Source organism: Ipomoea triloba, chromosome 3 (assembly GCF_003576645.1).
Source record: "Ipomoea triloba cultivar NCNSP0323 chromosome 3, ASM357664v1".
NCBI classification, from domain to species: domain Eukaryota; kingdom Viridiplantae; phylum Streptophyta; class Magnoliopsida; order Solanales; family Convolvulaceae; genus Ipomoea; species Ipomoea triloba.
The window spans coordinates 19067378-19139466 of NC_044918.1; the positions used below are offsets into that span (position 1 = coordinate 19067378).

At 32.1% G+C, this 72089-nt stretch overlaps 4 protein-coding genes and 1 pseudogene across 5 annotated transcripts; 1 reads left to right on the top strand and 4 right to left on the bottom strand.

Annotated features, from left to right (window-relative positions):
• Window positions 1-2572: 2572 nt before the first annotated feature.
• On the bottom strand, window positions 2573-6296 carry LOC116012162 (axial regulator YABBY 5-like). The gene is made up of 7 exons (XM_031251640.1): window positions 6030-6296; window positions 5058-5210; window positions 3813-3939; window positions 3648-3696; window positions 3466-3541; window positions 3269-3343; window positions 2573-2874 (listed from the first exon to the last, which is right to left on the bottom strand). The coding sequence occupies exons 1-7, from the start codon at window positions 6096-6098 to the stop codon at window positions 2827-2829; spliced, it is 597 nt and encodes a 198-aa protein (XP_031107500.1). The 5' UTR covers window positions 6099-6296; the 3' UTR covers window positions 2573-2826.
• A 560-nt stretch (window positions 6297-6856) lies between these two features.
• Window positions 6857-6952, bottom strand: LOC116014546 (annotated as a pseudogene).
• A 30490-nt stretch (window positions 6953-37442) lies between these two features.
• LOC116014319 (putative pentatricopeptide repeat-containing protein At5g08310, mitochondrial) lies at window positions 37443-43414 on the top strand. Of its 2 annotated transcripts, none has more exons than XM_031254349.1 (5): window positions 37443-37709; window positions 39501-42291; window positions 42439-42582; window positions 42770-42844; window positions 42950-43414. In XM_031254349.1, exon 2 carries the CDS (start codon window positions 39562-39564, stop codon window positions 42145-42147), a length of 2586 nt encoding a protein of 861 aa, XP_031110209.1. In that variant the 5' UTR covers window positions 37443-37709; window positions 39501-39561; the 3' UTR covers window positions 42148-42291; window positions 42439-42582; window positions 42770-42844; window positions 42950-43414. The 2 variants fall into 2 exon arrangements, with proteins under 2 accessions (XP_031110209.1, XP_031110211.1); XM_031254351.1 differs by lacking the exon at window positions 37443-37709 and adding an exon at window positions 38725-38885.
• Window positions 43415-49478: 6064 nt separating this feature from the next.
• Window positions 49479-51160, bottom strand: LOC116013864. Its single transcript, XM_031253821.1, has 2 exons — window positions 50642-51160; window positions 49479-50250 (listed from the first exon to the last, which is right to left on the bottom strand). Exons 1-2 carry the CDS (start codon window positions 51056-51058, stop codon window positions 49741-49743), a joined length of 927 nt encoding a protein of 308 aa, XP_031109681.1. The 5' UTR covers window positions 51059-51160; the 3' UTR covers window positions 49479-49740.
• A 13171-nt stretch (window positions 51161-64331) lies between these two features.
• Window positions 64332-71688, bottom strand: LOC116013552 (protein CHROMATIN REMODELING 19). The gene is made up of 12 exons (XM_031253368.1): window positions 71012-71688; window positions 70805-70922; window positions 69834-69874; window positions 69495-69745; window positions 68340-68520; window positions 67415-67600; window positions 67086-67259; window positions 66825-66983; window positions 65568-65645; window positions 65341-65477; window positions 65037-65255; window positions 64332-64956 (listed from the first exon to the last, which is right to left on the bottom strand). Exons 1-12 carry the CDS (start codon window positions 71597-71599, stop codon window positions 64794-64796), a joined length of 2295 nt encoding a protein of 764 aa, XP_031109228.1. The 5' UTR covers window positions 71600-71688; the 3' UTR covers window positions 64332-64793.
• Window positions 71689-72089: the final 401 nt, after the last annotated feature.

A 72089-nucleotide genomic window follows, 5' to 3' on the forward strand; every position in this document is an offset into this window, starting at 1 on the left:
GTCTTTTATTGGATATGTTTACCTTTGAGCTAGTAAAAAGAAGCAAACAACTTTTGCCATCAATATCAACTCGCAAGACCAAAGCATATATATAAAATACATACTATACCACGGTTACAAGATGTGATGGTCAATACATATGATGTTTCAAAATTTTACTACAACTTTGTTTCATGCCGGGTTGGAGCCTATTTTACCCCTTTTCCGTTAAAAAGCATGTGACAAGTTTAAACTTTATATGACACAATTAGTTAAAAGATAATTGTTAATTATATGAAAAGTTTAAACTTTATATAAAATTCAATTCATAGATAACCACTCCTAAGTCCTAAGTGAGAACCTGTGGACAAATGCAAACCAACGATTTGTAGATTTGATGGATAGAAAATCAAGTAAAAATAAAGTGGAGTTATTTTCATAAATATTACAAACTTTTAAAGTTTTCAACATTTATGAAAACGACTTCATCCTTTTTTTTTCCTTTATTTTCAACCATTAGATCTACTAAATCCACGATTTCTTTTTTACTTTTCCTATTCATCAGATCTTATAGATCGATGGTTTGGATTTGTCCACATGTTCTCACCTGGGAGTAGTTATAATATTTATGAAAATGACCCTGTTCATTTAAAAATTTTGTAATATTTATGAAAATGACCCCGCTCATTTTTTATTTGATTTCTCATTCATCAGATCTTTTAGATCAATGGTTTAGATTTGTCCACAAGTTCTTACCTGGAGAGTGTGTTTTCATATGATTAAGATTTTATCTATATATATTTTTCATTAAAAGTATTAAATTCCTTTATAAGTAACAAACACTTGCCAAAATTACTTATAAAGGAAAATATAGTAATTTTGATGAAAAAAGTAATATTTTTACATCAAAATATAAAAGTATTACATTTTACTTAGCTTATAAATAACAAACACTTTATTCATAATTAGTATCATATTTTTTTAGTATAAGTATTACATTAGCATATTGACCTGACCCGTCTCACAGAGGTTTCACACAAGTGTTACCCATGATGGCTGGACAACTATCAATTTGTATGCAACTATATATATATATATATATATATGAAAAAATATCTTGGAGATATATGTATGCAACTAAATTATTTGTGAAAGGTTTCCTTCACCTAATAATTAAAAAGATGGCTGGACAGATTTTAATTTTTCAAGTAGTCCGATCCCTCCCTCGTATGAAAGCAACCACACTGCTATTATGTGGGAAAATGATAACCTTTTTTAGGTTTTAGGTTTCTTCTATGTCCTGCTGAAATCAATGTTTTCGCTGTATCTGATGTTAAAATGACATGGTATATGTACATCCAAGGAATACATGTTCAAAAAGTTAATGAAAGGCTGGGCGGGCATATGGAGATACTTCCAAGTCTGGTATGTATGTATAAGTATCCAACAATCAAAATGAGCATACAACAATGAAGTAGATGGATTGACAGTACTTCTGATTTAAGATTGAAAACATCATATAAACCCAAGTGATGATAATAAATTGATAAGACGTACCCTTCCAAGCTAGAAGGACATTGATGACTTCTATGTTGTAATAGAAAAAAGTTTCATTTTTCTCTAGAGGGTGTGCATTGTGTTAATCCCGCTCCTGTGTAATAGCAAGCCAGATTAGGAAGACTCTATGTGATGGGATCAACTAATATAAAGAGGTGTTGAAAAAATTAAACTCGCGACCTTCTGTCAAGATCAAACACTTACCACTACACTAAACGTTATAGCTACTAAGGATGTTGGGCTTGTCCTCCAACCTCCTCCCTAAAACTCCCTACCACCTTGATTTGCTCTGGTGTCAATTGCGAAATTAAACGCTTATCACTATGCCAAAATTATAGCTAATAGAGAATGCACAACTTTATTTCATTATACTTGAATAGCAATCAGCGTGAAGTTTCGATGGTAAGATAATAGACTTGACCCTTCGAGCCTCTGTCCAACACCTTCAACTATGAGAATCATGCTCCAGCGGCCATAACATGACAGTTGTCGAAGCTTAGTCATATATGACAATGGTTTGAGTTTGGTATGACTTTGCCCCAAACTTTCTATTCGTGTTAAATTATTTGGTGAAAAGGATTCAACTATTTCGAGATAAAAGCATTTTTTAGATGTTGAGTGAATCTGTAGTCACTATTTGTAGTTATGCACTATGTAAATTTTACTCACAAATCATAAAAAAGAGATAATAGTAACATATTATTTTTTTATAATCAATAAAAAAAACATTCTCGATCATTAAATAGTCACGCGTGGGGTAACAACTGCTAAAACGTCATTGGGATAGTTAAAAGGGCAAGTGTAAAGTTCTTCAATCCACATGCATATCAACAAATTATTCTCTCATACACAAATTATTAAATCTTGACTTATTAGAAGAATTTCAAGAACCAAAACCGTACTTTACTTTAATGCCATCTCCTACTAGTCAGTAGCCACTCATGAATGGCAAAGTACCCTAAAATTAAAGAAAAAATTATCAATATAATATAATAAATATGTATATACTATGAAATAATGAAAAGGGAGCTGCACAGCCTGAAACAAGCAATTAATTCAACTGATAATCATATATAGTTTACTGATAGATTGCACAATATAACATGATGATGATGAGTAGCAACTCTTAAACAGGTTTGCATTATATTGCAGCCAATAATGAAATATAGTAAAACATAAGATATTTAATTAGGTCCTTAATTAAAGCATATATATATTAAGGGTCATAGTTTTCTTCAATCCACCAACAGAACTCACAAAGGCCCTTTCCTAGCCTCTTCAACATCTTCATCACTTGTTTAGCAGTGCAGCCCTGTGAGTCATATGCTTTCCAGTGCCCTGCAAATTAATTATGAATTAATTAAAATTCTATACAAAATATACACCTTTTCTTTTTCCATTTTGTGGTGGGAATGCAATAGGGCAAAGCAATAATTATAATTTAAAAATTTAGGCATTCTTTTTTTGTTGTACCCAGGGTTTCCACAGTTGAACACAACTGGCCTGCATATTTAAGGTTGTTCCATACTCAATGCCAATGATCGAACTCTTAATCTTTGATTAAGGATGGATGAGTCTCAGGTTAAATTTTAGGCATTTTGATTGCATTTAATGCATCCAAAAGTAAATGAGGAATTTAATAGGAGAGAGAATTCAAATCTAAATACTAGTAATAGTATTTAACAATATTACTATTTTATTTATTAATTTGGTTGCAATGTAACATTTATACCTCAGCAGCCCCAATCTTGGGTTGATTGTTGGACTCCAGCATGAGACCAAAGTGAATGTGAGGAAAGTGTGCCCACTGTACAATATAAAGGTCACATTTCAATACCCAAAAGTTTCATTCAAAAAATTAAATATGATTTTTTTTTGAAAAAATAAAATAAAATAATCTAAGGTTTGTCGTCATTCATTTTCACTCACATTTTTGGCAGCTGTACTAAATGCTTCCCGGTGGCTGATATCTGGGTTATTGGCCTTGATCCTTTGAATCTCCTCCCTGAACATTTTTTTAAAAAATTAAAATATTAATTCATATATCAATAATATATCATAAAGAGAAGAAAAACACATTTATCAAGTTATCAGTGATGCAGTTCCATTACTTTATGAATTGGTTGTATGCAGAAGGCACTCGCTGCCTCTTCTCGGGAGCTGAACAGTTAAGCATAAGAAATAATTTAAAATTAATTAATACATAGCAAAAAGTAAATATATTAAAAATATTGGAACAAAAAGAAAAATTTAAGGAACAAAAACAAACAACTTACGACGATTCACAATCCTTTCCTCAGTACGATTAGTGATAGGTGGTCGCATTGTCATTCCCATCCTGTTACTGTATTTGGAAGAGGAGCCATAGTCCATCCTATACTCAGGAGAAGTGTAGCTTGGTACCTAAAAATTTAATAAATTTTATAACGTTAAAATAAAAGAAAAAAATTTAAGGAATCAGCAATTATATTAGAGTCTTGATCTTGGCTATTGCACTTGCAAATAATTCACATTCACTCCTTGAGTGTATAATAATAAAAAAAAAATTCAAAATTGATAACGAAGATATGAATGAGCAAAACCCAAAACTAAAACATTAAAACATCATGTTTTCTTTAAACAACAAGTATCTTGTTGGACAGAGGCCGGTGAAAGCTGGGTCAAGTCCAACATTATCAGGTAATTAGGGCTGGAGATTGTTGGGCGGAGGCCTCTAAAGAGATAAGTTCAGCACTTGCCTATAAAAAATGTGACTTGTATAAATTAAAGAAATAAAATTGTGATTTCAGTACTAGTTATCACTGATATGACTGAGTTGGGTTGAAGTTAGCTATAATGTAATGTAACTAAAGAAATTGAGGGAGAATTGACAAAAAGACGTGAAGTGATGCTTTGTGGGAGAACATTGAAGTGACTGGAATTAGTTACAAGGGAGGACTAATAAAAAACAGAAAACAAAAAGAAAGGAATGAACCCCAAAAAATATGCAAGTTTTTTGGGTATGTTGCCCAGGCAATGTTTGCACAGTAGAGGACAAACACTGATGAAAAGAAATCATGAAATCCTCAAAAACAAACATTTTTCTTTCTTATCAATCAAATCAGATCCAAAGATTCACAATCCAAAAAGCGGCTCATCTGAAGAACTCTGAGCACAACCCAATTATAATAACAATATTATTATTACTCTTTGAAAATACCCACTGGAAATTGCTTTAATGGGTCATGACAGTCCCTGGAGAAGATAAAACCCACACACTTTCCGTTACAAAATATATAAACAAACCAATCCTCTGTACTAGAAAAAACACAACTAGGTACCATAGGTTTCGGTTATGGCGGCTGTTAGGCTAGGGTTCTGGGATACTGAGTTTTTGTGTATTTATTCCCTAAAAAGAAGCAAAAATACCTGAAAACCCTAGAAACCCAGATGCCTATAATTGAGCTAGCTATGAATTTTTTATCTTTTTTTTTTTTGAAACCCAAAAATAAATAAATAAATAAATAATTGATGGGGTTGACCTGATGAAGATGATGATCTTGCCAGTGTGAAGGAGAAGATGAAGAGGATGAGAGAGACTGAAATGCAGCTGCCATGTTGACCGACCACAGATTTGAACAGTGCCCGCATCGGACGGTCACGATGTCGAACAAGCTGCTGCATGGGACACTCACCTGGTAATTCCAATCATCAAAAACTCCAAATCAAGATTCTCTCAATTTTCACAAAACCTTAATTAACTCAAAACAAACAATAATCAAATTTCACTACCCAAATCCGGATTCAACCAGAATCTTAAGATCTCTTAATTTATGCCCATCAAAATTTCAAGAAATAGGGTTATGATGATGATATTGGAATGATAAAATCTACAAAAGAAAAACAAAAATGAAGAAAACCCTAAAATCTTGAGAGCTAGAAAAACACAGATGAGGAAGGGACCAGCTCAGTTTTTTAAGCAAAGGAAAGGTATAGCACAGTGAGAGGAAATCAAGGGGTTAAAACCTGCAGGAGTTGTCTTCATCACTATTAATTATTTTATTTGAAAAAAATTAATTAAAATTGTTTTGACTATACAAATAAAAATAATAAAAATAAAACTCTAATAATCTCTCTCTCTCTGGACTGGAAATTTCAGGGTTTCAGGATATGACTTTTTTTTGACTGCAAAAGAAGGGAAGAAAAAGAAAGGTCTATGCTAGATGGAGACATGACTACCCAAAGTGAAAATTCAAAGAGAAAAAAAACTCATCACAATTCAAGAAATTACAACTAATAAACCCCAATAAACACAATTGGATTTGATTTCATCACTTCTCTCATTTCTTTTTTTCTGCACATAATAATAACTCCAAATAACCTGATCTCTTCACCCCCCAAAACCAGCTTTTTTCAGCCCATTAATGTCTCTCTCTCTCTCTCTCTCTCTCTCTTCCCACTCACACATGATAAAGATATCACACACAGAAAGATATAGAGAGATCAGATTATACCGCAAGAACAATATTGCAGAAATTGCAAGGGATGTAGCAGAGTTGCTCAGAGGCAACATCGGTTGACATTTTTGATTGATAATTGAAAAAAAAAACAAGAAATGAAAGGAGAGGGAGATGATTGAATTGAAGTGGAACAAGGAAGAAGCAATTAGAGGTTCTTATATAGAGAGAGGCTCTCACTAAAGGGGGAAAAAAATTAAAGGCTTTTATTCTCTCTCTATCTTGCTCCAGGTGAGCTTATGTATCACAACAGGTAATCTTGTGTATATGTAAAGAAAGACATACTCATATGCATATATAGAGAGAGGGGTAGAGAAGGAGGGTGGGGGTGGGGGTGGGGGTGGGGTGGGGGAAGTAATGTTAGGAATTGAACCAAAATCAAAGTGGTGTTTTTAGTTATCAGAGAGTTGGGAGAAAGAGATGGGCTTAGCTCATCATTCACCCCAGCTCAACCGGAATGAAAGATGAATATAATAGTGCTATGTAATAATAGTAGAAATTAAATGACCAAAAAAAGAAAGTAAAATTCACTGTAAAATTCTCTCTCTCTCTCTTGATTTTTATAAAATAAAATAATAATAACTGAAGTTATTATTTACCTCTCACTTTAAACTGTTGATTTGGTAATTACAGTGTTACAAGTTTGACTATCAAAGGGAGCGACCTATTTTTACCTCCTTGTGGTCTTTCTCTGATTAGGGTTACAAGATTAGTTTACCTCCAAATAGAAAAAAGAGAATGTATCTTCACAATGTACAATATAGTTTCCACACCTTTTATAATGTTGATTAAAAGTTTTTGTTTTGTTACCACTACCGGTCGACTTAATCATAGACTTTTTAATGCGTCATTTTTACATAGAGATCATGTTAATCTTCTCTATGTTGTTCCAATTTTATCGAATGTACCTCATGGGATGCTAACAAAGAGATGATTTAGTCAAATTAATTAAACAAAGTTTTGAAGGTTATTATATTAACTACAAGTATAATAATCAAATTTATCAATAAAAACTCCGATGGTAAATACTGAAATTTGTAGACATTTAATTTTCTAACGGATGTCCATTGAAAAAACATTGAAATTTGTACGCATTTAAGTTGCAGCTATTTAATCCGTTGCTAAATTTTCTGATATTTTAAGTGATTATGGAGGTTAATTGGTTTACTATTATATTTGGGGTGAAATCAGAAATGTAAGTGAGATAAAAAGAAGAGGTAGAAATAGGCATTTAAAGAAGGTTTTAGGGTTTAGAAAGAAGAAAAGAAGGGAGTGAAGGATTTGGCATAGAGCTAGGTGAGGTGAGGCATATATAGTTACAGCTGAAAGAGAAAAAATAACAGTGATTGGTTTGTTTTTGTTTGTTTGTTGCCATTATGTGAATATTATATGATATGATAGAAATTTTTTTAAAGTGTGGTGTAGCATCCCCTTTCCCTATCCATCTCTGCGACACCACAGCGGACGAGGGGGGCGAATTTTGCTTCATTTAGTTTTTACCGAAAAAGAAATATTATTTTTCCCCCCACTAAAATAGCTTCCTCATCTTTTACTTTCAAACATGGCATTATTTGTAAGATTTTGAATTTTACTTTATTTTTGCATTTATTATTCGTGTATTGGATCGTTCCAACTAACAGCAATCATGCACAAATAAAAAATATATATATTTAATATGAAGAATACCAAAAAAAAATTTGTCCATGAGGTATACCCCTATTGCAGACTTAGGATTCATTTGAAAACCTAAAAAATGATTTTTGGTACTTTTTTTTTTTCGTTTTTGTTTATAGTGCTTAGCTATTTAAAAAAAATAATGAAGTAATATATTTCTGGTTAAAGGAAAAAAGATCAATTTTGGTGAAAAGTGTCTTGTTAATTCTAGATCCCACTCTCACACTCTACTCTCTCACCCCCTCTCCCCTCTCCCCTTCTAAACTTTAACTTGCCTGGGACCAACAAGTGGTATCAGAGTGGTTGTTCAAATAGATCAACTATCTTAGTCACACTAAGTAGATCTTGTTAAAAAAATTTCAAAATATTTTGTTTTTGTAGCTTCGAATTTACAAATGTATAAGGGTATGGATCTTATTCCAAATTCATAGGAAGATTTTGAGGAATAGAGGACAAGACTTCAAATACATCTTTGATCAATACATTCTAGGATGTGGATGTAGTGGAAAATAGGTAGATAAGAATTGAGAAGATCAACACGACGCCATTAGCACCACGTGCAAGACCATCCATCCAGAAGTCGAACGATGAAAAAGAGGAGGAAGAAGATGAAGAAGAAGAAGACCACATACATCTTAGCCAAATTTGAAAATGATGCTAAGAATAAGATCATGAAGACACTTGACAAAGTGATTATTGGCAAGGTCAAAGGACATATGGCAATGATAAACATCTTTGGGACAAACTTATTGAACTCTCAAAAGGAAATAAGGAAAATCAGGGAAAACAAACTTCATATTGTTGTCTGAAAATTTGATTCTTTGGAGATGTTTTCGGGTGAATCCATTGATCAAATGGAAACCCGCTTTACGAATATCTTGGGCGAGTTGTATATTTTTTTTAGAAGCATTATACTAAATGGGAGATCAACTCCAAGATATTAAGAGCTTCGCTCAAGGAGTGGTGGTCCAAGGTCATTGTCATAAAGAGTAGTAAGGAGTTCTTCACCATAAAAAACGAGTCCTTATTTCGGAGTCTCAAAATACCATGAATATGATGACACGATGATACTCAATTTGCAACTACATAAATACATCTAGACAACTGCGCCCATCCTTCAGCATATAGAGGGTGGATCAGAGTAACAAGTCTTGTATCCACAGGAACTTCGAATATCATCCCAACTTACCCTTCCTTTTCCTTTTTTTTTTTTTTTCAATAGCATCTTAAAATAGGATACAATTTTCTTATTCTAAGTAAGATTCCTTGTCTATGTAGGTTAGCAACTTGACATAGCTGTTAAGGAAGAAAGAAGGTATGGCATGATTAGGGCTCTTCCATATTAGATTGAATGCAAGTAAAATACTCTAAGTATTCACGTTCATCAATTGAACTTCTTATTGAACTTTCATGACTCTTCCATGCACTAATGTTGCATAAACTCAATGTATTGTTGCCTTAAATTAAAGTTTATTCTTGGACCTTGTATTGCATTGAGCCCAATATGGACTTTTAATGGATCATGTGTGAACTGATCTGCATACGTTTCTCAACTGCACCAATCGTAAAGAAAAATGATTTTAAGGTAGTGACATAATTCCATGAACTAGAAAATTTTCTATTATGGATTATATTTTTCAAATTTTTATACCAAGTAATACTTTCTACATTATCCTATTTCCTGAAGTGCTTATCTTAGTATTTTGCAACAGTAATCTTCTTAAAGGTAAATCCTAAAGAGCTATATTTAACTTCAACCTAATAATTACATAAATATTAAATACATTAACAATCTAAAGAAAACAACTAGGGAAAAATATGATTTTTTTTTCTACTAAAGTCACTCCCTAGCATGACATATATGTGATACCCTAGTTAAATGAGTTAAATCTACATCAACAACATCTGATGATAAATGCTAAGTTATAAGTCTGAACTCTCTTTCAAATCTTTTAAAAGTGTGAGATTAGAACAATAGTTTTGGGAATGATCTTATTATTGATCAATCTATGATGATGTAAAGTACATAATGAAGAGATGTATTTATAAGAATACAAAGAATCATAGTCAAGATAGAAATAGTAAATTAAATGATAATATTTCCAATAATATAAGGAGAAGGAGAATGAATTCTAGTGTGCATGCCTAGAATATAGATTACTAATACGTCTCTCAAGTTTAAGGTTCTCTAGATAGAACATTGACCTTGTCCGTTAGATCATTTAGCCTTGCTGTGACTAGTGACTTAGTGAAGATGCCCGCTAGTTGGTCTTTTTGTAGAGATGTAGTTTCTTTGTAGTTCGTTTGATGCTACTTTGTCACGAATAAAATAGAAGAATCCCGATAGACCAAATTTTCGACCGTAGGATCACCTACAACGAAACGCTCATCCGGAGCGCAACTACAATGGAACACTCATCCGGAGCTTTCATAAATGAAGCTGGACACAAAACGTGCCTTCAATGTTAGAACTGAGATTTTGGCCATGGAGAAAGGGAACAAGTTTAGTCCTCCATAACAGATAGTTTGAGGAAGTATGTCTAATGGAGATAAAGTGATGGATTGTTTATAGGGTATGTAGGGTATTTATCAGGGTTGTGGTTAGATATATAATATCGAAGATGATGTGAGAAGAGAAAGTGGTGTCATCGGCCGGGGGCGACGGGATTCTTATTTCTTTTGGTAGGGTTTGTAGTCATAGATCGTTTGGTCTACTGATACCAGATGAGAATAATAGTTCTAGGAATGATCTTATTATTGATCAATCCATGCATGATAATGTAAAGTACATTATGAAAAGATGTATTTATAAAGATACAAAAGAGTCCTAGTCCGGATATGAATAGTAAATGATAATATTCCTAATAATATAGGGAGAGGGAGAATTAATTCTAGTGGACCTAGAATACAGAGTCCTAATATATACGTGAAACTCTCCCATGAATCATGATAGGGAATATTGTTCGGGTTTGACCTCCCTATACATTCAATGCTCCTGTTCGATAGTCAGGTTAGGGTCATGTGTCCGGATCAAAGTCAAAGAGTCAATGGTTGGGCCTATATAAAGGCCCAAATCCTTCAAACAAGGGGGATTCCATTTCCTCTTCTCTCTAGAACACTCAGTAGAGATCCCTTTTCTCTACTCTCTCTAGATTCAAGAATAACCATAAACAATACAGCTTCTTTGAGCTAAACTCTCTAAAAAAATTTATACTCTCTTGTACATTTCTATACACTCCAAATACATTGAAGCTATTTATACTATCAAATCAAGACTCGGCAACTTTTATTTTAAAGAGTCTCATTGTTAATCACAGATAAATGGAATTAATACACTCTCTTCTAGTCCTATATATAGCCTAGCAATTCAGTCGATAGTATTCTATTTAAGATGATAATTATTGAGAAGGCACTCAACTTTCTGGCCTAATCAAAAGATGGAATAATATTTAAATTAAAAAAAAAATGAAATACAAATATAGTTCATACGATATGCTCGCTTTGTTCGTTGATTGATCATATTCGCTTACGAAGTCGTAAAATATGCTTTGCTTTAATTACACTTTTGTGGTTATAAAAACAAATTTAAAAGAAAAAGAAGAAACTCACATAGTCACATTCCATAGGACCATTGTAAAATAACCTATGCATCATAGTAAGAAATTTTTTAATTATTGAAACAATGAAATAAGTACTTTTATAGTAAGAAACAATTACACGCTTAATTAAATGAAACTTCCATTACATAATACTCCGTAATAAAATTAATTAATCATAGGACAACTCTAATCGAGTTAGTCTGGCAGTTAGCTCTTCATGGGAGCTGTCTATTGATCTTCTTAGATTGAGTCGGTCAAATATATGGACAACCTAAATTGATTTATTTTTTTATGATCATTCGCCGACTAAGGTCACAAGGCGGACTTCTCTCAGGCCAGATCTACCCTTCGAGTAGCTAGTGCGGTCTTTCCCGTATCAACATCAAGTAAGATATGAGTGACGCGCCAAATTTGAACCCAATAATAATATTGAGAAAAAAGTGTAGATATCAATATCCAACTCGAACTCTTAATTGGAATCTAATCTATACATGGTTCCTTCTTTTATTGTCAAAGGACAAAAATTGAATGAAGGTGGAAAGAAGATGTCATTGTTGGTGCTTGATTCTTGAGTTGAAGCATCTTTTGTTTGTCCAGCCATTTTTCTCCCCCGATTTTTAGCTCTTAATTGATACTCCATTATGAGTCATGAATTCAACTTCAATTCAGTCTTCCATTCTATTATGCTTACTTTGAAATGCCAGCTGCTAAAGTCTATGTAATAACGCGCATTTAGCTTTATGGCATAATCTTCGACCAAAGGATAACGTTAAGTGTATAACGCTTTTTACACTAAATCTTATGCTTCTCACAAATACTGCCTACTGATGAATTAACGATTTTTACACTAAATCTTATATGATTTAACATTACTTTTTTATTCATTTGTGATAGAATTAACCAATTTATAAGTAATCTATCAATATATAAAATTAACCAATTTATAAGTAATCTATCAAATATATAAAGGGCTTTAATTTGGTACTTGGTTTAGTGTGTCAAATGGTACAAATTTTAATACAAGTTAAAACGTTGTGACTATTTTGAGATATTATTTTGAGTTGGTACACTAACTAATGATTTATGATGGATCAAAGTATATTTGAATTCATTTAAGTAAATAGATGGTTTTCAAAAAAGTAAATAGATGAAGTTTGTATACTCAAAATGATTAATGCGTTAATGATAAACTTGCTGTCAAAGTGTAGTTAGGAAAAGAGGCTTGGGAGGGCTCTCGAAAGTGTTGTCTAACAAATATATTCCCAACATTTATATGGTACGAAATATGTTGTTGGACGACTTTTTGCTGGTCTCCCATTTGGTGCTATTTAGAAATTAATTTTCCCAACACGTCTTCCTTATTTATTAAAATTAATTCACGAAATAAATACTAGGCTTAGGATTCAACAACTATAGCCATTACATATACGGCAAATTATACTATGGATCAGGGTCTATTATGTATTGTGGGCTCTGGTTCAAAATAACCTTCAAATTATGTTATGTGTCTGTAGACTGTAGTTGACATATTATATACCTGTAAATAACCGTTTGTGTACATGTCAACAAATTGAAGACACATAATATGATAATTACAGACACATAACATGATAACTACAAACACATAAATTGTAACTATAAGTACAGAATATTTTAACTGCAGACACAAAACATATTAACCAACATCTTATGTGTCTACAATTAACATATTTTGTATCTGCGGTTTTATGTGTATGTAATTACTATATGTGCCTTCAATTTGTTTAAAGGTACAAAAACGTTTAAAGCTGCACGTACAGAATGTGTCAACTGCAGACATGCAATTTTTAAACTAGGGTTCACAATACAGTATAAATTATGGTCCTTGGTATAACAATTGTTACAAATACATGATGGGTCGGTTTAGCATTTAAGTTTTTTATTCTAACAAGTACAAAGCTTGAGAATATTATGTGTAAACTTTTTTTAATATATAAAATTCTTGATGGTGTTGTTTGATCTGACTTGCCGCTTGCGGATAATAAACTAGAACAAACTTTTTCGTTTCATTTTTAAGGCTAATTTGTTGCATGTCAAGGTTACATTTTTCACATTGAACGACTTTATAACAGTTCCATTTGGTTCAAGCAATTTCAAGATGTTGGTTCCGAACAAATTAACTAAAAAAGTCAAGAGGGCAAGGTAGCTAGGGGTGAATAGAATTTTATATATATATATATATATATATATATGTGTGTGTGTGTGTGTGTATATGTATGTATGTATATGTATATATAAAGTTTGCATAAAGTATGTATAATAGAAATCTTTTTGCTTTCCTTGTTTAAATAAAGAACACATCTAGGTTTTAAGTGTTTTAGCAAATTAATAATTTATTTGTAGGTATTTTAAGACACTACAACATACTCCATTGAAGAAATAGACAAAATATGTAAAATAGCGGTTAAGTATTTTAATAAAGAGTGCATGTAATGTCATAAATTTGTGTGCATATCATGTTGGATTGGAGTACTTAGATATTGATGGTTGGATTATTTTGTGGATTGTATTGTAATTTAGATAATATTGTGGATTGTGTGTTAGTTTGGATAACCTTGTGGATTGTATGTGCTGTAGTTTGGATAATATTCTGGATTGTATGTGTTGTAGTTTGGATTGTATTGTGAATTGTGTTGTAGTTTGGATTATATTGTGGATTGTGTTTGTTGCAGTTTGAACTATATTGTAGATTGTGTTGTAGTTTGGATTATATTATGAATTGTCTTGATGGATTATATTGTGAATATTATTATAAAATTGAATGATTATTGTGGATGATTGAACTTGATTATGTTGAATATGGGTGAAATTTATTGTAGCACAAAGAACAAAATTTTAAAAAAAAAAAAATTGGCCTATATTCTTCGCCAAGAAAAGATGTCTATTGTGTACAAAAAAAAAAATTTAAAAAAAATCACAATAGGCGTTTGTTTTCAATAAGGAACAAATGCTTATAACTCATATTAGGTGTCTCTAAACAACAGGCCCCTAAAGTCAGGACTATTAGTGTTTGTTGTAAAGCAAACGCCTATGACATGTTCTGTAGTAGTGCAAGTTTCTTTACTCATCACTACATAGCTTTTCTTCACAATGATCAACCACTAAATCGTCTTACAATACTCAGCTCTAAATTGTTGTTATTCCCTAAGGCCAATCTCCACAAGCCTTAGAGTTGATGTATTCTTTCTTCAAGAAATGTTGAAGTTAACTAGGTTGGACCCTAGCTTGTTGAATCTAGATATATGACTCAATTTTGCTTAAAGGTTTTAGATGAATACTTTAAAAGCTTAAAGCTAGATTGGACTTAGTAAATTTAACTTTTGTAACTTACATATATAAGTTATAGCGATTAAGATGAACTCATGGTTTCCTTAGAATTCAAATTTATTTGAATTTGCCGATTGGCATTCCCTCTAAATTTTATATAGGATAATAGCTATGCATAAGAACTATTTTTCAAGACTTTGCATTATAATATTCATAAAATAAGTTTTCTTCCAATTTTTCAGCACATTATGAGGCTTTATCTGAAAAGTGCAACTGCTCATATTAACTTTCAATTCTTACCCTTTGTTAGAATATGTCTTATCTTCTTTGTGAATTAGGTGATTAGGTCTACAATTATTTTGCAGAAGATAAGATGTACAATTTCAACTCCTCCGTCAATATAAGTTTTTTTTTTTCTTTGCCAAATCTTCTGCATATATTGCATCTACCATTTCATCAAGACCTCTTTTATTCGATCAATTCTTTGATCAAATAGGTCTTCTCATTTTAGAATTCTTCTTATTCACAAGTTTTTGCCAAGATACATTTTCTATTTGTTCAACTTTTTGAATCGAGTCTTTTTCTATTAGTATGACCTTTCTAATTAGCTAGCAAAGTTTGCTAAAATTTTGATAGTCTTCTCTTAGGAGTTCAACATGAATGTACTCTTTTGTTTGTAGACTTAGCGAATTGTGACTTGAATTAAATTGATCAACTTCAATATAAGTAATTTTTAATAATAAATGTACAGTTTAACTATTACATTTAAATTTTTAGTTGAGTTAAATTGATATAAGTAATGCGATAAAACTGCATCATTATTTAAGATACTAATTGAAGTGGTGTAAAAAATTGGAAACAACCTTTGGCATGAGAAAGTGAAAACATAATAGGAAAGATTCTAATGTATAGTAAAACTCCAAACCATATAGTCCTGCAGTAGTCCTCTCAACTGAACTGAGCTTAGTGCAGAAAAGAGGGCAGGCATGAGAAAAACCAGAACATTATCAAGTAGTGATGTTTGTCGGGTCAGCCAAACTGGTTATTGGGCTGGGTATAGGTGTTTGGCTCAGGTCGTTTTCCATGTCTCAGAGTAATTAATACCCCCTCTAGTACTACACATACATACATTCATTCCACATCTTTCAATCACCACCATTTATATATAATATATACTAGTTTTTCTTATTGGCGATACGCAAAAAGTAGGTGTCCAATATTAATATTTTGTATTAAAATTTTAAATTTATTTAAATTTTAATATAGTAAATAATAATAATAATAATAATAATAATGAAAAATATTTTAATAAATTAGATATTTATATTTTGAAAAATAACTAACATATAACTCTAATATTTAATGTGTATATATTATTATTATTATTATTATTGAAGAAGACAAGAAAATATATGGTGGATGCATGTGCATAGTAACAATAGTGGAAAAGATAAGGAAGTTATAACGGTAGGGGTATATTTGTCCAAAATATTATGTAGTACAACTTTTATAGCATAATGTACAAAAAACTTAACGGAAAAAATAGACATACATGAGGGGTATAACCTTCATTCACATTTATTATGTTTTTGGATAAATAATAACGAGGTAGCCTGTATGGACAGCTCACTTAGTTACAAGGGTAAAGTTTGCGAACAATGACTCAAGATCTGGTCTCACCACCAGCCGTGTGAGAGTAACCTCTCAAAGTGATGGGGTTCCTAATGCGCAGTAAGCAAATGTCTAGCCTCTGTGTTCGTTACCATGATTTACATCCTCCTAGATGCTCTGTCGGTTCGGAGCGTGAGGGGGGCCTACACCCTGACCGGACAGTTTGTAGAGGGATAAATAATGATAACTCATCAGCTAATCAACAGAAACTAGACTTTTGTTCACGGCACACAAAGACACATCCTTCGATTCTCCTTGCTACTTGGATCAATTGACACCTCCTATCTTGCTTGCAAGTCTTTTTTCTTTTCTTTTCTTTTTGAGAATTTTTCTTTGTACTGAATTTCTTTTTTGATATTCCTTTTTCAAATAAAGTCTGCACAACAATGTCTTTTTCATTGATATTAACACTGCAAGTGTATATAATAGCAGTTGAGAGAGAAGAGCCAAATTACATGTGTAGTACATATTAGAGTATTCCTCAGTGACCTTTGCAATTGTTTTCATAGGGCAAGCTAGTTTGTAGAATGTTGGGAAAGCATACATCAATTTCAATTCATTCTACAAATTTCATGATTCTAGTTTTTAAATTAAGATCAATTTAGTAACTAATGTGGTCTTGATAACTTCTAAATTTCTTTTGAGTTATATGGAGTGAGAGTAGATTTTTTAAGGGTTTTTTGTTTTTTTTTTAACTAAAGAAATTCGCAATCATGATTCGACGTTGTGTACTGGGTAATTAAGTCTCGCACGCTCCTGCGGAGAGTAATTGAAATGTGTTATCTTTAATTTGTAGAATTATGAGTCGGATTGTAAACCAATCTTGAACCATTGTGGGCATAACTAGTATTGTTTAGTTACATTGTTTTGGGTGGCAGAACAAAATATGGAAAATTATACAATGGACCAGGGTCTACTTTGCATTGTAGACTCTTGGTCCAAAAATAATTTTCAGATTTTATATCTGTAGTTGACACATTCTGTACTTATAGTTGACCATTTCTGTTCTTGTAGTTATCATATTATGTGTCAGCAATTATGATCAAGTTATTTGTTTACATGTACAGAAATTGTTAACTATAAGTACAAAATGTGTTAATTGAAAGTACAAAATTTTTGTATCAGGGTTCACAATGTAATATGAGCAATTGTATCCAGGTTCACAATGTAATATGAAGAATTGAAGACCGGTTCATGATATAATTAACAATTGGCAAAAGAGAGAGTCGAGGAGAGAGCATCAAGAAAACAAAAGTTAGTATAGGGTCCTCGGAATTATTGCAAAACAATAATAACAGCCCAAAAGAAAAGGCATATATACATACGGAATGGCAAATGGCCTTAGATCATCACTGCACCACATAACTGATATATGATGGATCTCATGATCTTGAAAGCTGTGTTCATTTTATATATTCTTCTTTTCTACTTCCTTTAATTTCCACTTTCAATATTAAATCATTTTTCCAATTATTATTGTAATTCGTTCTTATCAATTTCTTTTTGAAAACAAAGGTGTTGGTACGTGCACATTAGCATCTATGCATGCGCATCTTCATTTTGTTAACCAAGTTATATTAGCAGAGTGGCATGCATGGTATGAATTGAAGTTGATGCTAAATGAAAATGCTTGCATTTAAGGAGAATTCAACCACACATCAATTGAATAATAAATAATTAAAAGTATAACGAAATTAAAAATAGAGAATAATTAAATAAAAGGCACTAAAATGGTTCAATAATTGTCTAATATATAAGTTATTTAAGTAAGTACTCCTTTAAAACTTAGAATTCTACTTAATCATTTGTCTCCCATTAGTCATTAGTATGTCAAAGCGGACTAGCGGGTCAGGTTAGACCAGTCTGTCATTTGGACAAGATTATTGACAACTAGCCCAACACCCACCATGGCCTGTGGGCCGACCCGCCAAAATTTTAAAATATTAAATTTAATAAAATATTAATTCAAAAAATTAATAGTCAAATAATACAATAGTACTATAAATAGCTTAAACAAATAATAATATCAAAAAAAATTGTTTGGGTCTCAAGAAAATATTAAAATGTGTGTGCATATTTTAAGCTTTCAAATTCAAAATTTTCGTATACCATCTCACGCTTCATTTACTCCTTAGAATTGAAGCCAAATACTTAAGTCTTTCAAACCTTTAGAAAGTCTAACTCGAGACTTGAGATTACAAACTTATCAATTTTGCACTCAATCCATAAAACAATGTTATACACTCAAGTCTTAGTCTTTTAGGAGTATAGTTGTCAAAATGGACAAAACGTGATTGAACCCGTTTAACCTGTATTTTAAATAGGCTGTGTTGGATTGAGTATGAGATTTTTACTATATTTTAAAACATTTTTCAATATAGGAATTGAACCTTTAACTTTTCAATTACTCAAGTTTTATTAAAACTAACTATCCTAAAGACACTAGTTGAACACTTTTGTATAATTATATGTTTAGGTAGGTCATTCACAAGCATTGTATATATAACTTATTTATACTAAATTTATTACAAGCATTAATTAATACAATTAATTTCATCTATATATAAACATTAATACAAAGTTTATTTATTATATAAATTTTATAAAGTTATAAACTATATATTTATAAAGTTTATAACCTAATAATATTATAATTACAAAATAAAAATATTGCATGTAAACCATATTAGTATTAAATATAAATTAAATAAATTATAATTATATATTAAAATTAAAAGTTAATTATATATATATATATATATATATGATGTTTGTTCATAAGCTTTCTAACTTGAGCAATTTATACAACCTCCTTCACTACTTTTGCACATTCTCCTACCCTCCATTCAAAACACATTTGTAGTACTAAGTTCGTATGTGTGTTGACCAATCGCACCATTGGGTGACCTAAATCCGTTAGTATTCATTTGAGAATCTCATAGTTACTCTCCCTATTCATTAAACATTGTTTCCTTACTAATTAATATTAAGAATTTAAGATATTCAATAAAAACACTCACATTATTCAATAATAAATTTAACAATTGATTACTTCATTTTCAAAATTATTTATTGAATAGAAATTCAAAAATACATTATTTGGGAGAAGAAAAAAAATTTTCAAAATACATTATTTATTCATTCAATACTCTCACTTTTAACGGGCAAAATTTAAAAATTAGAAAGTTAATCAATTTTCAAAATCATCCCATGTATTAATCAAGAAAGCACATAGAGTAGAGTTCAATTAAAAAGAGTAGTCTAATATGAAAGAATCTTTCAAATTTAACTCTAATTTTTTGAAGAGTTGATATCCAATTGTTTCAGTATGGATGGTAATGCTATTCCGAAAAGTAATTAGGAGTAAGTAAAGAAAGGAGTAAGTAAAGAAACAAGTAGTAGTATTGATGATAGTTCTGAGTATAAGTTTTGGCATGTGCCCCTGCTCTGTCACATGAACTTAGTATTTATACTGACAAATAACCAATTAATCTACTCTAATAAGTGTAGCGGCTCTATACAAGTACAACGACTCTATAATAATTGCAACGCTCTCCTCAATAAATGCAATGACTCCTTAATAATTGTTTTGCATGGCTCCTTCATTAAGTGCATCGGTGACCGTATCATTGCATTTGATTACCTTTATTGCTCTAACAGGGTGCTCTCATACTTCCGAGTCCGAGTCGGATCAGGTAAACATAGTCAACTATCTCGTCACCAACCCTCCACTCCCGAGCCGCAAGTATAGTGGAGTAGGCAAATGGAGATAGTAATGAACGATGGTAATGCAAACTTGAGAGAATCAATACAACGAGTTGTACAAAATATATAATAATTTGATGAGGTATCTAACTAGATATATAGATAGATAGGTCTCAAAAGTTGGATGAAGGTGGTAGTACTTGTGCATATAATAAGGCTGGCATGAGTGTACGTAAAACATACTCAGATGTTAGTACTTAGTACTAGGGGTACCCCATATATATGCATATATATATCCACCAAATATTAGTTGGTATTCGATCTACACCGCTTTTTCCCCCTCTATCCCTCCCCCTGTTGCGCGGGCGGCATGCAGGTGGGAGGGGGGCGGGGGTGCAGTGGTGAGTGCGGTGCTCAGGCCTCAGTACTGTACGTCATCCATAGAGTTGGCCGTGGGTGGGACTTACCGCAGCTCACATGCTCCTCAGTTCAGCCTTTTCCCTCTCAAAAGCATCCAACTTTCTGACACTTTGACATTTATACATGCAAGTAGCTATATATGTGTATATAATATTATATTATAGCATCCCATTGATGGTTTTTGGGTGGTTTTGTGGGTAGAGAGAAGAAGTGGAGAGAATGTTTGAGATTTTAGTAAGAGGAGCTGAGTTTTTTGACAAATTATTCTGTGGAATCCAGTTTATATTAGAAACAGATCAATGTTTACCATTTTTATATACTGAATGTTTACAATTTAAGTATTGAATAATGTTTATAATTTACCCACTGAGTGTTCACAATTTACCTACGGAATATTTACAATTTTATATATTAAATGTTCATAATTTATAAATTAAATGTTCACAATTTGAATTGTGAATATTCAGTATGTAAATTGTGAATATTCAGTATATAAATTGTATATTTTGACTCAGATCTATCTTATAAAGTGAACTCGGGTCCATGGCATAAATGTTGGAGTTTTGTGCTTCCACGTCTCACCAAACATTTTTTTGAAAAAAAAAAAAAAAGAAAAAAAAAAACCTTCAACCCCACGTAGCTGTTGGAAGCATTAACCAGCATTTTTTTTTCTTTTTTTCTGACAATTCTTTTTTTTTTCTTTCCTCTTTCTCTCCTACTTGAAGCTTAAAAATTTATCAAAAAAGTATATTAATGATGAAGATCTAATTAGATTTGGAATTTTCTACAATGATTTTGTATTATTACGGAATAGTTTTTTTTTTTTTTAATCTAAAAAAATGGACCAGATTGAAATACTTTGGTCATTTCAAATGCTTTTTCCTTATTGATATTATCAAAATGTTTTGTTCATTTAACATAACCATTTCGAACAATTGATAAACAAGTTGTCAATAAAATTGTAAAGTTAAAAGAAGTGAATTTTTGAACATTTATGGGGTGTTTAATTACTTTTTTATTTATTTGCGTGGTCATGTGCTGATAAATAAGTGAGACCCTATCAAAACATAAATAAACTGCGACCCTATCAAAACATAAATAAACTGCGACCCTATCAAAATATAAATAAACTGCGAATTAAAAAAAAATACAAAGAGAAAAATTAAAAAAAAAAACTTAATTTTAGGTCAATATAATCACAAATACATATACTAACTATTAGGTCAGAGCTGGACTAGGGGCCCCTAAAATTTTGGAGCCCTGTGCGGTTGCACATCTTGCACGCTCTAAAATCCGGCCTTGTTTATTAGTTGGGTGTAATTTGGCTGTAATGGAATTGCAATTAAATGAATTGTCCAATTACGCCGTTTGATTGGAGGAATTGCAATTCATGGGTTAGTCATTCTGTGGAGGAGACGGGCAAAATTGTTAGTGTAAAAATAATTTTGTCCCTCCCCTAATACCATTTGTTTTATTATTATTACTACTGCTGCTGCTGCTGCTACTACTACTACTATTTTAGTCATTCTGTCACTTCTTACCTTTCAATTCTCTATACTCCTATTTCTGCGTATCAAACATTGTAATTTCAATTCTTACTTTATTCCAATCTTATTCTTTTCCCAACAAATTACAATTATTTTTCCCTTTAATTCTTTCATCCAACAAAAGTTCATTAATTTAACATTGGGTCAATTAAAGGGCGAAAAGTTCATTAATTTGTTGGGCTTCAGTAGATTGAAAAAGTATATCGACAGATACTACATGTAACAGGGTTAATAGTATTCAAAAAAAAAAAAGGCGAAAAGTTGATGAGCTTATTAATTGTGTCATTTAAATGACTCAATGCAAATATTAAATACCTGGCTCACAATTATGTTATTTAATAATTTAATTTAGCCAATTATATCTAAATATTGTGCATAATTTGAATAGTGTTGTAATTTGGCTTATCAATTAGCTCAATTTCCGCGTGGTAGTTGTATGGTAACGTGTTGCTTGTACATATGAACATGATTGCAAAAGGAATGAGAGAAGTAGAGAGAAAAGGTAGAAGACAAGATATATTAATCTCAAAAGCCCCATCTTATTAATCTATCAAGATGTATATATATACAATAATACAACCCTTCATTTTCTCAACATAATGAAGGAGTTAGATAAAGGGCAAATGTAAAGTCTAAATATAATGGCCATCAATATATATATTTATAACACTCCCCCTTTGGCCATTATTTTACCATACTCATGCCTCGTTAAAAATCTCGCTAGAAAAACCCTTTGGGAAAAACATAGACGAGGAAAAGAGTACACGAAATATGTTAAACCATTGTGTTGCACCGGTTGCCTCATTAAAAACCTTAGCCTAAGAAAACCCAATGGGAGAAAAACTTAGCTAAGGGAAAAAGAGTACAAACATAAGCCTTCCGGGCATAATCTTCAAGATTTCTAAGGTTTTCAGGACTATCCATTCAAGTGCACCTATATCAGTTGCCTCATTAAAAACCTTATTATAAGAAAACCCAATGGGAAAACTTATCTAAGGAAAAAAAGAGTACAACCATATGCTTTCGAAACATAATCTTAAGGATTTCAAAAGTCTTCTTAGATTGTCCATTCTAGTGTAGCTAGAGGTTGTCGCTCCCCCTGAAGATAACAATCTTCTAAGCCTACGCATTCCAATTTTATAAACATATTACTCAAAATTGAATGCAGGCAAAACTTGGTGAACATATCTGCCAGATTGTTCACGAGGGCGAACTTTCTCAACAAGAATTTTACTAATCTTCTGGAGTTCATGTGGGTAGTAAAACTTAGGTGCAATATCTTTTGTAAGGTTCTCATTAACAAACCTATTACTTGCATGGGCAACACAATCTTTATTTGTCCACCTGGGACATTGGGGGTAAAAATATAGCATAACCAGTTTGGGACTTGGCATAATGGGGATCAAAATAAAAGAGCCAGTACCCAAGTAGCCCGCCAAAACCACGTATTGGTTTCTCACATAAATATCATAATCTTTATACCTCGAAGATGCTAGAGGATATGTTAAACATCATTTCAATATTTCATTGTAGAGGGAGCACTAAACGTTGCTAGCAATTTCATCGCAAATTCAATATCAGGCCTGATGCGACTATGGAACTTCTAGTTCCATAATAGTGCTCCAATAACAACGATAATGGACTTCCAGTCCGAAAATATCCTTATTATCATCTTCGAGTCTAAATAGTCCCTTATCTACTTCAAGAGATTATTGGACTACCGTTAGTGTTATAAGTAAATGATACTTATCCATATAAAACATCTTCAAGACATTTTTTCAAGTAGGCTAACTGGTATATAAAACTCTTTCAAAGAGAATCTCAATCTTCAGGTCGAGGCAATACTTGGGTTTCCGATCCCAAGTCTTTCATTTCAAAACTCCGTCTTTCGGCATGAGCTAATATCACCAAGCTCTTTATGTGCTTCAATAACATATAAACCATCAATATCGACTGAGAAGATAAAATAAATAAATCCATTAGCAATTCTTTAACGAACACATAATGGTACATATTATTTGCATATTCCTTCTTCGGGAGGAAAACACTCAGTCAATAATATTCAAGTCATAAAAAGACTTTAGTAATTTAATGATACATGTTGCGATATTTTCACTTTCCTCATTTCAAAAGTGTTAAATCCATTAGGGATTTACAGATAAATATTAGCATCTGATGACCCATAAGTTTGCGGTCATGACATTCATCAACTGCATATCTAAATTTACAATTCACTGCCAATGATGTTAATTAGCGGAATGTAATGCCATATGTTGTGGGAGAGTAAATTTGATTAAAATCAATTCAGGGTCTCTGCGTAAACCCTTAAGCTACCAGTCTCGCTTTATATCATACCACCAAATTGTTTGTATTTTTCTTTTGTACAAACACCCATTTGTAACCTGCTGGGTTAACATTAAATGGTGTACATATTATAAAGAGAATACAGTTTTAGCGAGCTGAGCTGTACATGCCTTAATTGCTCCTTTATACATTAAAAAATCAGGGCACTACTGGTGCCTAGCTCTGGATCCAGATTATTATATATTGAGAGCAATTTATAAGGCAATTGTGTTATCGACAACTATAATATTTTTCATAAAATCTCCCATATATATAAAATTCATGGCAATTTCTAAATCAACCAGACTCTAGCCATTTCCCAGAGATATTTTTATCTGGTTGTTCCGCATCCCCAATATTATGATTTTGGGTGCACCTGTAAATTTATTGGGGGTTTTCGCCTTCTGGACGAATGTCTTCAAGACATACTTCTTTAAGAGATTTCAAGAGTGACGAAATTTTCTACTAGCTAGATTTAGCTTTCCGCGGATTCTTGTCTGTTATACCAATATGTCTCCACGCTTCTAGCGTCAAGGAGCATTGGTAAATACATATATGGTCCAAGTTGGGGAAGATATATGAGACCTAGTCACTCTTCTTATCAGTATATATATTGGCATATTAGATATCTTCTGAACTTCTAGTTCAGTTTACCTCTTCTGAACTTCTAGTTCAGTCTACCTAATACGTGGGTTTAAATACTGAAGATATTTTTCATCAATCATTCCATGAAATTTCTCGGCATTCTATAAAATTTGGGCTTTTATTTCCCCCTAATGCCGTGAAACGATCTTCATCAAGTGTGCAGTTAGCGTACCTAATTATATATTGATCCCATATCATGGGCTTAAGTATTTAAACAACAGACGGAGGCTTTGATAGCCCTTGGAGGTACGCAATGGCGGTGATATAGTAAAATAGACTGCACACTATGAACAAAACGCAGACAGGGAAATGTTTGATCTTATACCACGTATTAGGAGCTAGGGGTAATAATTATGATATGCAGTGGGTCAGATTCTGATAGCATATAAAACTGATGTCCCCAACAAGAAAAATACATAGTTTAAGAATTTTCTTCCACAATATGCTTTATATAATATGCACTTGAAGGAATCTGACTCACAAAAAAAAAAATATTTGCCCAAGGCAACTCACTAGCTCATCCCATATTATAATATTATTTGGGTCTTTAAAACCTTTAAAAAAATGTACCGCAACATATGAAGTACCCAAAACATATACGCAATCATCTATGATCAAATATGAAATCATACATATCAAATGATATTATAAGGGTACACAATAATCATAGGAAATTGGGAAGCTTGTCAAATAATATAGATCTTCATGATCTCCCAAACATCTCTATCCTCAACTTTCCATTAGTCTCACTCATTGGTTAATTTGCTTCGTGCAAATTCACATGATATAATTCACTCCCTCATTTGCTTCGAGCAAACTGATATAATATAATTCATTTCTTCGTTTGCTTCCGGCAAACTGATATGATATCATTTGCTTCTATCTTTCAAACAAATAACATCTAAATTAATCATATCATGTATGTCATAAGTCAATGATCATTCTTATAAAGGGGTATACCACTCCTTAAATAACACAGAATTGCATAAGACATATTCATAGGGAGATTCGATATCTTGGCATATTAAATTTAGTCAAAGGAGGATTATCATAATTTGTTGATAGTAGCAATCCTTCAAGGATTGATATAGGATTTTTGGAACAAATTCAACTTTGGATAAGCACCCAACCTATTGCATACGAGAGTCATGATTGCGTGCATGAGAAAAAACCTCCGTAAATAAGCATGCAAACTAAGGGAAGTAACTCCGAGAAGTAAGATTAGAAAGGTAAGCTTAGAGAGGTAAGCTTAGAGAAGTACACTACTGAATAGTAAATTTCAAATAATTAATTCAAGTAGTAAAAATCAGCAAAGTAAAAAATCACTTTGCACTCGTAATAATTTGCATCCAAAAATAACTTTGCGCTCAAAAACACCTTTGGAGTATATGTGTACTTCTAGGCCATGCAATAACTTTTCGAATATCGTGACCATAAACTAACTTTTCGGGTGCTTCAGGCATAAACTAATTTCTCGGATGCTTCAAGCATGAGCTAACTTTTAGATGCTTCAGGCACAAGCTAACTCCTCAGACGTGAATATATTTTCATGCAATACTCAAACATCTTCATCAATACCTCATCATTTCATTATTATCATTTATTACAGTATTTGCTTCAGGCAAACTAGAATCAACAAGATGAGCTGAGACTCATTCTTCGATGACAAAATGCTTTGGTGTGCGGCACGTAGGGACCAAAGCCCTTCACACCCACATTGATAGCAAACTTCTAGCTAGAATTTTGCCTCAATAAGTATGGTCGTCATTGATTATCTTGATCACTTTGCTTCTTATTTTTGAGCTCGAAACTCATACCACACCAGTTATAACCTCGACCTCAACCCCTTATAAAGTTGCTCGATTGCGCAACATTATGTGCTTCAGGCACTAGTGAAAAACCAATCAGACATGCATTTTGATTCTTCATCAACAACTAGTTATGTTTCTTAGCCACAATGAGTGCTAAAATTAGCTTAGAATGCTTCATAATTTGTTGTCTTGTACTGCTGCTAGAGTACAAGGTTACTCGCATGAAAAGTATACATAGTATTTTCAAATAAGTATTTATCTGAAACTTCCTGTTTGCAGAGTTTTAATTGCGAGACTATTTTATGCAGAGCTAAATTATAGTCAGTTACTGACTTATAATCTTAAAACTCGAGATTAAAAGCTAGTCAAATTGTGCCTAAGGAAGGACAATTGATGGCTATTGGTCGAAATGGTCCTTCAGGGACTTCCAATCAAATACTCATTTTTAAGGTCGCGGTTCAAGTGGTGACGTATGAAAATGAGAGCTTTTACCTTCTGGGTATCAGTGCTCTGTGACTTAGCAACAAAAGCTTGTCTCAATTCTTTAGATGCCAAATGTATTCAATATCTAGAGCCCAAGTTTAATAATTGCTTCTACCAAAAGAGAGTTTAATAAAACCACATTTGGCAATGGAGGACATGATCTACAAGATCATCATTTTCATGTAACTCTACGAAGCAATGTGTGACAACAAAGGGAAAAACCACTATTTTGAATACATGTTCAAACAATGGATGAAGAAACACCATTTTACAAAAATATGCGTATATGTATGTATCTTAGTATTCTGATGCAAACATAGCAATCCGATACAAATATAATAAGAATTGATTATGCATTTGATATCCAAAGTCATAGAACATACATGGATACATATACATACAATTTGGTATATAACCACATGTATTTACCAATTTCAAGCATCATGGTTCATGTAGAGCTTAATTCATATCCATGATTCAGGAGGATAAATCAAGAGAATTTATATTTACAAACCCATGTATTTACCCCAAATCAAGAGAATTTATATTTACAAACCCATGTATTTACCCCAAAACTTTAAAATTTATATTTACAAACCCATGTATTTACCCCAAAACTTTAACCATAGCTTGATGAAACCCATGTATTTACCCCAAAACTTTAACCATAGCTTGATGAGACCCATGTATTTACCCCAAAACTTTAACCATAGCTTGATGAGAGGTTCATATACTCACAAGTAGTTAACAAACATGGAGTATTATCACACTAATTATCAGAAGCACACATATACAGATAATAAAATCAAAAGGGAGAATACTCATTTCGCAGAAACAAGGATTGGAGGTTCCAATTCATATTGGAAGGCAATATGCACAAACAAAGCCATAGATTTCATAATAAAATGCACAAGACAAGATAGCAAGCATACCGTTCACCGAAAATCACAATAGAGACTCGTGCTGATAACGTGTTGTAATTTGGCTTATCAATTAGCTCAGTTTCCGCGTGGTAGTTGTATGGTAACGTGTTGCTTGTACATATGAACATGATTGCAAAAGGAATGAGAGAAGTAGAGAGAAAAGGTAGAAGACAAGATATATTAATCTCAAAAGCCCCATCTTATTAATCTATCAAGATGTATATATATACAATAATACAACCCTTCATTTTCTCAACATAATGAAGGAGTTAGATAAAGGGCAAATGTAAAGTCTAAATATAATGGCCATCAATATATATATTTATAACAAATAGGATAAATAGTCCAAATATTTTTTAAATTCAATAGTTTAAATGTCATTTAATAGAAAATTAAAAGGTAGGGTGTGAATAATTCTTCCTTCTAGGAAGGTGTAAATCATGGTAACTCAACCATGAACATGTGAGACTTGATTCTTGGTCTCTTTTTTCAAATTTCACTCCTGTGACCAGTTGAGCTACCAATGCGAGCGTGAATAATGCTTTCGAAACTATAAATAGAGGTACTCTTATTTCAAGTGAAGTGAAGTGACAACATACAAGAAGGTAAAGTTTTTTTTTTTTTAAATCCTTATGATTCTTTACACAATAGAGGTTCGAATCTCTGATCATCCATTTGAAATGATAACCAGGATGTCATCACATTACATGGAAGTTTGCAAGGTATTTAAGTATCTAAACATTATTTCTAGGAGTTCAAATTAAAAGGCAATACTTTTAAACTTAGTTGACCTTAAGCACAATTTTTGTTTAAATTTTTTGGCCATAACAATTTTTCTAAGAAAGAAATATCTATACTAAGTAGGGGATCTAATTTTCTAATTATGAATGTTTCTAAAGTATATGAAATTATGAATATAAGAATCTGCTAGTCGTTATATCGTGGACCATGGTCAAAAAACGGCATTGTTTCTTTAAGTAAAAAAATAGTTGTTGTCACATCTTAACAGAGCTCTGTAAATGAAAATACAGTTTATCTGAAATGATACTGTCTCACATTTGTTTTTATATTACCAAATGAAACTGTAGTTGAATTGAGATGAAATTGTAGTTGTGTTGAAATGAAACTGCGTAACAATTTCACATATTTGAGTATCCATTGTCCAATGAAACTGTAGTTATATCAAAATAATGTTGTAGTTGTGTTGTAATGAAACTATAGTGTATATAAAATGAAACTGAATAACAGTTTCACATATTTGAGTGTATGATGTTGAATGAAACTGTAGTTATATCGAAATGAAATTATTGTAGTTGTATTGAAAGAAACTGCAGTGTATATAAAATGAAACTGAATAACAGTTTCACATATTTAATTTGAGTGTATATTGTCCAATAAAATTTTAGTAATACCAAAATGATACTATAGTTGTGTTGTAATGAAACTATAGTGTATATAAAATGAAACTGAATAACAGTTTCACATATTTGAGTGTATAATGCCGAATAAAATTATTGTAGTTATGTCGAAATAAAACTGTAGTTGTGTTGAAAGACCTTTTGGTTTAGTGGCACCCGGTGTCCAAGCCTCAGTGGAGGCAACTGTTGACTCTTTGTGCCAGATACTACATTGTAACAGAGTCAGTAGTGCTCAAAAAAAAAAAACTAAATATGTTAACACAAATAGAGTTACTTTACATATAACGACGCGAATATGTGACGCTTCTTTTCATAAAAGAAACGGCACCGTTTAGACCATGGACTTGGCATGTGGCCCACGCGCGGCCCAACCACAAAGACATCAGTTGTTAAACCATGGACCAGGGTCCACAAGGTGAGTCTTAGGTAGTCCTAAATAATATTGAATTATGTATTTTTAGTATTGGAATTATGAACTTTAATTTCAGAATGCAAATTGTGTTTTTAGAAGTTGACTTGAAACCTTATAAGGTGGATCCTGGTCCATGGTATAACAACTAAATTATAACATTAGAAAAATATATAAATTATAATTATTGCTACAAATTTTAAATAATTTAATTTAAAATTAAATTACTTCGAATTTTATTTAAGAACTCTTTAAAGACCTTTCATAAGATTTGAACTGAAAGTCTGAAACCTTATTTAAAGAGAAACTAACGCTTCTTGCTTGAGTTGCTAATAATTGCATTAATTAGTATTTACAAAATTAAATTGAAGTATTGCAAACTAGTACTTCAGTTCGTATGTAAAAATAAAGTTTCAATTCAATGATAAATAAATAAAAGACAGTATTAACTCTCTACGTTATCCATTTATCTTAGCTTGTCTCTCGCTATCTAGTATGAGAGGATGAGGATACCCTTTAGGTCTACCCTATGGTTAATGGAGGGGCATGATGCCTTGACAAATAGAAGAGGTCCATTCAAGTGGATTGTGGGGAGATTCGAAATATATCTCCTGGATTTTGGGTTTATTTGGAGGATTTTATGAAGATTTTTTTTATTGAAAAATTCCAAAGTGCAGATTCTTTAAATTAGTCGTTTTTCTTCTGAAATTTTTGTAACATATATTGTATGCCTGCAATTCTGTATCTTCTTGTTTCATGAGATCTTAGCTAGAGTGTTGATTCATGGTACAATATTCTACCATGTATTTTTTCTTCACTTAATTGTAATTTGATTATATAAATATTTGTAAATATTTTTGCCAAACCACGCCCACTATGTTAGTTTAGTGATGCCCAATGGGTTGGAACACTAATGTGGGTCATGTGTAATAAAAATAAAATTAATGTATATATATATAATATATCATTAAAAAGATATAATTGAAATCTTTTAAATGATACTCATATTGATATACTTTCTATTTTTTAAACAAATCTATAAGTACATAAAATCATTACTTTACGGGCGTTTGGTTGGAACGAGAGAATTAGAAAGGAAACGAATTGTAATTCCTTGGAAAAGAATAAGATGAGAATTCAAAATTCATTGTTTGGTATGTAGGAATAGAATTAGTGAGAATTGAAAGGGAAGAAGTGAATAAAAAATAAAACACCCTTATTAACAACAACAACAACAACAACAATAATAATAATAGGAACAGTTGTCATTTGCCGTGGAATTTCAATTATTGGGGAGAGGGGAGACCCTAGGAATTGGAATTGGAATTCCCTCTAACCAAATAATAGAATTATAAATTCCATGGAATTTGATGGGAAATTAGGAATGGAATTACAATTCCATCCCACCAAAAGCCTCATTAGTGTAATGCTTATGTACATTAAGCTTTGATTTTATGAATATACAAAAAGAACATTATATATAGACATACAATACTGTAAATAAAAAATACATATGATATACATTTAGTTTAGCATTTATGGACATTAAGGTTTAGGTAATTAGGTTTATGGATGTATACACCAAATATTATAAACATAGTACATGATAAATGTTATTGGACATGATGCGTCTGTAGTATAATGTTTATATACATTAAACTTTATTTCTATAAGCATATAGAAAGAACATTATAAACTTACTGTACAGTGAATGGAAATACATATGATGTACATTTAGGTGAGTGTTTATTAATATTAGGTTTATGTTTATTGGCATATAGAACAAATATTACGAATCTAGTACATGATGAATATTATTAAGCATGATGTGTCCATAGTATAATAATGCTTATGTATATTAAGCTTTAATTTTATGAACATATAGAAAGAATATTATGAACCTACTGTAGAATGAAAATACATATAATATGCATTTAGTTTAATATTTATAATCATCACTTCCACTCATGTTCTCTTTCTATAATATCTGTTTTGTAGACATTTATGGCGTTTGACATGTTTATATATGGATTTGGGCTAGTCACTCTCATTTCAACTGTTAATAATCAAATGCTATATGTTTGTTTTCTTTTATATTATAAGTTAAAAAAAAATGTATTTCAATATAAGAGGATGTAGCTCAAAAACAACAAACTCAATCAAAGCTTGGAAACTCAATTGTATGGTACTAGACGGCCGGTGTTTTCAAGAAAGAAGGGTGTGTTTTTGGATCCATACCGAAAACCCAACACTACTTTCCCGAAGCTACAAGATAAAGGAATTCAAAATATGGACAATCATCCTCACGTGCAAGGAACAAATTAAGCAATTAAAGGAACCGAAGACTTGAATCTCAATTTGTTGTATTTAGTGCAAATCCGCAGTGGTTCCAATCAATTGATCCTAATTTGCATAGAGCCAGTAGCCATAAAAACAGTGGCGTTGGCCGCGCTAGATGACTTCAAATTGAATGATAGCATACAATCTCCTTCACAAGCGGAATAGATCATATCAAAGTTTCTAACTTCTTTTTCTTCTTCTTCTTTCTTTTTTTTTTTTTTTTTGTGATGCTACTTGTACGTGAATATAAATGTAAGAAATATTTTGATTTGTAAAGTAGCATTTTAGAATTGAAAACTAATTTTTCTGCAGGTGGATATTAGAATCGAAACATTATGTGTAATTAAATTTGATATTGATCGAAATATATAATCACTGTAGTGATCGATATTGTATTGTTATGGATCATAATTACTACTTGTTTTAAAATTGCAAAAGTAGTGGATAATTTGTCTAAAAGTGTTAATTGAAATTGTAACTTTTTTTTAAAAAAATTACTTATTTATTTCTGATCATCAATGGTCGGAAACCAAACAAACAATAAAACCACATAACTTGGGTCTAAAATTTCCGACCATGGTGGTCGGAAATTTTAAATCCCCACCCAATCTTATGGTGGTCATTTTTTTTCAACCACTTTAGAATAGTGGTCGCTATTATTTCTGACCACTCTCTTCAATGATTAGAAATAGTGACAAAGATTTTTCTAGATACCCAAAACGATTAAAAAAAAAAAGTAGTCAGAACACGTGTTTTCGACCAAATTAAGGTCATTTCCGAACATTTTCAAGTGGTCGAAAATCTCTTAATTTCTAGCCGTGGTCCATGCATATAGGATTAACTTGTATTGTCATCTTTATGCAGGGCCGGTTTTTTATTTGCGGGACCCTGTGCTAGTAATTAAGTGTGCCCCTATCAAAGTATAAATAAACTGCAAATTGAAGAAAATTGCAAAGAGAAAAATGTAAAAAACTTAATTTTGGACCAATATAATCACAAATATATATACTAACTATTCGGCTAGGGCTGGACCAGGGGCCCCCAAAATTTTGGGGCCCTGTGCAGTTGCACATCTTGCACGCCCTAAATGTGAGTCATGTTATATTTTGTTACACTTTATTATTTGTTATTATATGTTATTACTTTAAGTGGCTGTAGCTTAGTCTAATAGTCTAGCCTATAGAGTAGGAGAGTCATCAGTAGCCTGTACTATAAGGACTCTCTCTCTCTCTTGTAATCGTTGGATAATTCAGATCAATTCTCTAATCCTAAAATTCGGCCCTGTCTTTATGCCCATCTAAAATAAAATAATTATCTCTTTTGAGAATTCTCAAGAAACTTCAAGTCCAAACAAGAATAGCCGCCAAGGTCTTAATCAATTTATACAAAAATTTATTATTATTATTATTATTATTATTATTATTATTTGTAAATATGGCTCTCCCTGACACTATCCGTACAAAACAATTAAATGAAGAGAAGTAATAAGTTGAGTCATAATTAATTTGAATAATGGACATTTATGCCAAATACGATTTCATGTCCCCTATCACTAGAGTGTACCAAAAGCGATGACAGTGTTCTCACAATCATTTCTTTGAACAAAGACAAGAACACATATGCGAATGAAGATTAGATCAGAATGATATAGATATTTCTTTTTCAAAATTAACATACATTAAAAATATCAATAATATACCTAAGTAATTATATATTTCGTATTATTCTGAACCACTACCTTATTCCTGTTAATAAACCCTTCTATTTGTCGACAGATTTGTCGTTTTGCAATTGTAGGTCCTCTTCGGACATTATATTGTCAAATGCCTTTCAATAGCCTCATGCAATTAAGTCCCATGCTAGTTTTTCAACTGCACACTCTTTCCTCTTTCTCTTTTTGAAATAATACTTATTTTCATGCCTTGAATAGTTATATTTGCCTGCTATTTCTCATATATATGATGACATCACATTGAATGTATTGTAAGCCGTAATATAATTATATAAATATATAATGCGTGTTCAAAAGTATATCTAAAGAATGTTAAAACACGTAACATTATTGATGGAATAATTTGACAAGGTATGTACTAAATTCGACCCAGTGCGTCTAGCCCATCCAAGAAGTTAAACAACAGTTAGGATTAGAGAACAGGAGGAACGGTTACAAGAGTTCACGCATTAAGAGCACTGCTTCATTAAAGGTATAAGTTATGGATGACAGTGTCACTTATTAGGAGGTTGTTGCTATCATTATTGTAACCGTTACAGGTTTATAGTATAAAAGCTAACCCGTGAAGCGAGAGGGGGACACACTCTGTTTATTATACACAAATCATAGTAATACAATTATTTATGTTTACGGCAAAAACTTGTGTGAAACCGTCTCACGGGTCTCAATCCGTGAGACGGGTCAAATCTTTGATTAATGATATCAAAGATGGCCCGATCCATTAATTAAAGATTTAACTCATTAATCAAATATTCAACTTGTCTCACGGATTGAAACCCTTGAAACGGTCTCACACAATTGTTACCCTATGTTTACTAATACATAAAATATATTCAATAACATTATTACCATCAATTATGAAATGTTTTATTATTGAAGTTAAAGATCCTTGATTAGGTATTTAAATTTTTACCATGTACATTTATATTTATATTATATATTTTTAATCCTATCAACTTAAGTGTTATTGAGTAGGTAGAGATTGTATTTATATTGGTGTATTAATCTATCTAACGATTTAAGTATAAGAAAGAAATTTTGTTAAACTTAATTAAAAAGTGATTTAATTTGAAGTAGAATAAGCATTTCTCACAGGAACACTGAAACATGTTTGCCATTTAACAAGCGGTGGGGTAAATAGTCCTTGACCCAGCCCAAGCAAAGAGGGCCTAGTGCTGGATGGGTCTAAGGAGTGAAGGTAGGCCCATTTAATAAAAAGAACACATGTGATCAATCATGGACCATAGTTTACCTTATAAGGTGGATCACTGACATAAAAATGCATTTTTTATATACTAAATATTTTTAATATACTAAAAGTACATTTTTATATATTAAAAATTTATTTTTGAAGATACATTGTTTGTGAACTGAAGATTCATTATTTGATAGGCTATCAAATAATGAATTTTCAGTACACAAATAATTTACTCTCGACATATTTTAAAAGGAGCATTTATTCATGGTCCAGAGTACAATTTGCCACATGTGACAGTATGATCTTGGAAAATACTTCCTATCTTTACAAAGTCACACAATTTTTGTCACTCTTGATATGGCTATTTTTGTGTGGTTAGATATTATTATTATTATTTTTTTTAACTTTCTTCTTTTTTATTTGAAATCTCAGCTAATGAAAAATTGCCACATTAGAAATGACAAAAAAATAAATGACTTCCTCCCACGCTCTTGAGCAAGGATTCTGTGGACTTAATTAATATAGCGTAAATTGAGAAATTTAATATTATAATAATAATAATAATAATAATAACTAAATTTCGTAGAGATATTTAGCATTGTTCTATAATCTTTAACCAGCCAATTTCACCACCATCAAAACTAGTTAATAGAAATTAAAGTATGCGCAAGACAGCTAGAAGTGACTATCAACAAGTTGTTGGCCATGTTCCTATATATCCCCAAACTCTCCTTTTTATGTATAAATACCCTAGCCATTAGTAATTACGAGTGGGCGATTGACTTTTTGTATTAATTATACTTATTAGACCGGTCAAAGTGTTCGACAAGATAACACGAAACCCACACTAGTTATGTACTTAGTTCCTACTTCCTTGGTGACAGGAGATATTTTAGCTCCATCAACAAATTGATGACAGAAACTTGACACTTCAGATGTTTTAATACAAATGAAAAGATCAGATGGAGAGGCCATGTGATGAAACATGTGGATAATATATGCCTTCTATTCCCTAACCATACCTTCAAAACAGATCAGATCAGAAATATAATTAAAGGTCAAATCTTACCCTTAGTCCAAATTCCTTGAACCTCTTGTTGGCCTGGCCTTGTGGCCTTGTTTCTATATGGTATATACAAATCAAAGCTGATGCATGCATGAGTTAGCTAGGGAGATGAACATAGACGTTTCGTTTGGTGAATATCAATGATTATTTTAATTTGTTGTTTTATGGCCCAAAAAGAGAAATTGAGAATATATTATATTGTTTTGATAAGATATTAGGATATTATACATATGTACATGTATGATCGAGCCTTAACAGTCACGAAAGTTTCGCCTTCTTGTGAGGATGAGCATTGAGTAGTGATTTTCCCACTTAATAAGCCGTTGAGTTACTGTAATTTACCATTCTATAATTCTGTCAATTAGGATGTTGATCATTGAGGTGAGGGATTTCGCCTGGACAAGAATATTATACATACAGTTTTCAAAACGTCCAAGATTGAACTATTTGAGTACTAATTGTGGAGGATAATCAAAACAGGATGATTAATTGATTGATTCTTAATTATGCCGACGTAGGTTCCGTGCTCGAATTCCTTAAAGTCTAGCAAAATGAAACCTCTGTTTAGACACACATATCTCGTGCTCATAATTAATTATGGTTACATATATTTAATTGCTTCTAAATATAGTACGGATCCTGTACTTAATTATTCTATTTTATTTAATTAATACAAAAAGAGTCACAAAAATCATTTATCGGGAGTTTTAAAAAAATCACAAAAAGACGATTCATTACCGGCAATTCTTTTGTTTTTTTTTTCTGATTTTTTAAATTTAATTAAAATTATTTTAAAAATTGGTAACCGCCACATCAGCACAGTTATAGGTAAACATGTCAATTTGGACTTAATTGCATGAATTTATGTAGTTCAAGAACTAAATTACATTCTTTTTTAATTCGATGGTCTAATTACAATTTTGTGTGTAGTTCAATGGCCTATTTAACCCTTATTTCTTTTATTTTTATGAATCTACAATATTATCTTTGTAAATCAGGACTCATAATTTCATGGACTCTGGTCCATGATACATTTTGCCTTGAGATACTTAATTGGGCCTCAAATTACAAGTACAGGAAAGATTATCAGGCCCAACCCATACGTAAACTTTCAGAGTTCAGCAATCAGCACTTTCTTCACACAGCGCCACGCGGCGTCGCCGCCACACTAAACTTCACTCCTTCAGCGCCGACCGCCATCGACGCAGCCAGCCGTGATCCAACCTCGCCACTGACGGCTCACCGAGGCAGCAATTAAGTTTGCCGAGACTGCGAGAGGAGACCTCCAGGCGGAAGACCACTACCGGCGGCCAGCGCCATAGCTGTATGGCCACCGGCTAGAGGAGACTGCTGGAAAACCTTAGCAAATCTGGAGGCAACCACGCAGGTTTTTTTCCCCCCTATTTTCGCTGAATTTTCTTGATTTTTTCTGATTTTTGAATGTTCGTATATTTTTCTCGACATTTTCTGTTTTTCGAATGTGTATTTATATAATGATGTGTACATTTCTTTTGTTCTTAATTTTACTGATTTTTCTTGATATTTTTTTTCTGATTTTCGGATATAATGTTATGCATATATATAATATAATTCTAAATTTAGCTGATTTAATTTTAAAAATTCTGATTTTTTCTGTATAATGAGCATATAATTCGAACTCAGTTTTTTTGTTTTTCTTGTTTAATTGGCTCTGGCATTATAATGCCAGACTAAATTGGTTAAATGTGCTTTGTGTATTTATACAATTAGCCCGAGTAACATCAGCATCCATTTTCCCCACCAACCATCCTTCTTAGGTTCCACTATCTATCTTAAAAAGGACGCCTTTGCCTTAGATGAGAAGTGTATATTTAGTTAATGTATATTTGGCTTTAGTGCATATAATGTTACTTTTACAGCAGAGGATTATAAATTCGCTGAGATGAGCAGTGGGTCAACATGTGAAGTTGTGAACTGCAGTAGTTGTTAGTCAATTGACTGAATTGAGGTTTTTAATTGCGAGTGGTTTCTGATGGTTTGTTAGATCAGCAGTAGGTTTGAATTTTTAATCAATAATTCAACAGACACTATGTAGTTTGTAGTTGAACTGTTTTGATTTTTAATGATCTTTCCTTTTTGATCCCATTGTTCAAAATTCTTTAATTCAGTGATGCAAATATGTAATTTGTAAGTTTCTTTCAGTCTTTCATAGCTATGTTATTAATCTGATACTTGCAATTTGAATAACACTCTTGACTTTTAAATGGAATGATTCCAATACCTGCATTAAATTCCTTTTAGGCTTTGATCAAATGCTGTTTTCCACTTTCATGTAATGTTACTTGTCCCTTTTATGTACGGAGTATAATATATACTGAAATGTGAGACAGGGATTCCCTGAGGGGAATAGCCATCCCCAGTGGATTTTTCTGGGAACCCCCGGGAAATCCCCACGGATGTGGGGATGGGGAAAATATTTCCTCCAAAGTCGGGGAGGGTGTCAGGTTGGGTTCAGGGAATATGCCCCTATATATTCCCTGCTTCATGGCCAACGCTAATTTGCGCAGCCTCAGCTTAGAGACAAGTATTTTTCTAACCTTTAACTCGGCAACCATGGTTCCCACTTCCCAATCAATCTCTATTCCTTCCTTTGTTACGCTTTTATTTGAGATTATCAACATTCTATTTTGTTGACCAATTCATTTTAATTTATTTTTTAAATATTAATTACAGAAAAAATGCAGGCGAGATCTGTCCTTAATTGGTTTAGTAATTTTCCAACGTACAGGGAGAAATAAAAATTTTTATCTTTCCATTTTGAGAAATTTACAAAGTAAATAATGAGTTGTATATCTATGTATATTGGTTTGTCATAAGTATGTTCTCCATTTTCTTTTAGATTTTTAAAGTCTGAGTTTTTATGTAGAATTTTGAATTTATTGTGCTTTCTGTATGTTAGAAAGTGCTATGGTTTGATAGATAAAAGCAAGTTACTGTTATTCTGTTGTTTGGAGCTGTTTGATTCTCCCAAGTGCCTAGCAATCTTAGAATCATTATTTTAGACTTGTGTTGAGTTGAATTTATTTAATATTACAGAGTAGTGCTTGACAACATTGGCAGGATCTCTATTTTCTGTAAATAGTTGTACTTTATATCTTATGAAGTCTAATCCTTTTATTGTCTATATTTTCTCTTATAGAAAACAGTAGATGGATTTCTTTCATATAAGAGTAAAGCAAAGACTGCCATTGCATTCCTGAATGCGCAGAAAAGCCGATCCTCTCCAAAACAGTGTACAGTTTTCAATGGCTGCACTATACAGAACCCAAATGACACATTTCCTTGTCTTCAAAGTAACAACAACCACAACAAAGCTACTCATTGTGCAACTCAACCAAAGCGCTTCTTTGACTCGACTCTTGCGACCCATTTGCACCAATTCCCATAATTTTCTCCGTCCAGAACATTTCAATACTGTTGATACCCTCATTTCAATATTCACAAAGCATCCCATCGCCTCGGAAAATCAACAACTCTTGGACTTGGGATCAAAGCTCACTCCTAAGATTGTTGAATCGGTTCTGAAAAGCCTCAGGAGTTGGAGAATTTCCCAAATTTTCTTTGATTGGGCCTCGAATCAACAGGGGTATAACCATAATTGTTACACTTTCAATGCCATGGCCGAAATCCTTTCACGTGCTCGACAAAATGACCCACTGAGAATCTTGGCCAGCAAGTTAGTTAAATCTGGATGTTATATGAGTCCTGGGGCATTGGGTTTCTTTCTGAGGTGTTTGGGTAATCAAGGGCTTGTTAAGGAGGCTAATATGTTGTTTGATCAGTTGAAGAGGTTGGGTCTTTGCATCCCAAATAAGTACACTTATGGTTGCTTGTTGGAGGTCATCTCGAAGTCTAGTGATGTTGCTATGATAGAGTTGAGGTTGACTGAGATGCACGACTATGGATGGGTGTTGGATAAATATGCTTTGACTCCAGTTTTACATTGTTACTGCAATGCAGGGAAGTTTGAAAATGCTTTGAACATTTTCAATCAGATGCACGAGAAGGGATGGGTAGATGCCCATGTACTCAGTATCTTGATGGTGTCATTTACCAAGTGGGGAGAGGTAGGCAGTGCATTCGAGTTGATTGAGAGGACGGAAGAACTTAATATTAACATAGGTGAAAAGACATTTTGCATCTTGATTCATGGCTTTGTGAAGGCTGGCAAAATGGACAAGGCATTGCTACTATTGGATAAAATGCGGAACCTGAGATTTTCCCCAGATATTGCGATTTATGGTGCTTTAATAGGAGGGCTATGCCGGAATAAGGAGACCGAGAAAGCTTTGCAGTTATTCAGAGTCATGAATGAATCTGGTCTAAACCCTGATGTTAAAATTATTTCTGAGCTTTTATCTTGTGTTCCTGAAGAGAGCGATATGATCCAGTTGCTGAAGATACGGAATCTGAAGTTGGATTTAAAAGCAAAGATTCTGATCTACAATTCTGTTCTAAAAGGTCTAATTAATAAAGGTTCTACTGATAAAGCCTATCATCTACTTCGAGCAACAATGGGAATGGAATATGACTGTGATTTTTATGATGATAAACTTTTCTTGATGAAGGAAACTTTTCACCCTGATACCTTGTCTTTTGAAACTGTTATTGATGGTTTGTGCAAGTCTGATAAATTAGATATGGCTCTCATCCTCTTTCGAGATATGGATCAATTTGGTTGTAAACGCAGTGTGCTACTGTATAATACTTTAATTGATTGTCTAAGCAGTTTGGATCGCTTGGGTGAATGTCGTAGGCTTCTGATTGAAATGAATGAATCAGGATTCAAGCCAACTCATTTTACATACAATTCCATTTTTAGATACTTATGTAGGCAAGGGGATGTTGAACAGGCTCTTGGTATGGTGAGGGAAATGCGTGAGAATGGTCATGAGCCTTGGATAAAAAACTACACATTGCTTATTAAGACACTTTGCCAAGATGGGAAAGCAGTCATATCATGTAATTTCCTTGCTGAAATGGTTAGAGAAGGCTTCCTCCCTGATGTGGTTGCTTATTCAGCGGCCATAGATGGCCTCCTGAAAATTCAGCAAATGGATAAAGCTATGGAGCTTTTCAGAGAAATTTGTGTGCGTGGTTATTGCCCTGATGTGGTTGCTTATAATGTTATAGTAAAGGGGCTATGTAAAACTGAAAGAGTACTGGAAGCCCAGGATCTTTTGAATGAGATGTTGGATAAAGGGCTTGTTCCTTCAGTTGTAACTTACAACTTACTCATTGATGGATGGTGTAAAAGTGGTTATATTGATCAAGCTATCCTAATTTTCTTGAGGATGGTTGAAAACGAGCAGGAACCAAATGTCATTACTTACACTACTTTAATAGATGGGTTATGCAATGCTGGAAAACCAGATGATGCTATGAAGCTTTGGGTTGAAATGGAGAGCAAAAGGTGCTTTCCAAATAGGATTTCTTTTGTGGCTATCATTAATGGGCTTTGCAAGTGTAGCAAACCAGATGATGCTCTGGTTTATTTACTGGAAATGGAAGAGAAGGATATGGAGCCCGATGTTTTCATCTATATAGTCCTAATTAATGCTTTTATATCCAAATCAAATCCAAGTGCAGCTTATGCCTTGTTAGGAAGGATGGTCCAGAAGGACATTTTCCCCGGTTTAAGTGACAAGTACCATTCAGTTCTTAAAGATGCAATACTAATCATGTTCACTGATCCAAGGACTTCATCAGATGTAAAAACTCTAATTGAAGATGGCCGCATCCCTGAACATCTCCATATTTCAGAAATTGGTAACATGACCGAATGACCTCATTGAAAGGGTCTAATATCAGCTTACATCACATGTTGGAAATTTGAGTTTATCAGAAGTAGCATTCACTTCTATTATTGCTTTGTAAGCAGAAGCCTTTGCACAAAGCAGAACAAATTCCAGTGCCATTTTTAGAGGCAGGTAACTGTGAGCAATTTGTCCAATCACAAAGGCTGTTGTTGTTCATACTAATTACTGAGTTATGCATTTTCTCTTTGTTTCTTTTTTTGAATGCAATTATTTGTTATGTGCTGTGTAAGAGACTGATTGGTTGCCTGAATCTTACAGGTGAATGTTCCAAAAACGAAGAAGACATATTGCAAATCCAAGGAGTGTTGGAAAGCGCACCTTGCACAAGGTCACCCAATACAAGAAGGGGGAAAGATAGCCTTGCTGCTCAGGGGAAGTGTTATGATCGCATTCCACAAGAAAGTATGATATGAAGCTTTTCTAATCTATTATCTCTAGAATTGGGGAAATGTTGAAAATTCGTTTAGTGAAAGAAATGACGAAATATTGAGAATTGGTTTAGTGCAACGTAAGGGAAATATATAGCATTGGCTGTGTGGCAATGCAGTTTCACGGCTAATGATGCTTTTATCTACCTCCTCTAAACCAGGCAAAAACAACCTAGAAGATTGTGTTGAGGTTGCAGCGCCAAGGCTGCAAACATGTTTCACAACATGCTATCAAGGTTAGTTGTTAGAATTTGTAAGCTTTGTACATTTTCATATCTTTCTGGTTTGCATTCGTCTATATTTGATGATTTCAATTGGATTGGTGGAATTTGGTTGTGCAGAGGTGCAAGCATTTTGAGATTGGTGGTGACAAGAAAGGAAATGAGACATCTCTTTTCTAAGATTGACATCAATATAATGAATTGGTATCAAATCTTTTCAAAAGTAGGTCCACAAAATTTTGCTTGTTTAGTTATTAGCTTTTTACCCTAGATTCTTATTAACATACATCTACGTTTTGACATGACATCTAAATCCTGAATGACTTGACTATGATTGCAAGCTCAAGTGGGCAAATTATTCAGTAGACTTTACATACTGAATGTTCACAATTTGTATACTGAATGTTCACAACTAATTCTACATACTGAATGTTCACAATTTGAATTGTGAACATTCACTATGTAAATTGTGATGGGTCCACCTTGCAAGGTGGACCCGGGTCCATGGTATAACTATTGGCGCAAGTGTGTTCCCTTTAAGATGTTTTGGATTATGGAGTTTAATAATTAAAAGCTGTTTGATCATTCCATTGGACCATTGCTGCTATGTTTTCTGATGTCATTTGCAATAACATGGGACCTGTTTTTCCTAAACAAATGCATATCTTAATAGCTCTAGTGGATAATTCTTTTTCTGTCTTATTAGTGTGATGGTGTTGCATTCTTGATTTTCATTTTTTACTTTATTTTAAAATTTTTTGATGAGTTGGCTTTCTCTTATGTTCATGCATTCCATTATGTTCAATCAGCCTAAAGATTATGTGACATGGTATGTGTCCACTTTCTGTTTGGAATTTTATTGAGTAAATGATACTTTATCATGTCATCATGTTTTTAGCATTCTTAGACTATCATATTCTTAGTTTACAACCTTAGAATATCAAATGTTAATCTTATCTTCTTCATTTAGGTCTTTGGGCTTCAAGTTTTGCCTAAAATACTTAGAAAATGATTTGTACCACTAGCAAGGAGGAGGTGGATCAGCTATGTTTGACTTTTTAAATCCCATTTTTTCCTTTCAAAGTATGAAAATTCTAAATTAAAAATAAATATTTTTAAATCCCATTTTTTCCTTTCAAAGTATGAAAATTCTAAATTAAAACTAAATAAGTTTTCTAATCTTAAGACCTATATAACCAATTGCATTATTTTGCCAATGACCTTGTGGTCAAGCAGCGTGAAGTGGCTCTACCAAATGGGTAGTTATGGGTTCGAGCTTCAGTAAAGGCGGTATTGACGGTAGTACTCCAAAAAAAAAAAATTGCATCATTCTCATTTGTTCGCCTATATTTACATGAAGCTAAGTTGGAGTCTTTATTAATATTTTGGAGTTTGCATTTAGTGTATTATTTTTATTTATTAATATACGTAGTAATATTTTTAATTATAAAACTAGTAGATAATTAATATTTATGCAAATTTAAGAAAATAATATTTACAAATATATCCCTGTGTATAATTTTTATATTTACAGGTTTTCTTGTTTATGTGATTGGTTATCATACCACACAACATACTTCAACGTTACTATGTGTTCGTTGCCACCAAATTTATCTAACAATGAATTATATTACATCATACGATAAATGGAACTTTTTTTTTATTAAGCTAAATGCTTTTATTTTTCCTAATTCTCATCTAAGCAGTACACGTAATACTATTATCTTGTACTCTAGTATTTCTTTTGTTTGATTAAATATTTATCTTTTTTTCCTAATTCTCATCAAAGTAGTGCATGTTGATAGCTGAGAATACTGTTATCTTGTCATCTAGTATTTCCGTTTAATTGAATATTTTGCAGGAGGGATATTTAATGTGTGATTTTCAACAAATCTAGGGAGGTAATAGGTGGGGGGCAATATGGATGTATTTAAATCCATTTCGTATTTATTAATAAATCTCCGAAGGGGAAGGTTAGGTTTCTATTAACTTATGAAAAAGACAACCAAATTAGACTAGTGCTCTGTTTTCAAAAAAAAAAAAAAAAAAGAAAAAAGACTAGTGCTCTTATAAGACAAAAGTTTGAAACCTACAACACTGCTTTTTAACTTCTTTTTTTTTTTTTTTTAAAGTGAATGTTCATTTTGTTTTGATAAATACTTAAATACTTAAGTACAATTAGACCTTGAACATTTTAAAATCGTGCAATCCGTTCCAAATGATCAATTATCACCTAGAAATGTTTATAAATGTTGGTGTGACATATTATGCAAAAAAAATATTTGAAAATTTAAAAATAAAAAATCAAAGGCAACCAAGTCAAAGGTTCCTGTCTAGAGAACAACATTTCTCTTAAATTTTCTCTCCTAATATTTATCTTTTGATGTTACACTATATAATTGGAGTTTTCTCTATTTAATTATTATTAAGTAGATTTATTTTGTTAACTTCTTGTAGGGTGAACCAATTCATAAAATAAAAAATTGTATTTGTCATGTGAGCAGATAAACTTAGAAGGTAAATTTATGAGAAGTTAACATTATTCTTAAATTAAATACTTATCATATTATGGCACTTGAACCGGCCTTGTGACATTTCTAACTGCCAATATAATTCACTTCTACAACAAGCCCCTTTTTCACATCACATGTTTGGACCTGTCTCTTTTGACAAATTAATTTTTCTAAATATGAGTTTGACAGCAAGTAAATTATGCATTAAATTCTGTTATTTTAAGATTATTTACAATTCAAAATATAAGTTTTAACACCTTGTGCTTAGATTATTATTTTTATAACTCAAGTTACAACGCTTAACATTATAATGTTAAATTATTTGTTTCACACGAGAAAAATTAAATTGAAAAAAATAAAATATGACACCAAAATATTTTTTTTTTCTCCTCTCTCCTAGTTACCATTAAAAAAAATAATAATAACTAGTGAAGTTGCTCTAAGCTATGATTTTAAACAAATCTAGTGAGGTAATAGGTGGGGGCAATATGAATATATTATGTATGATCAGTTGGTGTGGATATGCTTAAATCCATTTCGTATTTATTAATATATAATTGTCCAAAGGGGAAGGTTAGGTGGCTATTAACTTATGAAGCAGACAACCAAATTGGACCATACTCTTATTATACCCCAAAAGTTCGAAATCTACAAAAAGGTGGTCGTTTTGTTTGTGTTAACTACCCAAATATTTATGAAGATATTCCCTTTGCTTCATTTTATTTTTTTCATTTAAATATCATTTTGGAGAATTTAATTAAATGTTTACTGAATTTATGCATTAATTATATGGTTTATATCACATTTTATAATTTTTTATATGTAGGTAATCTTATTTTTCTCGGACTAATCTTAAGTCTACAAGATCTCACCCCTATCGTTATTGCAATTAGTCTACAGGTCAAACATTAGTCTGACTCTAGTCTTCATGCGCAGACAAGATATTCAATCCACACCTTCCATCATCTTGAGTCTTTATTCCATCCATGTTTTCAGTGAGATTCGGACCCACACTGTTGCTTTCATTCGTGACATTAAGTCAGACAACAAATTACTATGCTAAGCCCCCAAGGTTATTTTATAAATTTATATTTTCATTAGTAGGAGGTCAATTTCACTTTCTTTGTTTCTTAATTTTATTTTTTAAAAATCATTTTTAAATTATCTTTTTATATACTAATGTAATTTCTAAATATATAAATTTTATTAACTAATACTAAATAAAATGTTACAAAAAATTGAATTGTTTATAATTTGATACAAGTCTCATTAACCAATAGAGGACTAGAGGAGTATAAATTCAAATGACACATTCAATTTTAAACATATATATCATAAACGTTATTCACTAATAACATTAACTTTTAATGTTAAAATTGAATGTAAACTATTTTAGTTAACTTTAGTATTTTTAATATAATGTTTGAATATATAAATTTTATATATCAATACTAAATTTAATATTATAAAAAATTAAATTATAAATAACTTCAGTCAAACTTCATTAATCGAACCAGACAAACAAGGGACAAAGAGGGTATTGAATTTATAAACGATGCTATTTGAGAGTTGAGACCAGGGTCCACCACCCTGGTCCATGATATAAATTGCGCATATTATGGCACTTGAACTGGGCCACGTGACATTTCTAACTGCCAATATAATTCACATCTACAACAAAGCCCCTTTTTCACATCACATGTTTGGACCTGTCTCTTTTGACAAATAAAATCAATATACACAACTGATTTGATTATAAAATCTTCATCGTTTTGACATAAGGTAAATTATTCTTCAAAAGTTGTTATTTTGAGATTCAATTCACAATTATATTCAAAATATAAGTTTTAACATTGCATGTTATGGTTGGATTATTATTGTTATCACTCAAGTTATAACGCCAAATGATATAATAAACAAATTATTTGTATCTCATACACACATAAAAAGATTGAATATATATATATATATATATATATATATATATATGAAACTTGAAACTTTTGACATGCGCCTCGAAAGAATCCTCCTAATCCATAGCACTCACACCCAAGTGAGAACAAATATAGCCTTTAGTCATCTCCTTATACCATTCACTAAATCAAGAACAAGATGTCTCTTTGTACCATTTACTCAGAGCACATCCTCAAATAATGGGGGTGTTTGGTAAATAGTTGTTAGCTGATTAGGTTAGTGGGTTTGACTAGTTAATAGCATTAGCCGATTGTAAAAAGATGTTTGGTAAATTACATGTTAATTGATATCTGATTACATACAAAATGACTTTCTCAAAAAACTGAACGAAAAAGATTGTTTTTTGAATTTTAACATTTTGGGTTTAGGGTGCGTTTGGGTTTAGGGTGCGTTTGGTTCGCACATGGGAATCGGAATCGGAATGGGTATCAAATACTTGGTAAGGGTAATGGGTTTTGGTGAAAGTATTTAGCATGTTTGGTAGTTGGGTGGAATGGGAATGATTATTAATAGTTGGGGAAGAAATGATGAAGGAAGATGAAACCCTTATTTAATAAGGGTATGGGTTTTGCCATTAATGGGGTATTCCAAACCCATAGTAGCATTCACAAAACCTATCAACCAAACACTAACAATCACTTTGATACCCATACCTTATGCCTAAACCCCCCAACCAAACACACCCTTATATTGGTTGTTTAACCAAGTCAAACATCTAATAGTGATCAAATAAGTTAAAATTGCCAACTATGTTACCAAACAGGATCAATACTTGCACCCTAGCTTTAAGTTTGTTGTACATGGTATATTACTTCTTACATGAATAATTGCCTTGGTGTAGTGTGTTGTGAAATGTGAACCACACTCATCGTACAACAACTTAATTAATCCCTTAATTAGGGTGAAGGAATCCTTGTCCAACTAAGATTCATTATATTATATATAGCATTAAGTAACAAGCTAGCATTCGTGAACCCAAGTTCAATTCCATGAAATCCCCAAGAAGCAAGTTGTCGTATTGTATGCACCAATTGCCATTTAGTTAATAATGCTGCGGATATTGAGGTACCACAACTGCTACTTCCCAATACTATATTTGAAGCAGTTGTTCCAATCCTTATAATATGCAACTGAAATTAAAGGTAAAAACGACTAAACGAGGTTTGAACGTGGGACATATATGATTGTTTTTATTATTTTATTAGAATGTTTTGAATCAGCCTTAGCCTTCTAATTATTATCCACAAAAGTCAAAATTTTCTCCCCAACTCCATTCCCAGCCTTCTAATTAATCCTCTTTCTATTGATGAAATGATAGGCAATTTGTATTTTCAAATTTCCTTTCTAACAAATTTGTGAAGAGAAAATAATAACTCTAGCTACTATAGACTATTCAAATTTCCTTGCTAACAAATTTGTGAAGGGAAAATAATAACTCTAGCTACTATAGACTATTCAAATTTCCTTTCTAACAAATTTGTGAAGGGAAAATAATAACTCTAGCTACTATAAACTCTTTAAAGTAAAACTCATGTCCTATGTCGTTACCATAAAAAAGTTATTATTATTTTTACTCAAGCTACATTGTACTGTCTCTTACCCATCGTTATATATTGGATCAGGGTCCATCTTACGAGATGGATCCGTAGTATAGGTTTATTTTAGCTAGTATGGTATTATATTGTAGGTTCATTTTTACATGTAGAACACTAATTAAAAACGAATTTGTATCAAAATACAATGAGCATATAAAAAATAAATCGATAATACACTAAAAATGAACACGAATCATAGTTCACCTTGTCAATTGGACCACAAAGTCAACGATATATTTAGTTTACAATTATTCAATTTTTCGTCTCTTACTCTTTTTAATTTTTTTTTATTTTTAATTTTTTTTTTAAACTTGTTCCTTATTCACAATTTAGGTCTCATACTCTCTTCACAATTTAGGTGTCTAGTTCATTTAACTACATTTATCTAAAATTATTTACAATTCAACCTTTCATAATATTTAATTTAGTATCCGCGTATAAAATTTATATATTTAGAAATTACACTAAATATGTTATTAATTATAAAAAAGACAAATTTAAAAACCATTAACAAATTTTTTTAAAAAATAATTGAATTAACAAAAATAATAATAAATAAGATAGATAAAATATCAAAGTGGAAGTGCATTTAGGAAAGACTGGAAAGTAACACCATGTGACCTTGTACACAGTCTCTTCCAACTCCTTGTCGTTCAAGAAACTTTAATTTACAAAACCAAAACTTTCCTAAACTAAGTTAACTTGATTATATCCAAATAAACCAATACATAAAATGTTTCAAAGTAAAACATCTTTCGGATTCAAAAGTAAGAGTGACCAAATTTTCTTGAGACAAAAAGTAATTAACGATATATATATATGATGATATCTACAAAATTATTGTCGTACGATGATTTCTCTCAAGAAATCCATCCAACACCACCTTCTTCTTCCTCTCCGCCGAGCTGAAATAGAGGGCGTCGTTAGAAACCCCACCGCCGCCGTCGCTCCGCCGTGTAGTTTCCGGTGGTTCTTCTTCATTATTTCTCTTGATTCGTGGCACGAAATAGAACCATGCAGCCGTACAAACAATGGCGCATAATCTCCCCCAAAACAACATTATTATTAAAATCACCATTAACAACGACATCCCGTATGTAAAATCTTGGTTTCTCGTCGAGTCAATGTTGCTTTCGGAATTATCGCCGCCGTGGACCGCCACCGTTTTTTTCTTCTTTATTTGTGACTTTCCGGTCTTGTCGTCCGTTGCTCCGGCAGAGATATTTTTCTTGGATGCCTTTTTATTATGAATCGTGATGAGGTGTTCTGTGGAGTTCGAGTGATCCGAGGTTTTGGTTTTCTCGATGATGGTGCTCTCAGTTTTATCGTACCTGCTAGCCTGAAACAGATTCAAGTACAACAGTTTACTGAGTTAGTTCCTGTTTTTTTCCACAAACTGCCAAAAATAGAAATTTAAAGAAAAAGGGGTAAAAATTCAGATATTTTTTTCAATATATTAAGTTTCGAGCATCAATGGAGGTCATGTTGACTCTTTGTACTTTAGTAGGTTCAGAAAGTAGTTATAAACAAATACTGCATTGTAACAGAGTTAATAGTACTAAAAAAAATGTTGAGTTGCTAAATTAGGTAAATTTTTAGTAATCTAAGTAATCTCTTAATCAAGAAAATTTAAAGGTCCTTTATTTTTAAAGTCAGTGATTTTAAATCAGATGATCTACTATTAATTTTTTTGGGTAAAATTAAGGTATATGGGAGGAAGATTAACATACCTTACTGGTCTTATGAAGGATAGTTTCTCCGGGAGGGCTTCCGCCGGCGCTGGCGGCGGGAGTCGCCGGAAGTTGGCGGTTTTTGGAAGAGGTCTTCTTACTACTATCTGACTTAACAACATGAATTTCTTTGCTGCGGTTGACCTCATCATCAGCCGGCGCCGCCGTGGCGTCGGCTATGGGAACAGTTTTGGCGGCAGATTTTTGCTTCCGGCACAGTGAAAGGCTAAGCCATCTTCTCCTTTTGCCGGCGGCGGAGGGCGGCGATTTGGGTTTATCGATATCACCGGAAAACAGATTATCATTATTATTATCTCGCCGGCGGCCTGAAAATCCAAAGCAACGAAGAAAGACGGTTTTCTTGGGAGGTTTCTTCTTCTTCTTCTTGGGGCTATCTTGGATGTGCTGATGAGCCATGGAAGCGCGTGGAAAAAAGTTGCAGCATGGAATTGAAGGTTTGATTATATGTACACTTGAGATCGAATTGAATTTATTGTTTGTTGAGTTTCCTTTCTTGAATATAATTGGTGTAGCCACTGCCCATTTTTATATGTGAAAATTGTCTATGGTCAATTGTTCTGCCCATGGCCCGGTCTCTCCAGGGTCCATATATTATTCTGCCTTGTTTGATTATGGATTAGGATTTCAATATTATATTATTGTATTATAATTTAAATCTATGTATACTACTTGTACAATCTTTTAAGTTAAATTTATTTGTTGAGAATATCATTAATACTGTATAATTTAGTATTTCTTAATTGAGATGTCTTCAGTTATGTCATCGAGAGTAAGCATTAAGTTATGTCATATATAAAAATAAAATAACCAGCTTAGTTGGCATCAGTTGTTGTGTACTCTTATCCTTTAAGAGAGGTCGAGAGTTTAAACTCCCTCTTGTATAAGATGCCTCTTATAGTTAGAGCGTCCCGATCTTTTAAAGTTTTATGAGATATGAATAAATTAATCTTGGTATGTGGTATTAGTTGATTATTGGTTAAGAAATGACCCAAAAAAATCTGGAATTATGCATTTTTATTTTGAAGTCAACACATATATAAAAAGTTAAATATCTTTTTTTACTATGATATTTTTTCACTATACTTTTTAATTGCCTTTGGGTCAAGACTCTCCAAGATCGTCACATGATTCTGTGCTTTTTTAATAAGAAAAATATATACATACATTAAAAAGAAAAGAAGAAGAATTTAGTTATAGACTAAGTCAAAGGGGGGCGATGTAATTTCATGTTAATTTTCAAAGATGAATTGTTTTGGTAGGAGTGGAGTACAGTACACAGGTTTGGTTGGAGATGTTGTCCCAGTCTTCCTTCTTACACGTTTTCACCCTCTCCAAGTTTCCCCCAAATCCTACGTTTCTATTTCCCCGAAACTGTTTTGTATGTTTCAGGAAATTGCTATGTTTCTTTATTCAAAACATACACAACAAATTTTATCAACAATTTCAAATCATTTCATGGAAAAGGCAAGTTTTTTTTTTTTTTTTTTTTAATGTTATTCAATTTTATTTGCAACTAACTACACTACTAGACATTCTCATCCAAAATATAAATTCTAAAATGTTAAAAGTCATGACAAAATCTCTTATGAAACTATTTTACGCATCTTTATTTATAAAATGGGTTGTGTTTTTCATAAATATTACACATTTCATCTATGCATTACAATTTTTCTATAAGTGACTCCTATAATATTACATTTTTATTTAAGAGTATTACATTTTTCATCAAAAGTATCACAGTTTTCCATAAATATTAATGATATTTTAATTTTTCTCTCATTAAGTAACAATCAATTAATTTATTCACAATTAATATTGCACTTTTTTTTCATAAGTAATTGTTCAACTCCTAAATATTACATTTTTATTTAAAAGTATTATATTTCCCTCAAAAGTATTACATTTTTTCCTTATAAATAACAAATAATTTATTTTACCATAAGTATCACATTTCCATCTAGACCTGAGTCAGCCTCACGAAACAAGAGACTCACCCTCTTATAATTCTCTATTAATATTACTTTCTAATATTTACGATTTGAATTCTATGTATTCTCACTTTATTTATTCTACTCTCTAAAAATATGCCAACTAAAAAAGTCAATTGATGATCAAGAAAAATAAATTCGAGTTGTGTGTCACACATAATGCGCGCTTGCCTTAAAACCTTATTTGGTACCTCTCAATGGTATTAGGGGGCAAACACTATGCACAAAAGAAATTAAAGTCTTTGTGTTATTCAATTCAAACTCCTCTAAAAAGGGGGCTGTATTTGTACTAATGCAAACCCACTTCATAACCATATTTCCAACTCAAATGGCATTCTTTGAGAATTAATTTCTCATTCACCATTATCCATTTTGAACGTAAAATATATCGATTTCTTGGTTATCTCACTTAGAAAAAGCCGAATCCACTTTAATCCGACCTACATTAGAAGTGGAGATCACTGATATTTATATAATCAAATAGTCACTTAAATGGTCTCCCTAATGTGTTGGATGATTGATTGCTTTTTCCCTTTTGGCATTCCCTTACACAGAGGCAACACATGTGACCAAAGTATATTTTTAGAGTACAATTAATATTTTCTATTATTTACTTTTTTTACATGTCATTATTGTGTTAATTTTTTATATTTAATTATTGTGTTGGGTGCTTTTAACCTCAAATCTAACTAATAAAAATTAAAAAAAAATTACTTTTAAAAAATTTGTAATATCAAAAAGAAATATTAAGCAGTGATTTTAATAAGAAAAAAAATGGCAATTTTTAAGTGGTAATGTAAATGAGTGTTATGTTAGTGCATGTGTTTATAGAAGAAATTAAATAAAATAGACTCTTTATTAAACCTATGGATCGAACAAGCATGTTTATGATTAGATTTAAATACATTACCTCAAAATATTTTGTTTACAATAACATTCATATTGATTAGTTATCATGGTTGAATAACAAAAGTCTTAAGCCTCTAGATAATATTTATAAATACTTTTATCCCATATGAAATGAGTGCTCTCTAAGCAATCAAATATGTATTATAAAATATAATATTGTCAATTTCACAGTTAGGGTGTAAGCACATACGTATTAGTGATAAAGAATAAGGTAATCAAATATAATATATATAATGACTTTGTTAATATATAGTCAGAAAATTCACATTTTTCAATGGTAAAATTTCAATACAAAACTCATAAATTCTATTGTAAATTATGATTTGTAACAGCATTGTAATGAAACACATTTCCGTTGAATAAACGCTCCTTGCAACACAATTCACGTTGAATTGCAAAAAATAAAGTAAAATAGAAAATTAATAAATTAATAAATTAATAAAATGCATTGTAAATTTGCATTAGCGTTTACTCCTTGCAATTTGCCATTGCAAGTTTGTAATGATTTAACCATTATTAATCCATTACAATCATTGCAATGGATCGGAGCTATTGTCCATTGAAATTTTGCAACAATTATGTAAACATTAATAGATTTTTTCATTACAAACTCCTTTGTCATGAAAAATTAATTAATATATTAAATTAAATGAAATCAAATTAATAAAAGAACTTAAAAGATTATTGTTAATACTATTTAAAGGGAAAAATTAATAAGATGCTTGGTTCTTTCATATTAGCTAGATTGATGAGCTTTTCTCAATACAAAAAAATAAAAATTGAACCCCGCCCGACCTCCTATATATAGAGAAGGTTCTCCTTTGTTTCGATTTGGTTAACAGTATGAGACAATAACAAATTATTATCTATTTCATAGGTAAACTTTGATAATCATATCAATTTTTGATGCATTCATTAACCATTTTGAGCGTATAAATATATAAAATTTATCTTCTTAGAAGAATGAAAAATTACTTTTACCCGATTCAAATTGTTGGTGTAAAATTCATTGCCTAAGTCCAAAATGATTGGCCCAATGCACTCTACAAATGGGGTAAGATATGAGTTGAATGTATGTTAGACAATTTAATTAACACTAGAGATAGGTGGAGTAAGCTAACGAGTCTGTTTATAGATATTATTATGCTAAACAATAAGTGAAACTAAGTTTGTACAAGCTATTAACACACTAGTACAGGAGATTATTAAATCAAGTACAAATGGAGGCAATGGTTTAGTCAACATGCTCTCACTTAGAGACTAATGATGTCTAAAAGGTGAAAGTCTTTTTTTACTATAGAAGATGGGGTATATATATATATATAGAGGCCTTTGCACAAGGCCCCCAATTTTTTGGGGCCCCATATTAAAAAAAAAAAAAATTATAGGTACACAGACACAGTACACAACTTATTGGTGGTTCCTAATTTCTAATATTAAGAATGACAATTCTCAAACCGCAATTACTCCGTAGCAATTAGCATATATGATATATTATTACCATTTTTAATTTATTGCCTAGTATGCCTACATAGTACACAATTCGTCAAATCGTCAATTCCCAAATATCATATTAGCTGTACGCAAAAATTATAAGAATTGTCATGTAATTTTTTAAAATTCCTAATATGAGATTATTTAATTAAAAAAATAAATAAGAATTGTCAAATCGTCAATTCCCAAATGTCATTAAAATTACGTATTATTTCACAATTCTTATTTATTATTTTATTGGCATGATTTAATTAATAATTATGATTTTAGAATAATATATTCAAGAATTTGTTTCTTGATTAATTATTTATTCATAGAGTTTCTAAATAATTTTTCTTCCTTAGAATTCTATAATTATGTCTTCTAGAAAATATTCGTCTGGGTCTGAGAAGCATAAAAATAAAATAAGACTTGAGAAACTAACTCAATCTCAAAAGGGAGCTCTTGAAAAATTCATTAAAAAGAAACTCAAATTCGTAGAAAAAGACAATTTGATGAGAGTATTAATGACACTTCATTATCGCCAGAATAATCTTTTAGCGTTCTTTATTTTTTTATACATCGTAGATCAAGCTATTATTTTATGAGTTAATTCTATTTTTGGTCCTAGATTTATAGGTGGCATTCCACTTTTAGTCCTCTTTTATCAAAACATCCACATTTGATCCTAGTATTATTGTGGCATGACCATTTTTGGTCCTTCGTCAACAAAATTGTTGAAATGTCGTTAAATACAAAGGCATTTCGGTCTTCAATTACAGATTTTTTCAAAAAAATAAACATAAAAATATAGCGGGGTCAACTTACTTTATATAAAAATGATTGAAAAATCATTGTATTTAACGACATTTCAACAATTTTGTTGACGGATGACCAAAAATAGTCATGCCACAATAATACTAGGACCAAATGTGGATGTTTTGATAAAAGAGGACTAAAAGTGGAATGTCACCTATAAATCTAGGACCAAAAATGGAATTAACTCTTATTTTATTGACCCAGAGGTTTGAGCAATATGAAGTATATGAAGGAACTTTTAGTTTTTTTTTATTTAGTTATGACAAGTTGCAAAAGGGAGTTGTTTAAAGTTGAAATTGTTGAAATCTTATTTACGATCAAGTATGTTGCAAGAGAGACTCAATGGATTAGCTTTAATCTCGATTGAAAATGAGATTTTGGAAGAAGTTGATATCAAAAGTTTAGTTGAAGATTTTATGTCTAAATGTGCATTGGCGCATGCCACTTTTTAAATGAAATTTTAGATGTATTTTTTATACAATATTTATATTTTGACACAAATTTGAACAAATATTATTTTTTATATATAGAAATTACTCGAAAAAAGGGGCCCAAATTAAGATATTGCACATGATCCCAATTTTTATTGGAACGGTCCTAATATATATATATATATATATATATATATATATATATATATATATATATATATATATATATATATATATATATATATATNTATATATATATATATATATATATATATATATATATATATATATATATAATGGAAATATGATAATGCTATTATCTATTAGTACTTGACCTTGCAAAATTAAAGTTCTAAATATTAATTGGTTATGTAAGGTAAGTAACTAAACAAACCAATGTAAAAGCCTTTAGCCGCGCGCCTATTAGTTTTCATATTATTAGACTTGATGTTGTCATCAGCTCATCTTTCTCAAGACGGGCAATTTGAGGTCTAGCTAAAGATTGCCATGGCTAGATAAGAACTTATTATATGTTGACCTAGGGGTTGTGCCTCTTCCTTAGCTTGATATTATTTTGTTGGGTTGTTTGTCTCGTGACGAATCATTGAGCATTGAGCATTCGAATATTATGCTGAATCAATTAAAAGAAAATATATAATCCTCAATATACAATTCTCATCTTGGTACTCGAACCTTTATTAGGCTAGTGCATATGAGTCATTATTACACTTGGTGCATGAACTTTAGTGTCATTAGTCTACGAGTACACAAATAGACTAGTATCGGCCCCTCCCTCATCATGAATTGTAAATTCCTTGAAAAGGGTTTTTAATCGACGGACAATTGCAGATTGTGCACCAGTCTTTATATGTTCAATGTTTAATTAGTTGCAGGGCCTTCACGCTTTGCACTTGTATTAATATACTTTCACCTAAGCATGTTTGGTGATTCTTGTAGGGTTGGAGACAAATTGATGAAGAGTATTATATTTTTGAGTGAGTTTTGTGTGAGAATATCATTATTAAAAGATTAGCGATAGGAGTAAAGCTTATGTGTTCTCAAGCACAAGGTACATATATATAATCTTCTTGTAGAAATCAAGCCCAAACAAAGATTGATGATGCATGACAAGTAACAAAACAAATAGCAAATGAAATGACACAATAATAGGAAAGATAGAGGGGAATAGGATCGGAACTTGGATTAAGTCTAGAAAGTATAACCAAATCATCGGGACCAAGAGTGAGATTCAATTGACTTAATGATGGATGACATTTTAATATGGATGAAGCCTTTCTCAAGATCATTCTACACTTTTAGAACACACAAGGACATTCTAATGACTCATGATCGAGTATCTAATAAGAGGTATATATTTCATCAAACACATTGGTCTTGGGTGACATTCCAAACATATTAGCCTTGCAATTTTATATTTGTAATGAATTTTATTTCGTTGCAATTGATTCAATTTTTTTAGAAAAAAATAATAATAATAACCATTTTATTTTACATTCGTTGCCAATTCCATTAAAATAATGGTAATGGACTTAAAATATATGTTGCAAAAGTGTTTCCCACTAAATTTTGGCACTCTTTCTATGTTTTGCACCATATATAGTTGCAATGGAAATTTTGTTCCATTGCAAAAGTGCAATGAAATGCAAAATCGTTGCAAAGTTGTGACGGAATAAGCTTCGTTAGTTATAAGTTCTCATTGTAAATCATGAATTTTCTAGTAGTGTATACCGATATACTCCCTTTATCCATTAAAAATATTAAATTATCTTACTTATTCTCTTAAAATAATCAATAAAAACTGTCATATTCAATAAAATTAATAATATTTGTAACTTGCATAATTTTATACATTATGTTAAATATATTTTCTTATGCATAAGTTTTTTTTCTATTATATGATTTTTGTTGGACAAAGGAGGTATGTTAGTTACATGTGCTTGCTAGTTGTTATATTATACTTCATTTCTTAATTCAGGTCATGATATGTGTATCATATTTTATACTAATTAAGTAAAATAACCTAGTTGATTAATTTATTAAATTTTGATCATCAATTCATATGTATCTAATGAATATAAATATTAAGACATCATTATCTAAGTATTAAACTTTGATCAACTAAATACTTATGTATGTATACCAAGCATTCCTTAAATTAATTTATACCAATCAAATCTTTTCATTGTGTATTTAAAAACATGCTCTTAAAAAATCAAATTTGATCGATCTTAGCTTGGCATTAGAAATTAAACATTTATTACATATGACTAATGTCTTAGCTTGTCCTTGTTGACAATGTTACCTAACAAGTAACAACCTAAGGTTACGTTTGGCAGCTTTGTAATTAATTCTATGATTCTTGCATAAGACTAAGTCCATCCTATCCATGAATTTGACAATAATACACATTATTCCTTATGTGGGGAGTGTAAGTCTAGTCCATTTTATTAACTCAAATGCTAATCCATTCAAATTTGGTGGTTGTAAATTTCAAAACTTTCCCATTACATTTTTGTAACGTACTGTTTACACACAACTTATAATCATTGGTCTGATCTATTTGTCGATCTGATGCATGGTACAATATTCTAGAAGTTCTTATATATACAATAATATACACCTTTGATACAAAATAATAATAATAATAATAATAATAATAATAATAATAATAATAATAATTTAACATATGGGGTTTTGGCAATATTTGTAATAGATAATGAATAGTCAATTTCTTTTACAGATTTGATCAAACCGCTAAAATGGATCGACAATAGGTAGATGGGTTTTAACCTTGAGAAAGTTAAAAAGAGGAGAGTTTGAGGTTTGCTTGATTTAGATTGTAGAAAAGGCTACTTTGCCTACTAATTGGTGAAAATTATATCCTACCACTCCATCACTTAAACCTAATTGATTCAGTATTATTATGACGTTAAATCATTTTTAACTTTCTAAAGTGTGTTACTACTTACTATACGTTGTTCATTTAAATATTTTAATGTTAGACTATTATTATTATTATTATTTTTTAAATGTGGATGATTTGTATTTCTTAAATAATAATAATTATGACATCATTATCACCAACTAAATAAACAATAAAATATTTTTGGAATATAAATTTTATATATATATATATATATATATATATATATATATATATTAATTTTTTTTATAAGTCATTTTACATATTATCAACTAATTAACAATAAATAATTAATTTAACATATAGCTAATATTAATATATTATCAAGTTAAAATAATTAATACAATCAATTATCAATTAATAATATAATCGTCGCCAAACAAGGCTATGACTTTTATTTAACATAAATAATTAAAAATTTTGGATTTTATGATATTAAAATTGAATAAAAATAAAAACAAATTTAAGATCAATGGCGATGGCTTAGTTGTTGGCGTGAATGGCACGCCTTCTTTGAATCTTGGTGATGTGGAATATAATATGTAAATTATATATAACACCTGATGTATATTGCATAATAGAATAATGAACTGAATGCATCAACAATTATTCCTTAAATTCAATATTGTGATCCATTTAATACACTAGAAGTAGAACTAATAAGAATTGAACCGGAATAAAGATTATCAATATTATATACCTAGTAATTATTAATTAATAAAGTTAATGCAGAGTGGAGGCTTGAATGGGTTTTCTCCGAAGTGCAGAAAAGCGTGGACCAGAAGGCCACTTGGATAAAAATATTTAATCGACTTTTGTCACAAGTTAACTGGGGAAAGGAGGTAGCTGTGCGGACCATAGTCCAAAATGATGTCATTTGATATTAAAAATTAAAAAGAAAAATTCTTGTTTTACACATGTTAAAATAATAAACATTTTTGGGTAAGATAATATATTAGACCCGTTCACTAACTAAAAAATTTCTCCTATTTTCCTAAAAACTGGAAAATTGAAGAACATAAAACATGTTTATTAGCATAGTTTTTCATTTTGAAAACAGAAAATACAATTTTCTAGAAAACTGAAAAACTATTAAAAATTGTTTTCTAAATGGAAACAAAATAATCTATCATCTATTTGGTTATATGTCACTATAACCACATTCTCACCATTATCAACTTATATATTTATTCATTACTATGATTACATTCATTATCATTTTTACTTTCGAGCTTCCCTTCATTCGCTTCGCGGGAGCCGCACAGCACATAGCTGGAAGTCAGAGGGCCCATACTACTTGCCTAACCCTTCGCTCTGAGGGACCGTAGATCGGAAAGCGCCTTCTAAACCACCCCATTCATCCAAAAGAGAAGGGAAGGGGCCTATGTATTTGCATGACCCCTGCAGATTTAACCATATCTACACCCGGAGCCACTCCCCTAGCAGTCCTACCACCACGCCGCAGATCGGGAGCTCGGGTGGAACCTTTTATTCTGGCGTAACAGCGGTAGAACGTAACAAATTAAAATAGCCTACAAACCATTCACAAAAAGCAATCGCTATATCATAGACCAGGGTTCACACTGCACTGTGAACCATGGTTCATGTGTATGTGTTTTATTTGTGTTGTGCATTTTGTGTCTTGCGTTATGAAATTTTGTACTTTAAGAGTATGAATTCTGTATCTGGAACAAATTAGTAATTGTGTGTTATGTTATGAATTTCTGTGTATGTGAACGCAAATTATGTACCTAAATCAAATTTGAAAAGTCTGTAAATACATATAACATGTGTATGTGTCCTGTATTGTTATTTTTTGTGTCTTGTGTTGTGAAATTTTGTAATTTACGAGTATAAATTTTGTACCTCATCTTTTCAATTGTATTGTGATTTTTTTGTATTTTGTGTTATTAAATTCTGTATCTTACGAATATGAATTTTGTACTTCGTTATTTTAATCTATGATCCATAATGCTATGTAGATCGTGATACGCTCTCAAATGATAAACTCCATATATTCATGCATTATATATTCAGAAAAGTGGTCAATAATATAGTTACCAATGAATATGATATTAAAATTATCAATCAAGTTATATATATAATTGATAGTGTTTATGGTAAGAAGTGACGTGGTTAGATGGCATAAAATTGTATGCACGTATATATAAGCGATATGATTAAGCGACGACAGATAAGAAAGAACATACTTTTTGAACTTTATATCTGAAAGCTCCAAGTTTAATGGGCAGCCATAAAGCAGACAACATTTGGCACCCAATTTTAATGAACATACAAACGCTGATTTATGCACAATAGTTGTTGGGTCCAAATTTCTTGCTAAATATATAATATTATAACCCAACATGTGATGCATACATAAGCCATATCTCTCCTAATTCTTAAAATATTATTAGTCTCTATCCATCCATTGGTTTCATATGATTCGTCGTTTCGAAAATGGACAACATACAACAACACTCGTAACATTATATAAGATGCTGGATTTGAATTGAAGCTCATCACCTACGTTATATGACATGGAAGTTTAATTTTTGAAAATTGAAAAAATATTGCATTATTTTATTGACGACTAAAATGTTGTTAGTTTAATATATGAATGGAAGCACTCTATCCGAGTTGGTTGGGTTGTTGGTCACTTGATAGCTACAAAGTTTTAAGTTTAACGGCTCAGTGAAAGCAGCCTATTGGTCGTTCTTATCAGTTTGAGTTGGTCAACTATGAATAAGATCACAAAGCGGACTTTATTCAGAGAGCTATTTTCAAGTGTTGTAACACATCCTATAAATACTCTTTCACGGGCTCTATAAATGGGATCGTTATACCGTGGACCAGGGTGCACAATGCATTGTGCACCCCGTAAGGAGATGAGTTCTGTGTATTCTAGGCAATCATTCTGTGTATTATAGACAACCATTCTGTGTATTCATGTTAGTAACACATGTTGTGATGTGTTTGTGCATTCGAATGTTAGGATACACAGAATATTAACACAAAATACACAGAACTCCTCCTCCTAACATTTGAATGCACAAACACATCACAACCTGTGTTACTAACATGAATACACAGAACGATTGTCTATAATACACAGAATATTGACACAAAATACACAGAACTCATCCTCCTAAACATTCGAATGCACAAACACATCACAACCTGTGTTACTAACATAAATACTACACAGAACGGTTGCCTAGAATACACAGAATGATTGCCTAGAGTATACAGAACTCATCTCCTTACGGGGTGCACAATGCATTGTGCACCCTGGTCCACGATATAAATTGCCCTATAAATGCCTACTTTAATTTATATATTTAATTAACGATTCTTTAATTTGTTATAAACAATATAAAGCTCCTATGACTCGTCGGATCTTCGATCTTGAATTGCAGCTAACGGCTCAGGTGTTCCCATCCTTAGCTTTCTGATAAAAAGAGAAGCTTTTATAACTTAGAACACAAATTAATAACCTAACTTAGTTTGTTCAATCCAATAAATATAGGCAAATCAGTGGAATGCCCAGTTTAGAAGCCTATCTACTTGAACAATGTTATGATGGATGAGGAATTTTTTTGTTTAATTCTAAATATTCTCAATAAATCCAATCACATTAATAATACAAAAATTTGAAGGTATGTATCACACACATTCTCCTTAAAACCATTTCGCTTCTTCTGAAATGTGCTAAGAGCGTTGAAGCATCGATTTCTCAAGATACAATGAATTAAACAAAGAAAGAACAATTTGAAAATTTTAGAGAAATAAAGTGCTGGAAAAATTTTAATTTAGAGAGTAGGGAGAGTTTATTGGAGTGAAAAATGTATGGAGTAACATTTAAATGTGTCAAAAGTTGAAAAACATTATACCAAACACAAGGTGTTTATAAGAGAATGGAATTCATTAGCATTCATGGCATTCAAACTTGAATTTAAAATTCAAATTGTAACTCTCAAATTAATCTGAATAATCTAATGTGAGGAAGCGCATACCACCTTTTCGCAATCACTCTATGCGTTAGAGAGAGCCTCTATATTGCGCAATTTAAACTTTTTAAAAATTTGAATGATTTATTAAAAAAAAAATTTGAATGATTAATTTGTTATCATTCCCAAAAGATTGAATTTCTCATTTAAATAGTAGTTCGTTACATTGTAAATTTTTAGTATTGGTGTCGTTCATTTGTACTCATAAATTTTATTAAGAATAATTTATAAATCACTGCTTTCAAAAAAAAAATGTTATAAATCTCTCATGTATTTCTCCTAAAAACTTTCCCTCTTGGCATCATCTTATTGGTATACATGGGCTTAGAAGGTTGAATGGTGTAGTTTGGAGCATTTGACAATCTAGAATTCTAGATTGGTGGTTGGTCATCGTGGCTAACTTGGTCAAACGGTCAGGTACGCATGTATACTTTGAAATGTGTTCTTTCTTTCTTTGGCTGTCCAATGAGATTTATATGTAGCGGTCGTTGTCGCCAACAGCCTGGAACGTAATGCAACGTTTTCATTAGTGGACTCAAGTCGTCTATCATGATGGAGGCAATTTATATCATGTACCAGGATCTACGATACACTCGTGGATCCTAATCCAATATACAGAATTTGATTTCATAAATTATAAAATTCATATTCATAATATACAAAATATATGTTCATAATAAAATTACACGTATATATAGTATAAATACACAAAATTCATGTTCATTATATCATGTTTATGCGTGTATATTATGAACATAAATTCTGTGCATTATAAACTTGAATTATGTATATTATGATATAAGGATCGCATGATGGACATCAGAAGGAAGCCATACCATAATGTAGACAATTACACATCTACTCCAACTATTAGCATTAGTCGTCTTCATGATGTGATGACTGATGCGCACCCATTTAAGAAAAAATGATAAACAATATGTATTGAACATTTTTATATATAAATAATATTGTCGATTATCCTAAAATCTTATTCCAATAGTATGAGACCAATCACCCTAAAACCTTGCTCCAACAAGAAACAACTCATGAGAGCAGGAGTTCTGGGAACTGACATAAACTCAAAAACTTGATGTATTAAAAAAATAATAACAATAATACAGTATTAACGTACTAAGTAATCCAATGTTTTCAATATGATTAATACTTCACGAAGGACATTGGAGAATAGCCCGACTAAATATAATGCTGCCAAAGATCTTGTACTTCAAAAATATAAGTCGACACTCTATAATGGCTAAATTTAATTCTTCATTTCCTATAGCGGTACCCAAAAAAGAAAAAATTGAGCCAAGCTCCCACTGGTACCCATTGTCATAAACTACAATTACTATGCATCTAGTAGTACATGTGACCTTTAGAAGCATGACCCATATCATATAGCGGAGGGAACTGGATACATATGGAAAACTAGCCTGCTACAAGCACCCAATGCTATCTAGTTTTTTTCTTCTTTTTTTTTTTTTTTTATCTCCCGCCGATTAATAAAGTTAGTTAAAGAATGGAAGAGCAGAATGAAATGGCGCTTGCTGAAATTGATCAGCCAAGTAACATTGATGATAAAATCTCTCCCATAGTCTTGACAGACATATGACCTTCATTCTCCACTTCAACTCCACTCTCAAGAACGGCTGCATCCAACGTGAGCTTTCGCTGAGCAATTTCGTATACGTTCTCATCAACGCTACCTTTTGTCACCAGTCTTGAAGAGGGAAGTCAACAAAAGTACATCAGCAGCGTGAAAAACGAATGCTTTAGGAAAAGATGAGGTGACAAAAATACCTGAATATTGTAACTGGCTTTGTCTGTCCAATGCGGTGACAGCGATCTTCAGCTTGCCGATCCATTTGGGGATTAAAATCCATGTCATGTATTATTACAGTATCAGCTCCAGTCAAATTCAAACCCTGTCCCCCTGCCCTTGTGGAGAGCAAGCATGCATCTATCGAAGTGTCCTTATTGAAGGTATCTACAATAGTTTGTCTCTCTGTCACCGCAGTACTAAGATAACAAATACAAGTAAAATTAGCATTCCAACTTCAATCAAAAGAAATCTGAAGAATTGAGGCAAGTATTGGTACAGTACCTTCCATCAAGACGCCTGTAAGTGATTCCAATGACATCCAACGTCCACTCAAGGATATCTAGCATTGATGTCCATTGGCTAAATATAAGAACCCGATGCCCTGATAGCTTTAGGGAAGGGAGGAGATCAGCTAGTGCCTACAGCAAAAAGTTCCTTGAATTATTATTTCATCATAAATATTAGCTAAACCAAGTAGCAACTTCTCAAATTCCAAAACCGTAGTGTACCTGGCATTTTGCTGAACTCATAACATGTTCATCTGAAAGACTTCCCTTTGTATCATTGTCACCATAATAAAGTAAGAGCTGCAACAAGCAGAGGATGTCAATTCCAATGCATACATACTGATAAAACTAAAAAATATATGTAACTGAATCAGCAAGGTGGCTTTCCTATAAGCAGATGGAATTAGACACCTTGTCAAACAATAAAATTCAATGAACATGGACTTTGTTGACAGTTCACAAGGTGAACCTTTCAAATTTTATTTAACTCTGCCCAGTCAAACGGTGTCATATAAATTGGGAGAAACCAAGTACTTACATTCATTTGATTGGGCATTGGAATTATTTTGAACAGTAAGAGTGCTAGGCTGCTTAGATAAATTTTCATAAGGCGCTAAGCTTTTTCAGATTCAGGAATTAAGATCAAAACAAAATCCATTCTGCAAACAGTTGTCCAACAGGCCTACACTAGTTAAATATAGAGTTAACTCCATTTTTTGTCCTAGATTTATAGGTGGTAGTCCATTTTTAATCCTTTTTTTATTAGAACATCCACATTTGGTCCTAGTATTATTGTGGCATGACCATTTTTGGTCCCCCATAAACAAAATCTTTGAGATGACATTAAATACGAGGTCATTCGCTCCTTTTTTTTACAAAGTGAATTGACCTGCTATATTTTTATTTTTACTTTTTTGAAAAAACTCTTATTTGAAGACCGAAATGCCCTTGTATTTAAGGGAATTTAAACGATTTTGTTGATAAAGTCATAAAGGACCAAAAATAGTCATGCCACAATAACACTAGGACCAAAGGAGATGTTCTTTAAAAATAAAAAATTAAAAAAATTAAAAATTAAAAACATAAAAATAAATAAAAGAGAGAGAGAGAGAGAGACTAAAAGTGAAATGACACCTATAAATCTACGAGACTAGGACTAAAAATGGAATTAACTCGTAAATATAATTCAACCATCTTTATACTTCAAAATAGTGTCTTCTATTGTGTACTATATAAGACAAACCAGTTCCAATAGAAAATTGATGCAAACAAAAGGGTATAGCTAATTGAGTTTTATGGCATAGATACCAGGGTATTAATGTTATTTCTCTACCCACACTTCTCATGTGTCCCATCATAGATAATTAAGTCACACAATCTCTCCTTTAGTCAAAGAAACTTCAAGGATAGGGCAACCTCTAAACTATGAAAGACTCGGCATTCTTTGTGCACCCAATGGAAGCCAGACAAAAAGAATACCTTGTGAATAGAGAAGTCATTATAACCCTTGAGCTCTTCAATCACTCTGTCCAAAGTACATTCAAAACCAAAGACACCTCTTGGGTGCAACATTTTTGCTATTTGAATAGCGTCATCATCAGTGTAAAAGCGCCTTACTAGCAATGGATGATTTGCAATCTGAAAGATAAGGAAACACCACCCCTCCAGCAATAAGAAAGACTTTATTTAAAGTAACGGGGCCTATGAAAATTATTAATATAGCTCAAAAGCTTTCAGCACCTTGCGGAATTCAAGAAAATAGTTTGATATCTGTCTTTGAGGAAGAATACCAACAGCATTATTCAAACCAGTTCCTGATAGCTTCGGCATGCGAGCTTGAGAAGCTGCACGATAATTTTCAATTGCTTCTTTATACAAGCCTTCCTGTTGTTTCCCCATATATACATAATGAATCTGTCGTGTATGTTTCCAATAAAACGAGTCAATACTCAATAGAATAAAGAAAACATTTAATCAGCAAATTCGCTAAAAGAACAAAACTAAACTAAACTAAAAGCTCTTTCAGATGGGAAAGTTAAAGTAGATTGCAAATGAAGAATATTTGATACCTTTTGAATCTTAGGTACAAGTTGCTTCATTACATCTGATTTCAATCTTCTCAAAATAAACGGTCCTAGTATAGATTTTATTCGAGCAATTAATTCCTTATCTTCTGCATTTAAAAGTTTTTTCAAATCAACATCTCCTGTTTCAAATAGATCAGGCATCATAAACTCCAACATAGACCATAGTTCCTGCAATGGAAAACCACTAACTGAACAAAGTCCAAAACTAAAGAATTGTTCATATGAAAAGATACCATAAATTGCATAAAATTATAAATTGATTTGCTAAGTAACATGTCAGAAGAATCCAGGAGATCCAATTACTCATTCATAAAATAATTGCCACTGATTCATAATTGTGAAATTCCTATGAATACTTCAAACAAAACAAAGCAAATCACAGATTCACTCATTCATAGAATCAGGTATTAAAATTTATAATGCGTAGTTCATCAGTTTACTAATTCAAGAACAATAAGTTAGAAAGGACAATTATGCAGAAAATCTTTGGGGAATAACAAAGGAGCTTATTAAGAGCACCATTTACATTCAAAGCTCAAATTTGATTTTAGAGCAATAGGAACAGAAGATATAAGAAGCAAGAACTGCATAGTGAAACATTTAGACCACAATTTGGAAATGACAATAAACCATATTAAACAATGCATCACATTTTCAGCAATAGCCATATAAGAGATGCACAAATTGAGCATTGACAATCTCAGAGCCCCATGGAGGCAAAGTATCCTTCACTTCTTGCGCCAACTTCTTCAGACTTCGGGCTAGCATTATGCATTGGTTTGCATTTCATGTGCAATATGAGCTATATATTTGAAAGTGTAAATGCACTATGAAGCAACAACTAAAACATGGCGTTATGTAGTGCATACTCACAATTTGAGAAAAGGAATACAAACAGTTAACATACATGCAAATCATTCTGTAGTGGTGTCCCTGTAAGCATTAGGCGTTGGTTTGCATTTCGTGCCACAGACATTAAGTTTTTCCATCTGTAGCTATTTTTATCCTTCAAAGCATGAGCCTCATCCATTAAAACACAGCTCCATCGCCACCGCTTTAAAACTTTGCGGTCATCTTTTTGCTGTGCACTGCGCATAAGTTTTAAACATGAGACATGTTTTTCTTTTTGTTAAGTGTACGACATGAGATAGGAAAGTTGAATAACACTAATGAAATTAGATATCTAGATATGACACTTTGACAACCATTAAAATGAACCATTTTGTGCTTAAAGCCTTATTGGTCAGCCAAGTATTCCCTTCCTTTTATAACAAGAGATGATCATGTTATAGTTGGGTTGATGAGTACATGATATGGAGTATAAATTAAATAAATATACAGATTGATCCTACTCAGTCATATTTGATGCAAGAAAGTTCAGTGTTGCAAAAATCTGCTAGACAGTCGCCTAGGCGCGAGGCGCTTGCTAGTCGGCCAACAAGGTGCCCGAGTCGGCTGAGTTATTTTTTTTAATTGATTTTTTTCGCTCATAACGACGTCATTTTGAAAAAATAAAATAAAATAAAATAAAATTAAAAAAAAAAAAAAACAATTTCCCTATTCTGGCCAAAAAACGAATCCCTATCCCTCCAAAATCTTCTAAAACCATTAAAAAATAAATTTAAAAAAAAATAAAAAATAAAACATCGAGAACAAAGCTCAGTCTAATCATCACCAGTCGCCAGCCTTGTCGTCAACAGCCAGAGCCAGCATGTACTCACAGACAAAGTAGATTAAACAAACAAGCATATATGATATATATTGTAGATTTGTAGCTCTATTGATGGCTAAATGCCAATATTAAATGGAAACTGTCACTGCTTCAGTGCTGCTACTGTTTTTGTTTGGTTTTTTTTTTTTTAATTAGTCAGCCATGAGGCACCACCTAGGCGCCCGACTAGCGCCTAGCGCCTTTTGCAACATTGAGAAAATCCATGTAGTAAATATATTAGTAACGTGAATCACCACAAAGTCAGGAAGCAGCCCTTCCAATTTGATAGAAATTTAATTTTATATATACCAAAAATTAAAAAATATCATCGTGATTTCAAAAGAGACAAACCTGTGTCGTTCAAAGAGTGAGTAACACACAAGTATAACATTAAATTTGGGTGGTAATCCAGCCTTCGCCTGATAGCTCAAATCTTTCGAATAAGCAGAACGAGAAGCACCATGATATTGGAGGACAGTGAAATCTGGACACCATTTTTTGAGCTCCCTTTCCCAGTTCTCCAAAAGAGATGCAGGGCAAACAATTAAATGGGGTCCAGGGTCATCTTCCAAATGCTTAAGCAGGGTCAAGTATGTTATGGCCTACAAGAAAGATAAATTGAACTGTTATTATTATTCGGCATTAAAACAAACAGCATAAAACTGATAAAGAAAAGCAAGGTTTAGAAACCTGTATTGTCTTGCCAAGACCCATCTCATCTGCCAGTATTGCTGCAAAACTCAAGAAACGTGAATTTAAAAAAATAATAAAAATAATAATAATAACAAGGAAAAAAGACAACAAAATTGAAGTAATGGGACAAAAATTGGAATGGAACATATCTATTGGACTTCATGTTTGCACATTGCAATAAGGTCTGAATTTCCTCAATTCTACTCTCTACCTTCAAAATCAATAACATGAATTCTGGCATGCATGAGGAAACAAGGTTCAAGAGCACCTTTTATGTCTTTATAGCCAAAAAAAAAATCTCCAAACTCTAAAGTTGGAAATAGATAAAGAATAGTTCTGCTTTCCAACTCAAGAGACAAGAATACAATGAGATTTTCTTTAAGCATTTAAGTTTTGATGAGACCCCTGAAACCAGTTTTAATACATTCTGCTGCCCTATGGTAGACAGGAATTTGTTAAGAATTTTATGTAATACGCATAGATTATTATTCTCCTTCAGATGCAGCACGTTTATAACTCTTTGAAAATTTTAATAGCAAGTTTCAAACAAAATCATGGCTACAATGTTCCTCATCCTACGGGTAAAGATACTGAGGTGGCAGACTGTGAGGGCTTCCAAGTTCCAATAAAAATCATGACCCTTTATTTTGCATTCAGATGCAGCTTCCTCGTAAATTCAACCTTTCTTAGAATTGATCAGCTATCAATTCCACATTTTAGAATTTCTGGATGACAATACTCTTTGTTTAATCTAGCCTCCTGCCCTACTCTCTTGCCTTCTGTTGTTTGCACTCAATTGTAATCTTTGGTAGTAAGCTCTATCTCCCCCAACATGTACTTGTTTGAGTAATTCAAAACAGGCATAGCCATCTAAATGTGGTTTAACTAGAAAATAAAATAGACCAGTTCTCTTCTGTATCTGGCATCAAACAACTAACAAGCAAACAAGGACTTTTAGTACTAAATACCTCCTCCAATTTTCTTTCTGTATAACAGAAAAAGGAAATTGACTCCTACTAGCTGGTAAGGCTTCAGCACTGGCTTAAAATCTGAGTCCCCTGCTGCACAAGCCTCATTTACATCATCCTTCGTACACAATCAGAATAATTGGTAAATATTCCCAACTTGAAGCAACATGCATGGTTTCATTTCAATTTTACGAATATAGTATATACCTGAGTAACCATTCTCAGTGAAGAAGCTTCCTCAACTTCAGAGAACCGATCACAAGCCGCGGCTGCTGAGCCATACAACTCTCTCTTCAGGTCAGAAGATATCTTACCACACTTATGCAATGCCTTGGCAACAACATCGATTTCATCCTTCTCTTCCTCCTGCTCCTCCTCGTCGTCGTCTTCGAATTCCGAGTTCAACTCCAGTTCCAGCTCTTCATCCTCATCGTCAAAGCCCGAAACCTCCCGCCGCTTCTTCGCAGACTTCATTTCATCACAATCATCCTCATCCTCATCGGCAATGACGAACCTGCGGCGGCTGCGGATTTTATTCACCGCCTTGAGCTCCTCGTCATCATCGTCGTCTAAATTCTCCACTTTATCCTCGATTTCCTCGGAAGAGCTGTCGCCGATTTCAATAATATCGGAATTGGAACGCTTCGAAGAAGTGTCAGTTTTCGAATAAGCGAATGACTCGATTGGAGGAGGCGGAGGTGCGGAATCGGTTTTAAGGACACGGGAGAGCTGGAATGAGTGTTCTTCATCCTCCTCGTCGTCGGAAAGCTCGTAGTAGTCTAAGGATCGCTTCATTTCCGGCGGAACCCTAGCGAGGATAGGAGGGAATTTTGAAAGTGAATTGAAGCAAGCAGACAGCACTTGAAAAGAATCCGCAAGTACAGGTGTATAACCGTGGAAAAACTAGAATCCGATACATATTTCTTCATTTATACGTTAGAGTGTGATGTATTACTCCGTAAAATTTTAAAGTGATCCTTATAAGATTTTTGTAAGATTAAAAAAAATGTCATCTGATATTTTACAAGTTTAAAGTACAAATAAAAAACTTTTAAAAAGTTCAAAATAGTTTTTTTTTTAATACTACTGACTTTGTTACAATGTAGTATCTGTTCAAAATAGTATTTAGTTAGCAATTACTCTAATGCGTTAAGAAAGCATGTTACATGCATGTGTCGTTAAGCACACTAATTATGCGATAACAAAAAACTACGGAGTAATATTTAGCAACATTTTTCACTCTCCTCTCTCGTCCTTATAAATAAAGTTGTATGGCAATTTAAAA

Excerpts from the sequence above, each read along its gene's own strand:
- LOC116013864 (XM_031253821.1), bottom strand. The coding sequence starts at position 51,058 with ATGGCTCATCAGCACATCCAAGATAGCCCCAAGAAGAAGAAGAAGAAA. Across the intron at positions 50,251-50,641 it reads TCCTTCATAAGACCAGTAAG|GCTAGCAGGTACGATAAAAC; the intron begins GTATGTTAATCT and ends AATCTGTTTCAG.
- LOC116013552 (XM_031253368.1), bottom strand. The coding sequence starts at position 71,599 with ATGAAGCGATCCTTAGACTACTACGAGCTTTCCGACGACGAGGAGGAT. Across the intron at positions 69,746-69,833 it reads GTCTTGGCAAGACAATACAG|GCCATAACATACTTGACCCT; the intron begins GTTTCTAAACCT and ends TCTTTCTTGTAG. Across the intron at positions 65,478-65,567 it reads TGAGTTCAGCAAAATGCCAG|GCACTAGCTGATCTCCTCCC; the intron begins GTACACTACGGT and ends TTTTTGCTGTAG.
- LOC116012162 (XM_031251640.1), bottom strand. The coding sequence starts at position 6,098 with ATGTCAACCGATGTTGCCTCTGAGCAACTCTGCTACATCCCTTGCAAT. Across the intron at positions 3,542-3,647 it reads GCATACAACCAATTCATAAA|GGAGGAGATTCAAAGGATCA; the intron begins GTAATGGAACTG and ends AAAAATGTTCAG. Across the intron at positions 2,875-3,268 it reads CCAAGATTGGGGCTGCTGAG|GGCACTGGAAAGCATATGAC; the intron begins GTATAAATGTTA and ends ATTAATTTGCAG.
- LOC116014319 (XM_031254349.1), top strand. The coding sequence starts at position 39,562 with ATGCGCAGAAAAGCCGATCCTCTCCAAAACAGTGTACAGTTTTCAATG.